General features: G+C 34.9%; 2 protein-coding genes and 1 pseudogene across 4 annotated transcripts; all 3 read left to right on the top strand.

Moving 5' to 3' along the window:
• Positions 1 to 4063: 4063 nt before the first annotated feature.
• Positions 4064 to 19284, top strand: LOC124838226 (uncharacterized). 3 transcript variants are annotated; one of them, XM_047313771.2, is made up of 9 exons: positions 4064 to 4181; positions 5227 to 5439; positions 10498 to 10579; positions 10755 to 10830; positions 11953 to 12033; positions 12640 to 12776; positions 14165 to 14417; positions 18093 to 18156; positions 18473 to 19284. In XM_047313771.2, the coding sequence occupies exons 1-9, from the start codon at positions 4064 to 4066 to the stop codon at positions 19090 to 19092; spliced, it is 1644 nt and encodes a 547-aa protein (XP_047169727.2). In that variant the 3' UTR covers positions 19093 to 19284. The 3 variants fall into 3 exon arrangements, with proteins under 3 accessions (XP_047169727.2, XP_047169731.2, XP_047169732.2); XM_047313775.2 differs by lacking the exon at positions 4064 to 4181 and adding an exon at positions 4214 to 4605 and having other exon boundaries at positions 5230 to 5439; XM_047313776.2 differs by lacking the exon at positions 4064 to 4181 and adding an exon at positions 4214 to 4605.
• LOC148195738 (uncharacterized) lies at positions 7291 to 10488 on the top strand (annotated as a pseudogene).
• A 2356-nt stretch (positions 19285 to 21640) lies between the features above and the next one.
• On the top strand, positions 21641 to 45037 carry LOC124838229 (RNA recognition motif (RRM)-containing protein). The gene is made up of 4 exons (XM_088094803.1): positions 21641 to 21897; positions 23439 to 23771; positions 41025 to 42211; positions 43613 to 45037. The coding sequence occupies exons 1-4, from the start codon at positions 21886 to 21888 to the stop codon at positions 44877 to 44879; spliced, it is 2799 nt and encodes a 932-aa protein (XP_087950929.1). The 5' UTR covers positions 21641 to 21885; the 3' UTR covers positions 44880 to 45037.
• The last annotated feature ends 15911 nt before the right edge of the window (positions 45038 to 60948 follow it).

The following is a 60948-nucleotide window of genomic DNA, read 5'->3' as shown; positions in this document are numbered from 1 at the left end:
AGTATACTCCCCACCCAGGGTGAGGATCTTGGAGGAAACGCTTAGTGCATACCTCCTTCCCCCGATCAAGAAAAAACTGACCGCAAGGAACACTGACGGAAATAAACATTATTGATACCATCGGAATCTTAGGCACACCACAAAAGTGTTTCGCCCTACGTGACAAGATCGAAGAGCTAATATGAGCATGACACCTACAAAAGTATGTGAAGGCGAAACGCGTAGAACGAAGCCCACCGTGAAAAAGAAGCCTTAAATGTTCTTCTCATAGGGACGACCGACGTTATAATAGTAGCCGCCGGAGTAGAATTTGTAGCCAAAGTCGTGTCCGACCGTTGCGTGGCCACATAAATACGATTTCGGGAGCTTTCGCGGGAACTCCTCCGCGCGCAAAAGGCATCTTAGGGGCTTGAAGACTTTCCATCTTATGGAAGAAAAACCAGGATTTATGTCACCCATCACTTTCTCGAACGAGGACTTCCATGCACTTGACCCTGATAAGGATGATCCTACGGTGATCACCGTTGAAATTACTCAGTTCAATGTCAGCAAAGTGTTCATTGACTAAGGAAGTTCCATGAACATCCTCCACTGAAAGACGTTACAGATAATGGACCTATCGGAGAACCTGATAGTTCCCTTTAGCGAGCAGATCGTAGGGTTTGCGGACGAGCGGGTGGACACGAGGGGTTACGTGGACTTGAGAACTTGCCTCGGGGCAGGTCGGGATGCTAAGGAGTTAAGGGTGAGATACCTATGGGTTGAGACCAACACTTCTTATAGTGTGTTGATCGAGTGATTATGCCTAAATGCATTTAGAGCAATAGTGTCCACACCGCATTTAGCAATGAAGTTCCCCTCTGATCGAATGACTATATATATCGTATGGACGGATCAGAAGATGGCCCGAGAATGTTACATGGAGGGTCTGAAGGTAAAACTATTTGTCCCCTCTTAAAGGATCAAGCATTCAGAAGTAGCTATGACTAACCTATACCTACGGACCAACACAAACGACCAGATGGAACCTTAGGGGGAGGGCTTGACAGAAGTGCTTAGAACCAACGTCGACTTATTTGCATAGACAACAAAAAACATGTTAGGCATCCACTTGAGCATGATGTCCCATAAGCTAGCCTCTTCAAAGAAACACGTCTAGTGGCACAAAAGAAGAGAAAAATAGGGGAAGAGAAGAGAAAAGCGGTGTATGCAGATGTGAAGAAGTTGTTGGAAGCCAGGTTCATTTTGGGAGGTAACCTACACCACATGGCTTGCCAACGTAGTTATGGTAAATCCATAAAGATGAAATCAACTCTACCTTGTGGTCCACCTTTGGAGTCATCATGGAGCTTGAATTGAAGAGTAGTGTAGGATATCTAAGCCATTGTGTTTTAGTTTTAAATATAAGAGCTTCTCATACTAAACGATTATTCATTAAAAAGGAAGTTCTTACAAACACTATAGTGAATATCCTATATAACACGTGGAAAAAATTCATTGTTTAAAATCATTTACAAGGTCGAGCGTTTAACAATTACTTGAAAAATCTTGTACTCGACAAAAGTGCTATAGAAGGAAGGTTGCGAAAAAGGTTTTTAATTATCATTATTCAAAACCCCCTTCTAGTGTTTTTCAGGTACTTTGATTAGATGATCTTGTCTTAACATTGTAGGATCACACTACTCACATTCATAGCATTTTTCATTGAATGTGCGAGCCTTTTTCTTGTTGTTTATCTTGTCTATCATGTCCAACCAATGTGTTGTTGATTATTTACTTTTTAAACATCTCAAACCCATTTTGTATATTATTGTTTGATGTTTTTCTACAACTTAATTTTGAGTGATCTCTAACTTTACATTCATTAAGAATTTCAAAGACTTTGGATAAAGCAACATATGAGACAACAAAGTGGTTATGAGTAGCAAAATGATTATTTGAAAGAGAAGATTTTATGCCCACATCCAACGAGTATAACACTTTTATTTCATCCCAACCCAACTGAATAATTGGTCATACTTGTACCCATGTCCACACCCATTTTCTTACCATTTTAATATCAATTAATTACTTTATATAAAAATAAAAAAAAAATCATGACAAAAAAAACATGATTTTATCAAATATTCAGTACAAAGTGATGTATTACTATTTTTTTAATATAAAATATTTAGAAAGAAATTATAATTATAACTGTATACATTTCAAATTAGATTACCAAATATAATTTAATGATAACCAAAATACTTAATAATTTTGCAAATGTTAATGAAATAAATTTGATAAAATTAAAAGTATTTTTAGAAACAAAATACAAGAACAAGTATCAAAGTTTAATTTTTTTTTTTGTCTATTTACTTCCTTTCTCTAAATTTTAATGAAATATTTTATATATATTAATAAAAAGTATAATACACTCTAATGAAATAAAAGAGTAAACTAATTATTGAAATTTAGCCTAAACCTAATTGAAATTTAGCCTAAACCTTTCATCTTTTGAACTTTATTCTACATGTGGTGGTGATAAACAAAATTCATGAGAATAACATTAAATTATTATATAATAATAAATAAAATTTATGATAATGAGTTAAAAAATAAAAATATAAAAGAATCATTAAAACAATATTCTACATAATAAAAATAAATAACAAATAAAAATATAAAAAATATCAAATATGTCTTACAAAAAAATTAATATACCATTCAACAAAAAGGAAAACAAATGTATAGTTAAAAATGTATAGTTAAAGATAGGGTTAAATATGTTTTTAGTCCCTAAACTATTGGTCGCTTCTGGTTTTCGTCCCTTTCAAAGAAGTAAGATACAATTTGGTCCTCATTCTTTTTGAAACGTTCGTTTTAGTCCTCATAATTTTGGTTTTAGTCCTAAATGAGGACCAAATTTTTAAACACTGTTTAATTTTCGAGGACTAAAACGAAGGTTTCGAAAAGAATGAGGACCAAACTGTACCTTACTTGAAAGAGGGACGAAAACCCGAAACGACCAATAGTTTAGGGACTAAAAACATATTTAACCCTTAAAGATATAATAAAATGATAAGTACCTTAAATATCTTTATACATCAAACTAGTCGATTCATAGAGAAAAATGATGAAAATTGTTTTAGCAAAATCAAAGTTCTTTTAAATGAAACAAAAAGTAAAATTCAAGATAATAAAAAAATAAATTTTTTATATTATCTACTAAACGAAGGGTTTGTGCTTTTAACTAGTTAAAATTGAAATTGAAATATGTTTTTTGTGAAAATAAACAAATACAAATATTAGAAAAAGTAAAATATTCAAATAAAAAATATCAAAACTATTTAATTCAATGTAATTGATAATATTCCATTTAAACCTAATTAACAAAGGTTATGATAAGAAGAAAAATAGAGAAGTGAATGGATTTTATCAATATAAAATAAGTTAAACAATTAAAAGAGATAGAAAATAAGTCTATAGCACACATAAAAGAAAGATTATAAAACTAAAAAATAATATATGGTTATCTAATAAACTGTGATGCTTCAATAATTTAAAAGGAACAATATAAATATTAGGATGAATGTGATATTAGAGATACGATAAATATATACATACTTATTCTCATTTTCATACTTAATTATAAAAATTAGATATTATCCATATTTATATATAAACCTAATTAATATAATTTTTTTTCATCGATGAATTCAAACAAATTTATTTATAGATTTTGTATTATATTAGTAAACAAATATATTCATTAGATTCTACTATTTAAAGACAATCAAGTAGTATATATTAAATATACTATATAATCATATATTATATTATAATATCTTGAATATATTTGATAATGAATGATTATATTATAATATTTAAAAATATAATAAAATGATATAATAAGTTATTATTCATAATATTATCTATAAGTATTTTAAATATATTTTATAATATATTGAAAATACGTACCTGTAATTGATAAAAAAGATTTTTTAAAAGAAATCTCCCATGTTAATTTTTATTTTTATTTACTTTAATTCCTCTATTTGCGAATGATATTTTTCTGTGACAAATGCGAAAATTACTAGGTGAAGTGTTTTGGATTCCACCCGCAAATTCGACTGTACTTCCAAGGATACCATTTCTGTCTTCTGCAATTAGGGCGTCGTGGTTCGCCCTAATCCCTCAGGGTACCTTATTTTTTCTTCTCTCCTAAATTCTCAATTTCCCTTTGCATTTTCTTCTACTCTTACTACTCAAAGCTAGCCACCAGTAGAAATTTGGCAATTAGTCGGATATTTTTCGTGACCTCTTCCCGCCGTGAATTCATTCTCACAAGTCCTAAACCCTCTCACTTTTTGCCCTAAACCCTTACCGCATCTTTCTCCAAACGGCGACGTCTTGCCTCAAACGCTCTCACTTTCATCCTCTCCAAACCGTGGTCGAACCATCTCCAAACTCCTTATCGATTGCCCTCGGCATCGTCCTCGCGGCCCTCCGCTGACAGCCTCTTTCCCCTCCCCCGACGGTCATATAATCTTGTACACCTCGTGGCCTTGTCATCCTCACTGTCGGTTCATCGCCGCCCTTGCCCGCCTCAAATCGACCTGTTTGGTATGTTAACATGCCTTTTCGTTTTCCTTGCTTTGTGTCCATGATTTCTCTTTTTCTGTTTTTCGAGTCCCTTTATAATTTGCGGTACTGTGTGTAAGATGTTTCCTTTGGGCTTGTATGAAGATTTTGATATTTGATTTTATGGAACGAGTAATGTCCATACGAAGTTTGTACACCACGAAAACCATAGTTCTGCAGTTTGTGTATATGCTTAAATTGGACATTCCCAATTCATGAGTGCAGTACCTGAGAATAATTTTCCATCAAGTTGTAATCTTGCATCAGTAATTTAGAAAAGAATATTAGGTCCTATGGGGATATGATTAATATGTAGTTTTTTTTGCAGATTTAAACTGATGTATGTTACGTAAATGTCTACAAAACTTGCAATCTCTATTATTTTTAATTGATGTACTATAGATAATTAAATTTGCAAACAGGTCCACTAGAGATTTTTATCATATTAATTGTTATGTTATATCTAATGAATTTTAATCTGAAAATTAGGTGGGTACATAAAGGAATCTTATACTTACAACTAGTATTTGCTATTTAGAGATTGATTGGTGGTTGATTATTTAGTGCAATGTTTGTATGAAGTTTTAATCTTTTTTGCCATAGCAGAGAAAAGGGTTTGTTTGGATATGGGTGGTGACGAGCACATGAACGAGGAGCTAGAGCTGAGGGATTCACTTGATAAGGAGAAGAAATTGGAAGATGGTTTGAAGTTGAATGTGGTCACTGAGGAAGTGAGGGGAGGAGTGCTTGCTGAAAATGGTTGTCTCTCTCTTGAAGATGGGAGTCCCAAGAGAAGCACTGAGATTGTTGGAACATGTATCCTTGTATTAAATTCTGTATTCAATGCTTGTTTCTAATTATTTTCCCCTTTTCAGGTTTTTCTGGTTTGCTGCTTGACTACTGTTACAAACCCAAAATTCAGTGAGAAATGAAAATATATCATGATAGAATGAAAGGAAAATATGAAATTGTTATTGGAAGATGCAGGAAAATATACTGCAAGTACACTATTGTCCCATAGCAAGACTCTTACAGAGAAGATACATTCTCTCTCCCGTAAAGAACTTGGTTCTCCTTATCCTCTACCCTTCTCTCCTATATTGGCCCCTTAGCACCAATTCTAACTAAACTTTATCCTTTTTTTTTCTGTGCCAGCTCAACATTCCCCCAGATTCCCTTCCTATTCTTTTTTCTCTGTACTTTCCAACCCCAAGGCCCATAGCAAGACTCTTACAGAGAAGATACATTCTCTCTCCCGTAAAGAACTTGGTTCTCCTTATCCTCTACCCTTTGGCCCCTTAGCACCAATTCTAACTAACTTTATCCTTTTTTTTTCTGTGCCAGCTCAACATTCCCCCAGATTCCCTTCCTATTCTTTTTTCTCTGTAATTTCCAACCCCAAGGCCCATAAGCTAATTGTTTGCCCAAATTTATTCCGTGTTTTCTCCAGCCTATCTGGGAGTGTAATGGAAATTGTTCAAAATCAGCCTTGTTCTCAGGCTAAATTTTGAAATTCCTAATGATAAATTCCTCCTCTGGAGTTGCTTCCTTTGCAAATTTTCCATCCATTGTATAAAAAACTGTTTATTAACTTCCCTGCCACTAATCAAATGTTGCGAACACCATAGAAGTTCCAAATCCTTTTGGTAGCTTAGATTCCTCATGACAATTAGCATTAGCTTTTTAAGGCAAAGAGACAAGAACTAGAGGGTGTATTTTATGTCTCAGGGTAGCTTTAAACAATAAGATATTTCACCCACACATTCTAACACTTGCAAGTGACCATAATACAGGAACACAAGCTTGACAATAACTTTTGAAACAACAAATTGTTGTTTGTGACTGATGATTGAGAAACAATCGCTATATCAAATTGTTGTTCCCTTCTATAGTTATTAGTTGGAACTCTCATTCTTGAGTATGCTACAAATGATATTTTAATTGTCTTAAATCTTCATGCTAGTCAATTAAGTCCTAATGTCCAACTTCTGTCTTTACTTCACATGGTATATGATACAGACCTTAACGTTATTGGGCTCAGTGAGCCCTTCATCCAAGAAGAGAAGGGTAAGACTAGGTGGGGCAGAGTATATGAGAGGAAAAGGACTAGGAATGGTGACGTGGCACACTAGGATGAAATAGGTTGGTTAGAAGAGAGAGAAAGGGGTATTGGTTGTTTAAAAGAATCAAGGAGGTAGGTCTTCGGGAGGTAGTTATTTGGGTGCTTAGGTGGAGAGGGAGCCATTTTCGATTTCTCTTAGGAGCTTTGCTATGTGTAGTGGGATAATTGTATCCTTATGATTTCTTGTTTAGCAATATTAAAAGAATCAAATATGTTCCATGCAAGTCTTCATTTACACTTTTATGCATTTTTAAATTGTATCATTTTGTCCGACCTGCCAGATACTTATCTAGCCGCAAACAATGCCATTGAAGAAGAACGATGCTCAAGGGGAACCAGTATGTTGGGTAAAATTGGCCCAAAACAGAATGGGGGCAGTTGGGGAGGAAATGGACCAAACCCAAGTGGAAAAAAAGATTGGGTGAGAAAAGTAAAACTGGACCTAAAGATAGAGGAGCCCATCATCCCTCCTATAAGGATCTCTTAGACAAAAAACAAAAGGGTCTATGTTATAAGTGTAGTGGGTTGTTTGGACCCCTCCATCAATGGTTAAGCAGCTTCGAGTCATCATGGTTGACGAGGAAATCCGAGTCGAATGTGACGAGGGAGATGAGGAAAACGACAACAGTGAAGAGGAATACGAGGTTCTAGCTCCATGCACGACGTTAAATCTCTGTACAATTGCGGGCGACAATGATGACCAACTAAGAACAATGAAGTTGGATGGAATGATTAGGGAGATTCCTATGCTGTTCTTGATAGATAGTGGGGTTACCCATCCGAGTCGAATGTGACGAGGGAGATGAGGAAAACGACAACAATGAAGTTGAATACGAGGTTGTAGCTCCATGCACGACGTTAACTGTACAATTGCGAGCGACAATGAGGATCAACCAAGAACAATGAAGTTGCGTGGAATGATTGGGGAGATTCCTATGCTGTCCTTGATATAGATAGTGGGGCTACCCATAACTTTATTTCTGGAAGACTTGTAGAAGCGTTGGGTTGAAAGTGGGACAGGACAAGACATGAGGATTTTAAAGGGAGATGGACACAAATTAGAAACTCAAGGTGTTTGTTGAGGCATTAAGGTGAGGTTTGATGACGGTGAATTTGAACAAAAAAGATGGCTTTGGTTGGAATGGGAAGACTCAAGAAGCCTTTGAAGAACTTAAATGAAGAATCACCATAGCACCGGTATTGCAACTCCTAAACTTTGATGAGGAGTTTTTCCTGGAGTGTCATGCATCGGGAACAAGGATTGGAGCTATCTTGATGCAAGGGAAAAGCCCAATAACGTATTATAGCAAGGCATTGAGCTCCTTTAATTTGACTAAATCAGCTTACGAGAGAGAATTGATGGCAGTGACATTAGCAATACAACACTGGCGACCTTATCTATTAGGTTGAAAATTTATTGTTTTCTCATATTGAAAGAGTCTGAAACAATTAATGCAGATAATTATTGGGGAGCAGCATAATTGATTGGCAAAGCTATTAGGATACAATTTTGAAATCGTTTACAAGCCTGGTTAGGAGAACTCAGGGGCAAATGCTTTGTCTCCACAAAGAAGAGATGGAAGTAAACAATATGGTGTATTTCTTAGTCTGGTTAGATTAGCAAGAACTCAATGCCGATGTGCAAGCTAACGATAAATTGAAGAAGATAATTGAAAAGGTGAAGGCTGGCTAGGATGGGCAGGCTCATGCTAGTTACGAAATAAAAATCGCCTTATTGTTATGGAAAAATCAGCTTGGATCCCTAAGTTCTTGGAAGAATTTCATGCTACTCCCCAAGGTGGTCATTCAGTCTTCTATTGGCGAGTGATAGGGATCCAATGTTCATGTGTTTATTTTGGAAAGAGTTCTGTAAGATGCAGGCTACCAAATTGCAAATGAGTACAACTTATCATCCGTAATCGGATGGACAAACTAAGGTAACAATAGGTGTTTGGAGACTTTTCTAAAGTGTTTTATCACTGACCTACCCAAGACATGGGTGATCTTGATGCCTTGGGAAGAGTTTTGGTTTAACACAACTTATCATGGATCTATGGGAATGACTCCTTTTGAAGATGTGTATGGGAGACCTCCCCCCAAGATTGTGCAAGTGGTACAAGGAGAAGTGAGAGTTGAAGTTGTCTAGAAGGATCTTTTGGAGAGGAATGAGGTGTTAAGACAACTAAAATCCCATTTGCTTCGTGCTTAGGACAGGATGAGGACTCAAGCCAATAAGCATAGAAGGGAAAGACTCTTTGTTGTGGGTGATCTTGTGTTATTAAAATTGAAATTGAATAGGAAGCAGTCTATCATGAATTGACCATGAATATGGTCAATTCGAAATTGAGTTATGGTCCTTTTATGATTGTGCAGAAAATTGGGAAAGTGGCATATCGGCTGAAATTTCCACCAAATTCATAGATTCATCCTGTTTTTCATGTGTCATTATTAAAGAGAGCCATGGGCAAATATAAGGTTAAGGATGATCTCCCTACTAGGATGGAGTATGATAGAGCGGAATTACTAGTTCCTGAGGGGATCTTGGCTTCTTGGAACAACACAAAGATGGGGGAAATTAAGAAACAAGTGCTGGTACATTGGAAGGGGCAAAATGTTGATGAAGCTACTTGGGAGGATGAAGTGATAATTCAAAGCTAGTTTCCAAAATTTAGCCTTGAGGACAAGGCTCTATTTCAAGAAGGGGGTATTGATACAAACCCAAACTCTACTGGGCTCAGTGAGCCCTTGATCCAAGAAGAGAAGGGTAAGAATAGGTGGGGCAGAGTATATGAGAGGCAAACGACTAGTGTTGTACAAATATTTTGCCCAATGTAGCCTTTGGGCCCAAGAATGTGGCTGGTCAACAATAAAACATCAAAGGAATATCCTGTGGCTTCCATTCTCAACCTTGGTTTGACCCTCAGACTTTGGGTGATAAGTGGAACTTATCTTCAATTCTGTGCTTGTAACCTATGAATCATGACCTCCTCTCTTCTCGATCTCTATGACTGCATCTCTTATTTGCAAGTTTCAATGCTGTTACTGGATATACCTTTTATCTTACCTCCCCTCCCCTGATCTCCTACTTTGCCACATGTGAAGCTGCCTATACATTTTCTAATAGGGTGTGCAGATAACTAGCTACTGAAATGGTTTTAGGGATTTATGGTTTCCGAGGAATTGAGCCATGCAACCCAAACATTTTCATATGCTTTTTTTTTGTTCTACATTTTGGTTTGTTGGGCCTCAATTTGAGTCCAGTTTATCTTATTTTTTATGTAAAGCATACTGTACAATAGATTAAGCCAACTAGAAAATTTCTAAGCAGTGGCCATAATGCTATACCACTACAGTGTTTTTGGGTATGGTTGCCCATGTGCTGTTATCTGGAATTAAAAGCATTGGTCTACAACCATGGCCTTTGTGAAATATCTTTGGCAATTGCTGTAATTCCCCTGATTGAAAAAAAATGGACTAAATTGTTTTAGTAAGCATAATAAAGCAGCCAGAAGGGAAAACCCTGGACTGTTTTACACTCCCTTAAGAAATTGCTTTTGAGCTAAGTGTCAAGATATGCTATACCCCTGTTATTTTGGACATTTCTTGTGTGCATAAGTTCTGGACAATATATTTTCTTTCTAGATATTGTACATGATATGTTTATATCTGACTGATAAATATTATAGATCAGTTTTACATCCAGTTGTAATGCAATACCTAATATAGTGTTTCCTTAATAAGATATGCTATAGCTGTATCAGGTGTTAAAAGGGCCCGGATTAATGTTGATGAACGTCAACCGTCAGTTCATTTTACGTATACTTCCCTAACAAGGTTTGTACAAGTTGGTCAGAAAAATCATGAACACCCGTTCTGGTACATTATTTGTGTGCCCAAAGTGAAAACTAGTTTTATTTGTTATTTTTTGCTATTAAAACTTAAAATGTCCCAATCATGCGGTTTGGTTTCATTGATTGAAGTTTTGACTGGTGTTTTAACAATGGTTCAGGGGTAGTAGACAGAAGCTTCAGGAACTTTTACGACAATGGTCAGAATGGCATGCCAAACATGCTATGTCATCCAATGTAAGCCCTATTATCTTCATTATTATTATTATTATTATTATTATTGTTGTTGTTGTTATTACTATTACTATTATTATCATTATTATTATTATTTTGATTATTCATAGTGAAATAAGATTTCCCTTAATGATAAATAAATGAGTAAATAGATGATAGAGGATAAAATATCATGAAAAGAAAAAATAAAAGATTAACAAAACTTTAAAGTTAAGGATGTGAAATGAAGTTGGAGTCTATCTGCCCAATTATCATTGTGTAGATGTAATCCAAATAATGACTGATGATTGTCTAAGATCTCCATACGCAAGTCCACTAATTTTTCACTTAAAAATGATGAAGTTGATTTAGATTCTGGTGTTTCTAATTTGAAACCAAGTCTTTGAAGTTTATTTGAGAATTAGACAATATTTTTGGTATTTTGAGGCGTTATGTGTGAAGTCTTTCGATATAAAAGCCCTTTTTTAAATTATTTTTGCCTAATAAATCTTTATCTTTTGATGATGGATTACAACATATGGGGTGGAACAATGTTTTAGACTCGTTAGAATACGCATTAAATATATTTAGGAAGTAGTTGTATTAAGAAAAGGCTATATGTTGTACCTATGAGCCGTACATAGGGCCCCTAAAATGTCATCCGTAATAAACATAGGGCCCCTAAAATGTTGTGGAGCACTAAGTGTTAAGAGATCTAGGCGCATGCCCTACAATGCTGTGTCATTGGTACGAGATGCACTCCAAACTAATGCACATGTCTGATGGGAACTAAAAATAGGTTTGAGTTAGGTGTAAATGGTGAATTTAATGACACTACAAAGTTGAGCATCAATCTTAAACTATAACCTGATTGCATAAGCTCAAGTGGGAATAGTTAGGCTCATTCATATATACTCTAAATTTATCTTATCTTTAATCTATGTGAGACTTCCAATAATATTGTATCAAATGCCGTATAGACACCATAGGTGATCTAATGACCACCTAACAGAAGGAATCTTACACATTTGGTCTATTACCAAGGAAACTGGTGGAATTGTGCTATTAACAAATGCAGTTTTTTTTTTTTTTTTTTTTTTATAGTTTTCTAAAGAATGATAAATCTGGCATTGTCTTTCTGTTCAGGATGAAAGCGAAGTATTGGAATCTGGTGAGGAGACATTTTTTCCTGCTCTCCATGTTGGGCTTGAAAAGACATCTGCGGTGGTGAGTTTCCATAGTCTATTACAGGTTTTAGTTTTGGTTCTCAAATGCAATCATGTGCAGTTGGTTGTAGTAATAGAGATAGGCTTACAACAGTTATTGCAGTATGAAGTCTGCATTGACTGGATTTTTTAATAATTGCCTTATCCTTTACATTTTTTCTTCAAGTGTTATATTTGCTTCATCCTTTTTATCTGTAATATTATGTCATTCATGTTGTTTTTCCCTATATGTGCCTTAGCTGCTGCATTGTTTACTAGACTAGGATGGTTATGGTTGCGGTTGTGATTGTGGAAACCTGTCTGAGTCATAGCTATTCCCTTTGTCATTATAATTATAGGAATAATGGGCATATGTTGTATTAGCTATTATGTACAAGAAAACTACTAGAAACACACTAACAATTTAGTTGAAATTTATTCGAATCAGTTTTTGTGGGTCCCTCTAATTTAATGATTCCCTATCCCACTCATGTTTTTGTAGTTTTCAATAATTTTACTCATAATAGTGTCGTATTAATACTTCTCTAGGCGTACTTTTTATCTTTCAACATGAAAAGGGAAATATTATTGCAATACAAGATATTATTCTTATCCATTTCTTTAACAGTCATTCTGGATGGAGAACCAAACAAGAAATGATAAAAATACGGATTTCATGCCTTTAGCTGACCATTCTGTGCCTCTATATGACCGGGGATATACTTTGGGATTGACTTCAACTGATGGTTCAAGTAATGTGGATGGGTATGTACTGTTGCTTTATATTATTTAAAGATGAATCTATTGGTCCACTTAGTTTAAAATTTGTAGATAGTTCATGTGATCATACAATGTTTGAAATATAGTATTGTTGAAATGTGATGTTTTATTTTCTTGTTTGTAAACCCAACTTAAGAGTTAGGGTTTTAAGCAAGTGCCTTGCCTCTTCTTTGTATCCTATAAATACATCGGTTAGATATATTATCTTTATCTTTTATCTTTATTAGTTAGTTTGTTATTATTTCTTATTTGTATTTTGGACTTAATCCATATTTGTTCTATTATAAATAAAGGACCCTATGTGTGTATTGAACACAAGGGAGTTTTCACTATATTCAACTACATCAATAAAAGGCTAAGAATGTAAGTTGAATACACTGTATTTTTCCCATCTCATTTATCTAAGTACTATTATGGGGATGTGATAGGTTGGGTCAGGACAGGTCTGGAATTGTGTATAAGAGGAGGGATAAGAAGAATAACTGATTATGACAGTTACAACCTTCTGTAGATATTTCTTTTCTTTCCATGTAAGTGATTGTTATAAATAGTCACGGGGTTGGGAGGAAAAAGGTCGTTGGGTGTATTCTAGGATGTGGATCTTACGTAATTCGGTCTGATGTGGGTCTTACCTAATTTGGCCTGATGTGGACCTACCTTGATTTGGCCTAACTTCTCTTGAATTTGGCTAGGGCCAACTCAATTCAAACTGGGCCCCAGTCAATTTATCCTGAAGTTGACTGGTGCTGATTTGGCTATAGGTGGACCCACAATGACTCAACCCAAACTAGGCCTGAGCTTACTCAACCCGATATGGACTCAAGCCAACTCAACTTGACTTTGACCTAGTTTAACTTGGCCTGACGGGGGTTTGACCTGATTGACTACTACTACTTGACTCCTAACATGGGTGTAGCTTGGTCAACATGACATGGTTCTGGCCTACTTTAACTTGACTTGGGCCGAGCCTGACCTGACCTGATCCTACCTTGGGTCTTGTTCTACCTAAGCTTTCATAACTTGAATTGATCTAGATCCACCTTGATTTTGGATTTACATAATTCCAAAAATTATCCAATTGAAATTCAATAAATGAATTGGATTTAAAATCTAAATACATGGATTTGGATTTGAGATAAATCCATTGAAATAGACTTGAAGGAATAGGGATTTGCCTACCTGCCATCTTGAGGTAACATTTGTTTTGTATGCATGTTGTGTTCTGGTGGTAGGTTATTAATTCAAGCTGAAATGTTCATTTGCTTATTTGAATGTGCTGTTCAATTGTGAATCTGCTATTTATATTTCAAAATTAAATGTACTACTAGTTTCTGTCATAGTGACGTAAGCTTTTACTTTTTTAAATGTTCTAGTGGTTTAGAGATTATTGATGATCCTGCTCGGTGTTTCAATTGTGGTTCTTATAACCACTCATTGAGAGAGTGTCAGAGGCCCCGAGACAACACTGCTGTTAATAATGCTCGCAAACAACACAAGTCCCGACGGAATCAGAATTCTTCCTCCCGGAATCCAACTCGTTATTATCAGAATTCTCCTGCTGGAAAGTATGATGGTTTGAGGCCAGGTGTTCTGGATGATGCAACACGTCAACTTTTGGGCTTGGGGGTAAGTTTTGAAAATGATTTTTTGATGTTTTTATTAATATACATTTCCAACGGTATGATGTTTTGATGTTATTATATGTCCTTATCCCTGAAATAAGTTTTATCGGAAATGTTGGGTAAAATTCAACTAATGAAGGATATTATAAGTAAAAAAAGGCAACAAGGCTGTCTAATCTTCAGCATATTAAACAGCGTATCCCTTTAACAGCAAATAAATTGTTGTCATGAACACAACCTGCCGATGTCATGGAAAGGTTTAGAAGCAAATGTGGATCCTTCAAGAAACAATTGTTATGCCCGAGCTAAATGCTGCAGAAGCTATATTTAAAAGCCACAAGACAAAAAAATTGGAAATAATATAAAGTAAAAGATAATAAAAAATTTTGTTGGTTCGAATGGGGTCAATCAATATTTGAAAATCAATCCAATTTAGTCCGAAAGAACTGTGTGTGATTTTATTTATGAAATTACCGTACAGCTAAGATATTTATGAAATTACTTTGCCAATTTATTTTTCTCTATAATATTAACTAAAAGATGTCGTATTTTTTAATGTTTTTATAAATTTATTATTTTGGATTTAGTGTTTCTGTGCTTTCTATAATACTTTTTTGCTTCTAAAGCATGTTGTAATTTGCTTATGAGATGTGATATTTGATACTTTGAATATATATTGATTATCGTTATTTTTTGCTTCATTGTTTAATATATGGCTCCTTAAAACTATTATAATAATGAAAACACTGATCAAATCTACATTAGATTGGGTTGCAACTTATTTGATTATGTTTTTCAAGATTGGACGGGATTTTGAATTTTGAACCAATCAAATGCTGCAAAACCAGAATTGAAAAGCGAAAATCAAATTGAAAATAATATGAAAGAAAAGGATAATTAATTTTCTTATGTTGAAACTGAAATAATTCTTGAAGGCTTGAAAGATCCCTCTCACTCTTATTCTATTTATAAGAAAGTTCTGATACAAAAGTACGATAAATAGGGTAACCCTAACTATATATATACTAGATATAATATAATGATGATAAATAGGGTAAATATTCTAACACTTCTCCACAAACTAATCAAACAAATTATATGTACCAAAGGTTGGAACAAATAAACTCAATTCAAGGACCCCTGAATGACTTGGTCAACACATCTGCGAGTTGATCGTTTGATCCAACAAACTTAGTACATATTTATTTAGTCAACAATTTTTCACGAACAAAATGATAATCAATTTCTATATGTTTAGTTCTCTCGTGAAACATTGGATTTGATGCAATGTGAAGAGTAGCTTGATTATCGCAATACATCTTCATAGTATGGATGTCACAGAAGTTAAGCTCTTGAAGAATTGTTTCACCCATATAAGTTCACATGTTCGTGACGTCATTGCCCTATACTCAACTTTAGTGATTGATCGAGTTACTACATTTAGTTTCTTACTTTTCCATGAAATAATGTTTCCTCCCAAAAAAACACAATATCTTGTAGTAGACCGTCTCCAAGGAGCCTGCATGAACTGACTAATCACTCCAACTACAAATGATAGATCTGACCTTGTAATAGTGAAATAAATCAGTTTTCCAACCAACCTCCTATACCTCTTTGGATCGGAGAATAATTCACCTTCTTCTGTCCTTAATCTCTAGTTTGGGTCCATGGGCTGTCTATCGGTCTACAATCAATCATGTCTGTTTTTTGTAATATATGAAGACCATACTTTCTTTGGGAGATTACAACTTTATCTTTTGATTGTGCTATTTCAATGCCTGCTATTTCAATGCCTAAGAAGTATTTGAGACTTCCAAGATCCTTGGTTTGAAAATGTTTACACAAGTACTCTTCAGTTGAGATATTCCAACAACATCATTTCTTGTAATGACAATATCATCAACATATATTATTAAGTAAATACATTTCCCAAGAGAAGAATGACAGTAAAAGACCAAATGGTCTGCTTCATTGCGTTTTAGCCCAACTTTTTAAACAATGGAGCTAAACTTTCCAAACCAAGCACGTGGTGATTGCTTGAGGCCATATAGAGATCAATGCAATTTGCATACCATATCAGACTCCCTCTGAGAAACAAACCCATCTTACCATGGAGGGACGAACTCGTCTGAGTCGGTCACCAAGACTAACTATCAGCTCTAATACCAATTGTTAGGGAGGTTCAACATACACATAGATCTTCACACTGGTAAGATATTGTCCACTCTAGGTCAAGCCTTCACAGATTTGTTTTTGGTACCACTCTAGAAGGCTTATTACCAATGGAGGTATTTTATATGTATATAAACCCATGTCCATCTTTTGTTTGATCTGATGTGGGACTTTGTTTCTATCCTAACAAGACTCCTCTATATGATTCTGTTTTGAAAATTGCCCTCGATCCTCCTAGATACCTCCTAATAGATTTGTTGTTTCTCGACATTCCTCGTTCCCATCCTGATTCTTGTGTCACTTCACTTCCCTGGCTACGTCCATAGCCCTTAACAGTTCCTTGGGATTATGGGGCCTGATTTGGCTCCTAATGTCATTCTACAGTCGCGCAAAGAAATATCTAAGTATTTGTTCTTCGGTCAACTCCATAGCTTGAGATACTAACATTTTGAATTCCTGGATGTATTCTTTCACTGCCCCTTTTCTTTAATAGCAGCTAATTTCTCAAACACCAAACACCTGACCAAAGCTTCTGTTAAATCCTCCCAAGAAGGGTTCTTGGTTTTCTTTTTCCAGAAACGAAACCAGTACTCTGTTTCTAACCTCTTGTACCTCAAAAAAATTTCTCAGCCCTAGCTATCCATCCCTCTGGGTCCACTCCTTCAAAAGTAGGTAAATCCACGCTTTTCATCCAGCCCCTCTGTATCTCTCCCTTTTGCTCTTCACTGTCCTCCGCAAACTAGCGTCTTTTTCCCATTCTTCCACCATTAACCGAACCTTGACTGTCCTCTGTACTTCTATCCTGGTTTCCTGATTTCCAACAATAGCCCTGCCACCATTTCTTTGAGTTCTTGAAGGGTTTCCCTGGTGTCCTCTCTAAAACCTCCAGATCATTCAATCTGCCTTCCGTGACTCTTCCTTTTCTTGATTTGGCAGGTCAGACCAATTTGTTAGGTTTTTTAGTGATAAGAAACCCAACAAAACACACTGGTAAGCACCCCTGACTTGCCCCCTACTCTCTAACGTAGCACAAGAGAAGAAAACCGAACTGTTTTATTAAAATGGCAAAAGATGTTCCAACACTTCCCAGGGACAGACCTCCCTTCACAGGATGTAAGGCTCCTGTCTTACAAAGATTACAACCAAAAAACTCCCCTCTCTAAGACCCTTCTCCTCTCTTATATACACAACTTCTATCCCAACCACCCACTGTCTAACAACAAACAACTGACAGCTATTGTTCTGTTTTTCTGTTTCTCCTAATATATACTCTTAGGGTCCTATCACAATCTGCATGTTCAACCGGTTTATAACACAAATTCTTATAACCTAAGAAGTAGCACGATGACATAAGTGGGCTGTATAGTGGTAGGTAGTTTGAAGATTGCAAGCCTTTGACACTAACGCTGGAGTATAAGAAAGCCATACATTATAGGGATTTTTTAATGTGTCAGAATTGTCAGTCTGCCTTTATGAAATGTATTAATACTAAGATTGTCTTATGCAGGAGCTTGATCCACCTCCATGGCTTAACAGAATGCGAGAAATAGGATACCCACCTGGATATCTTGGTAAAAAGCATTTTTCTTTTTCATCTCAATTTCTTGTTTTCTTCCTCATACTCTGCCTCTGATCCACCCAAATTATCATTGTGTGTTCTAATGGTGTATATGCGTCGAATTTAAGTTTAAATTTAATGCTACAAGCATAAGTTACTTGACAGGTTTGAGAAATTTGCTGAGGTTGTTCACCAGCCTAATGAATTAGTTCTGTTATTTTCAATAGTTTATTTTAATCACTTTCTGTTGCTATTTACTGTACTGAATCCTTATCATCTTGCCTGAGTTGATGTATTAAATTAACTTTATAACCTTTATTTTAATTTAGATGTGGACAAAGAGGATCAGCCTTCAGGCATTATGATATACACCGACAGGGAGATTGCGGATCAGGAGGATGGGGAAATTATGGAAGTTGAATCTGATTCTTCAAAACCAAAGCGGAGAATGACTGTCAAATTTCCAGGAATAAATGCTCCCATTCCAGATAATGCTGATTTGAGATTATGGGGCTCTGGGAATGAACCCTCAAGTTCAGATATTTCAAGAAACCTGTTGGCACCACACAGATCGAATTATAGTTCTGATTATGGTAGCCGAGGACATCATCGGGAGAATAGATTGGGTGGGGATCTTACTGATGATGGTCCACCAGGGGACCCAGGTCATAGTTCATCCAAGTTTAGTTTTCATCCTAGGTTTAGTGGCCATGAGGGTACAAGAAGTCCTTCATCGTCAAGATCCCAATCTGACTGGAATAGAAGTCCTTTACATGATGAAGAACCCCCAAGGCCTTTTTCTTTCCATTCTCTTCATTATTCTCCTTCAGAAAGAGATTTTGGTAGACCATGGAACTCGACCTATGAAAGCATATATGACAGGGACCGTGATCTTTCTTCTCGATTTAAGGACAGGCCAGACGAACGCTACCATCGCAGTTGGTGGTGAGGATGACATTAATAGGATCTCACCACATTTCTGTTATTCAGACGCTTACATTATCTTTACCTCACCCCATTAGGAACTGCTGTTATGGAAAGTTGGCAGAGTTAACCATTTTTCTGCTATAGCTGTATTTGTACTCTCCTGTGTTATTTAGTAAATGTATACTTTTTTATTTAATATATTATGTTCTATGTATTTATATTTCTAATTATAGTTATAATAACAAGTCAAATTATATTATCTATTAGAGTGTGGAAATTAATACTTATATAATATATAAAAAAGTATTTATATAGGTGAATTAGTCTGTGTAATTTTAATAAAATTATATTTTTTTAACTGTCATAATTTGTATAAAGCATAAATTAAAATTCAATTTTAAAACTTGAGGTTCTGGGTTTTATTTGAATTGTAATTGAAATGTTTATGTATTACAATCTATAATATGTTTATTCAAATGCGTAGTTTTTAAGTGATCCAATTTTAGTAGATTATATCGTTGTTCAATAAAAGAAAAGTAAGTTGTATTTTATTATTATCCAACAAAACAAATTTTGGATGTTCATGCTTTTATATCCTTCTTACTATCATTTTTATTTCTGTATCCAAATTTATTATATTGTCAACTAAATAAAATAAAATAAAATAATATCAACAAACTCATCTTTCATATACATATGTTAAATTTTATAATTGAAAAGCACTGAATCGAGGTAATCAATTATAGTATGTTTTCGTGAATACATGTTCTAATGCTACTAGAAACATTATCTCTGTCTTAATCTTTGTTTTAATACACAAATCTTGTATGATTCCATATGCTAATATTTTTCTATACATCCAACTTCATGTTTAAAATTTTTGTATGAAGTTATATTTCATAACATATCTGCACTTTATTTATTTATATTTTCTATTAATAGATTTATGCGTTGTGATCAGAAATGAATTCACGTGTTTACTTTTGAAATAAGAATTTGATTCAAAATTTCCACCATAGGATGTTTTACTGAACTCCTATCAGGCAATGCATTTGTTATTTTGTGCAGAAGTTACATGGTTTATAGTTTACTCATGTTGCTCTAATATTGTATAGGGTTACGATTTATAATGTATTTGCATATTATTTTGAGTTCCTTATTTGTTTGTGTATATGTTTAATATATTTCATGAATGAAGAATATCTTTTAAACAATTAATAACATCAATTTTACTCAAAAATATTCTTACTAATTATTACATTATATTCATATTTATACTAATGTATATATAAACTTACAAGCGTTAAATATGTTTTTGGTCCTTTAACTTTCAGCAAAAATTGGAATTAGTCCCTCTTCAAAACTTTGGCTTAATTTAGTCCCTAAACTTTCGAAATGTGTGAATTTAGTTCTTTAAACTAAATTTTGTTAAGTTTATTTGATGTTTCAAGTGCGTTTCATTATAGCATTTGAGTTGTTTACACCGTTTGACACATTTTTGCTTCAATGTTCACTAAGAGATGCGTTTGAAACATCAAATAAAGTTAACAAAATTTGGTTAAAAGAACTAAATTCACACATTTCTAAAGTTTGGGGACTAAATTAGTCCAAAGTTTTGAAGAGAGACTAATTCCAATTTTCGCTGAAAGTTAAGGGACCAAAAACATATTTAATCCAATTTTCAAATTAGTTTTTTACCTAGATATAGTACAACTTTATCATTATTTTATTTTTGAAACAATTTATATATATATATATATATATATATATATATATATTTAAAAATGTTTACTTATAATCAACATAAGATAAAAACATGACTTTGTTAAAAAAAAAATATAACAAAACCAAATAATTAATTGTAGATAAAATTCTTATTAAAGGTAATATAAGATACTTCATATAACTTTCTTTTAACACTAACATTAATCTTTCATAATAAATATTACCATTATTATTAAATCAACATATAACCATAACTTATTTAACATTCATTTTTTGTTACTTAGGCATATTAGTAATACTTAATTTCATAAAATATCAATTAAATTATTATATATATATATATATTATAAATATAAAATAAACAAAATTACCCATGCAAAGGCCCGGATGTCGTGCTAGTGGTAAATAAAACATGGTTCTCCATTGTGTAAATATTTTCTGAAAGCAAAAAACTAGCATAATTATTTAGTGAATCTTCGTATTTATATATAGAAAATACAAAATATATTCTCAAATAATATGATGTTATTTATAATAGTAGATAAAAAAGAAGGAGAAAACTGAGGATATTACCGGAAGTAAATGTGTGGTTCTAATTTTTTTCTGGGACGCTGATTCCACATGAACCTTATAACCGTGTTTATAAAAAAGGACTAATTTTGTTCTGTAATGTTCTGTATAGATTTGTTTCAGGGACACAGTGACATTTAAAAATACTTGAGACAATTTAGTCATTTCACATTTGGGGGTGCAGATGAGAATAGTACGGTGCAGAAAGAATAAATCCCAATTTTTGGTGTGAAAATAAGAGTGGCGTATTTTAAAGGCCCATCGGCTTATCGATTTCTGATTCAGCCAGAAATTCCTGCAGCAGTTTGTTTCCTGTGAAGATCGGCATCTAGGGTTCGAGAACCCTGTACCCTGGGAGCTTCACGATCAACTTCTGTTAATCTGACTCCAAAGGTTATACTCTGTCGATCTTGATATGTGTTGTTGGCTATTCTCACTCATTCCAATTATGGAATGTGATCTATGATCATTTCAACACTCACAAAGGCAAGGGCTTGTATACTCAGAACCGAACTGCACAATGTCAAAAAAGGTACCAGAAAGTCTCACTTTCTTCTTCGAATCAAACTCATTTCTACTTGCTTGAAGTCCATTGGTGATTCTGTTATGAAGCTTGAAATTAAAAAAAAAATAGTACACGGCGTAGGAAGTAGTCTAAGTCAACAAATGGCCTTTGGAGAGAATACTGAATTGGGTTTGTAAATCAATTGCTGAAGAAGAGAAGAAGCGATGAAATGAGTTTGTACTACTTCAGTGTTCTCTATTCAGAGTTCTCTCTAAGGAGTTGGGGGAAACCTGTTGGACTATTTCCTTGGAGTTGGAGTTGAGCCTCAACCTGATGGTTTACCCTATTTCTTAGAGAGTAAGTGCATCAGCATATTAGCCAAAACCAATATGACTTAGGCTAAGCCCATCTCGTCATCTATACTGGGAACTGACTAAAGTAGGTTCTGAGTTACTTGTCAGATGCAGCCTTTTACAGATTGGTGGCTGGGTACTTCGATATGCCACTATCACCACTGGAAAACTATATGACTAGTTTGAATTTTGAATGGATAATAATGAAAACGAAGTAGAACTTTGAATATTAGAGAGCTTGGCTGCTGAGTAGTATCGGGATAGGTAACTGAGGATTATGCCCTTTATACCATGTTGAGAGGGCGAAATAATCTGAGAGTTATACGATGAAACCTTAATAAATAATCTAAGATGCGATGAAGAAAATATTGAATGTTTACATACATTTTAACTGGAGTGAAATGACAAAAGGCACCATTTTTTTATTTACTTGGAAATCGAATTTGAAAACAAAGCACTTTCCCTGTCCCTTGGAAATCGAATTTGAAAACGAAGCACTTATCTGTGTTTCTCTATTCATTATGTCCCTATTAAGACAAAATGAAAACAAAGCACTTTCCCTGTCCCTTGGTGAATTCTCATGCTAAGAAATATATTAAGAATTAATATTGGCTGAATCTTACATGCTCCTGATCCTGATTTTATGAATGTTTTTCGTTTTTCAGTGAATAATTAAAAGAAAGCATTCTGATGCAGCATAGGATAAGAAAACATGTTGTATTTTTATCCTTCCCTCCTAATGAATAAAATATTTAGTATGCTAATACTTTTGGTGCTATGAAGTGATTGATGGACACAAACATATAGGTTGGTTTTATTCTTGATACCATGTGTACTCAACACATATATCATTATAAACTTAAAATAATAAACACATATAGTAGTTCAATGTTGAAACTTTTAAGTGCAAAGTATCAAGACAGGGTTGTATTCCGTCATTCCTTTAATTTTCTTATTGCACGGCGTAACCGTGCGAAGACATTTTGTTGATTTGTACGTAAGAGGGTATTGGAGGTTGGTGTTGGCAGTTAGACTTCGAGGCTAAATAAAGTGTTGTGCTTAATTAAGTGGCAAGATTAATTAAGTGGGTTTTTGATTTCTTGATTCTTTGTGTGCATGTAGATTCGTGTTTTTGGTTAAGCTGTGTTAGTTTTGTGAGAGATAAGGAATGGTGGAATTTACTGTATCTATCATTTGTATTGTGTTTGGCAATAGTTGGATCGTGGAGGAGGAAGGGACCGGTTTAGGAGGGATCACCCTTCAAGGTATGAAGATAGCAAGGGGAATGGGGTCAGTGGACGTGATAACCGCAGCAACAACCCTCCTTCCAGGCATCTCTGGGTTGGGAATCTATCCCACAGTATTGTAGAAGAAGAACTTGCTCACCCTTTCTTGCGATTTGGACCACTGGAGAATGTTGCATTCCAGTCTGGCCGCAGCTATGCTTTTGTTAATTTTAGAAGGGATGAAGATGCTATTGATGCCATGAGGGCACTGCAAGGTTTTACTCTTGCTGGCAATCCACTTAGAATCGAGTTTGCAAAGGCGGTCAGTGTTGCCCACCTTTTACTGCTTGTTACTTTTCCAGTTCATTATATGAATCTATCACTGAAGTTCAATTCATTTAATCACAAGACCATAATATTGGCTTAGAAATAAATCAACAAAATTTGCACAAAAAATAAAATAAAATTACGGAATACAACACATCAGTTATCGCTTCCTTTGTATTATAATTCATATGGTTCAATCCAACAAATTAAGGTGTTCCAGAATATTCACCTCACTGTTAAGATGAGTATGGTCGTAAGTTACTGCTTTTAATTTCAGTTAATAATTCAGTCAGAACTGGCTAGAAAATGATAACCCTACTCAACCAACTACTTCCTAATGGATCCATGCATCACTAACTCAACTGCTTGATACTTCTTCATAAGCCCCTGCATTGGTTTTCCATATTTCCCAATTGGCAAGAAATGTTTCATGTTTGCCACTGGTATTGTTCAAATTTGATGAGATTTTGCACGCCCAATGATTTCACATCAAAAGTATACAAAACTCATGAAACGATGGGTAGAACATACTTCTCCATTTAACTGAGGTCATATTAAAAACTACTATCAGCATCTTCAAGTATGAGCCCCATTTATTTTCACTATACTTTAAGATATTACCGGAAAAATATTAAAAACAGAATATTTTTTTTGAGCAAGAACTCAATGCCTCTGTATAGTGGTAAGTAATATTTGACTAAGAACTAGTAATGTGACCATAAATTGTTACTCATTTCAATAGCCACCCGTGCTGTAATATAATTTATGACACTTCAATACCTCGTTTGGGTTGGTTATTTGTGTATTATTTGTTAACAGCTTAAATCCTATGCTTATCATGTCATTCTTTTCCACTGGTGGGTTGGAATTTGGAATGACGTATCTGTTGGGGTCTAGTGATATTGAGGACACTGAAGTGGCATTGTTGATTCACGGTTTCATTTAGTTTAATTATGAAGACAAACAGAAGGTAGTTAATTGCTGAGATATGGAGAATAATGGGTCATTGTTAATGCAAAAGCAAAATACAAGCAATTAAGAAAAATACAAAAAGAAAAAGGAGAACTTAAACAGAACAAATCTACTCAACCCCTTGCATAAATGTTAGAGAAATTCCCTTAAAGAGACGTATGCTTTAAACAACATTGAAACCAAACGCCAAATCTTAGCCTCTATGGGCTTAACCATATATAGCATAGATTGAACTTTGCTGAAAGGGTATAGCCTAATTAATAAATACTTACAGATGTTTATAAACATTCTTTGCTTGTTATGCATTCGATGATGCTACAGTTTAAATTGTTTGACATTTACATTAAATGTTATTTATAGTATGTGATTATATGTGAGTTTCATCTTTTGTATTTCGTTAATCTCACTTTGAAAATCTGCAGCAAGAGGTGGTACTATCTGTTCATTGTTTATGTATTTGAATCATAGCTCATTATCCAACATAAAATATGTAGTTGTCTGGGTAAAATTAGATTTGCATTGTGTACTTTTTATGATGATCTCTGCCAATTAAAACCTGGAAAAATATTGGCCAAATTTTATATTAAAGGGAATGGAAACAAAAAATCCTAAGAAGTGTTATATCTTGATTAATTTAGTTGGCAAACTGATTAGCATGTCTCATAAAGTAGGAAAATGGTAAGATACGCAGTGGGCTCCATCATATTGGTTGAGTTTGGTCAGTGTTTTTGCTTCTTTGTATGTATATATAAGTTGCTACATAATGTAAACCCTTCATTTTTGAATAGTTCTGGCTTTTCTGCCATGCATAGGCTACTTGATGCTTTTATTGTTCAGTAAATTTTAGTTCTTGTTACTGTTGTGTTTTATTTATCATAGGGTGGAGCCTTGGGAGATATTTTTAACCAAATCTATGATTATTTTGAACTTTCTGTTACAACTTCACTTACCAAGTATTCACTGTTTTTATGGTGTATTTTTTTTTTTATGATTTTATGTTCATATGGATTACAGTAGTGATAACATAAACAAGTACCATACTCTTTCTCACTTCTGTTCATAGAGCTGAACTGCAATTTATTGCTTTTTTGTAATAATGAAGGTTCAGATTTGTATGTACTTGCATTTGTTTGGGATATACCTGTAAAATATCCTTTATCATACTTTTTTTTTATTGATTGATTAATATATAGGAAGATTCAGAGGAGGAGAAACTATATTTTATTGTTGACACTAGCACATGGAAAATAAAACAAAACTACACTGAAGAAACCTCAGAAGATATCCAAAAAAACCGGAGATAAACAAAAGAAAATGCCATACAAATTTCCTATTGTAGATCGTAGGTTAAACTTCAGCTTGAAAATCAGGTTTAACGTCAATCAAATACAAGAATAAGTGCATACCTAATGCATTTCCATGAGGCTTTGTTCTTTCCCACAAAAATTATAAAAAACGCAATGAGAAATCTGCTCTTAAAGGGAAAATGTGATATTCACCAAATAGCACAGCTTAATGCATACACATGTTGTCAATGGTGAGTGTAAATGTACTATTAAATAGTTTTGGAGCCAGAATAATACATGGTACATATACACTGCCGCAAGAAAGGCTCCGTGAAGCCATTGAACATGGAACAGGTCATTCAATATATATGCTTGCATCATTGTTAAGGTTTATAGTTAAAGACAAAAATCTCAAGAACGTCTGCTCGAAGTTCTTTTGGAAGAATCATTATAAAGAAAACATTGTAGTTAGCTTTTGCTTCTATTTCTGCTTCCTGCAAAAGCTCCAATTTTTTGCTTTTAACTGCAGGAGAATAGGGCTTTTGGTTGTGATTATGGATGTTTATTCTCCTTAAGCCATTAGAATATGAAAATTCACTATTTCTTTTGTATATTTTATGTAGTGTTTGTCAGTTTTCTGACAGTATAGCAAAACAGGCTTCATTTGAGTGAACTGTGTATTGCTGTCCAAATTAAAATCCGAACTTTGGGTACAACCGGAACTTGTGCATGAATCATACATCTCTAACAATATATTATCAAGAAGGAAAATATTCCTGCATTGTGAATGAGTAAGAAACTAGAAGGACTGGCTGGAATGCACTATGGAAAACGACAAGTTCCTCCCAAGTCCCATCCATTAGCCGGAAAGGCCAGAATGCTAACAAACTTCTATATCGTTTTTTTTTCTTTTAGAAAACTATACCTGTAAATTTATCTATATTTTCAAATTAAGTATTATGGTCGTGCAGTTTATTATCAAGAGACCTTAAGGATATGCATTCTTTAAAGAATTGGTTCAGAACCAAAGATCTAACTTGAACTGAGATGTATAATTCATCTTGTACATTACCAAAGGCAATTCAAATCACAATTTTAGAAATGGAAACATTGGACATGAATGGGTAGAGCAAAGACGAGAAACTTCAAGCGTAATTTTTATGTTCCAATGATTGAATACACGCAAGCATTTACAATATTGAGCTGTTTGTATTTGTTGAAGCTCAAAGTTTGGAATTTCACTTGGTTTCATTATTTCAATTCTTATAATCTCGGAAAGGTTGCATATACCAACCAATCCGAAACAACTATTTACTTCTGGTAAAGTATTGATGACCCTTCACTTAATTGCTTAGGCTTTTATTAGATTTTTTCTTTGACATGATATTAGAGCTTCATTGGTCTAGTAGTCATGGGTTTGCTTATTAAATTTTTAAAAAAAGGTATGATAGATTGTGCATTGTCCACATCTAAAGTCCAATGGGTTCTTATGAGAAGGGATATGGTAGATTTAGAACCAAGGATAGGGCATTCACGAAGTGCTTGTTTAATGGTTGGATGAAAAGGATAGAATGAGATAAATGATCATATCTTCAATTTGTTTGGTGCGTCAATATGGTAAGCTGATCTTTGTTGCGGATTCTATGAAGTTCATTAGTTCAAAAGTTAACCTAACGGGAAGTTTGGTTGAGAACATGTAGGATTTAATAAAGTTTTCTTCCTTTCATACCTCATAGTTGCTCAGGTTCTTTATTCCACAATCACTACCACAATCGTCGCCACAGCTTCTATCAACACTGCTATAATCACCATTGCGATGAATGATACTGCCAATGCAATTACCATCCATGCCCGTCATTGTTTGCAAATAAAGTGATCACTACCATCAATTTCAACACCATTTCAACAACCACCATCGTTATCACAATAAGTTGCATTACAAACACTTCTATCACTACTAACATCATCATAGTATTGCCACCATAATTGTACATCATCATAGTATTGCCACCATAATTGTCACTACAATAAGTGTTGTCATTGGTGCAACTATTATCATCACCGTTATCACTGTTTTCATTGTCAATGGCACCACTGTTATCAACATCGTTATTGCTGCTGTACCTTCAGTATTGTCACAATAATCTTTATATCACTGTCACCACCATTATTGTAAATGCATCATTATCAGTACAACCATTGCTGCAATTGTTGTCTCAGAAAACATTTATATAATTGCAACCAATATCTTATCACCACTACCCTTTTTCGTTAGAGTAACTTTGTCTATTTACATATATTTTATATTATCTGGTAGCTTATCTTGTGTGCACCAAACACAACAAACACAAGACAAAATAAGAGCTAATACTCATCATTTCTTACTCTTGCTTTCCTCTTATCCTGTCTATCATCACAATCAATTTTTTTAGTAGGTTAAGCTTTTAGGAGGTTCAAATATGTAGGTCTAAACTTGTGAAACATGCTACGGAGAAAGCTAATCTCTTGGAATGTCTGAAAAAGATGCCCCTTGAGAAAAAATATTTGCAGAGCATTTAAGAAAAAACAATTGAACTGCTTGATTCCAAATGAATCAAGATGTAACGGAGGACCAATAATAAAGATTCTATCATGTTTCTAATCATTCATACACCAAATAACTTCAAATTGAACGTTGTGCCAAAATATTTTCACCTTGGAATTGTTGGATGTTCTTGGGCAAATTTGATCTTTACCAAGAACACCAAAGATTTCCAAAGATGCGAAATTGTTGGGCAATGAACGAGAACTAGTTTAAGAAGTCAATATGTACATCATTTGGTAATCAAGAGACTAGGCAATTAGTGGTCTTCAGATTTGAAGTAAATCATGGATGTTATTATGACCATAATCCATTCACTTGATTCCAAATGGAGCGCAAAAGGAAAGAATCATTATTGACTGCTGAAGTTAGAAATTAAACTTGCAATTACAAAATGGTAAGCTTGGGCTGTCAAGGGACCATTACCCTTTGTTTGAGTCTGAATATAGTAACACGTAAGAGAATGTGATTTAGAAATACTTTTTTCCAACACACCCTCTATAATTGGTTAATATTTATTGAAAACTATAAAACTATTAGTTAAACCCATTAAATAAGGATTAGATTCATATTATTTTGCAAATCTCAATCAATTTTAGTCAGCAATAGTGAAGTATAGGATGCAAGGTAACTACATATCTTAAGTTAACATAACTTTGATTAGCATGCATGAGTTCACCACTGATTTGGCAAGCCACACTCATAACTTTAGAATTTTACAATGTAGTTAGAGATGTAATTGAAATCCATTAAGCAGTCTTCACTCAGTAGCTTAAGCTTTTGAGAGGGTTGGTTCAATATGGTGTCAAAGTTCTTAAGTGTTCAACCCTATTTTTCTTATAAGTTACATTTCAGTAAAAGGTAGGTGCATTATCTGTGGTTTAAAGCTCAACAGGCTCTTGCAAGAGCGCTTGTGTTAGAGATCTAATATAAAAGCATTCATGTGTCTTTAAAGGTCTAATGTAAAGTCATTCATGTATCTTTACCTTTTAGCTTTTGCTTATGGGAATAGTTGGTTTATGATGTTATAAGTAGTCTTTGGAGGAAAAAACGCAAAGCAATCTTGCTGTCAAAGGAAACGTAGAAACCAATTTCCTATATGCAATCTTTTCTTTTTCTGTATATTGAAATAGAGATTTTTTTTTTCTTTTTTATAAACCTCTAGGGATTTTATTGGATGGAATATATGGAAAAAGGAAACAATAAAGGCAAACACTAAAGTGAAATACAAGGGATCAATGTCATGGTTGTCTCTATTTAAAATTATGTGCCAAGGCATGGAAAGTTAGCAAATTAAGTTTCGCTGACTAGAGGGCATGGAAGAGAACAACAGCATTAACAAATAATAGTGGTAAAACAAATCAATTACTAGGAATTGTTGTATAAGTATTGTTATTTGTACATCAAACAATTAATTACCACTGAAATAAAATTAAATCGACCCTGCAAATAAAAATGAAAACCTGGAAACATACCCAGATTATGAACTTCTGAATCTTAACATTGCGAGGAAAAGTTATGATATGAATACCAATTATTCCCAAAACATAAGAAAAGTTTGAATCATTCCATCTGGGCTAAGTAATATTCCTGTCTCCTTTCCTTATATTGAATGACTAGATATTATGTGTATGGTCCTGTATTCTGGATATTTTGCATAGATGTTTGATTATGCATATAAACTGTCTGTCCAACTCAAATTGTAGAGCGAGATACAAAATTACATGGTCAGACTTTTGAAGGTTATAGGGTTTCATATTATGTTTTAAACCGCAGCTTTAGACAAGTCGTTAAACCTGTCTGAGCAAAAACGGACATAACTTCAGGGTGAGTTTATTGTTGGATTATATATGCCTTTGACTCGGATTTTATGTCATTAAACTGGCTTCGAACTGGATTAAATTGTATAACTCTGGTCCTGAGCAAACTGGTTAAAATGTTGAAATATTGCATGGAAAGGACTATCCTGAGTCGAAGGTGCTAACTATGCTGCAAAAACTATATTTGACTAGATGAGCGCATGGCTCCAGATTATTTATGGTTTTAAGGAAATTTTAGAAAACTTTTAAAAAGTAAGTAGATCGAGAATCAAACACTTTGCACTGGAACTTTATCCTTGCATTTCACCAGGAAACCACAGTATTAATATCTTATATGAAGAAATGTTAATATATACATAATCTTAATTATTATTTTAATCTCCCCCATTTTATGTGGTTCTACTGCTGACCTATTAGTTCAACCTTTAACTGATTAATCCAGTATCTAAACCAAGTTAATGACTATTATTATTTTTAAAACACTGGTTTCATGAATTTATGTGTGGTCTAGTATAATAGGATAGCACTCTAGAATCCTTGTAGTTGATCCTGTTTGGTGAGCATAAGTATTGATGTTAAAAGACAATTTCGCAATCAGATATTAAATTTTACAAGAAGTAAGTTTACTTTTTACTCGTCAAGTATCCAATGGATTGACAATTTGTTCCATTTGCTATGTTATTTGGCAATTCGGACTAGGAATGAAGTCATATATCATTATTGTTATAAATGTGAAGAGTTTTTAAATTAAAATGTTAAACTTTTAAGAGATTTTTTCTGAGACACGGTTTCAATGTCCAAGTGTTTAGCAGTTCAATCTTTGTTGCCCTTGTACTTTATAGTTAAATTAATTTAGGTCTGTTAGTGTATAGCCTTATAGTAGGCTTTAAGTAGGGAACCTGTCCCTGTAAGACAGTTGCACCTATCACTGTCAAATAGTTACTTTCAGCAGTTAGAATTTACCTCTTGTATCTTGCTCTCTATATATAGAGCCTGTTAGGGAGTTAATTGTATATAGGAGAAGAGGTAAAGGCAATGAGCCTAACTGCCAAGGCAGTTAGGAAATGGGGAAATGGGTTTCTGTTAATTCTGTTAGTAGTTGGTATAAAAGGGGGGAAACGAGTGTATGTCAGGAGTTTTGGAGTCTTATTGATTGTGCAAGAACTCTTGTAGTTCTTTGGGGAGAGGTTAAGCTCTCTGAGTATCTTGTATTCACCATTCTTCTTGATTCTTTGGCAATAAAAGGAGGCTGTATAATTCAGAGAACTTGTCCTGTGTGGTGTTTCTAGCGTTATTCTTAGGTTCTTGATTAAAAGAACCTATCATTTGGTCCGACCTGCCGGATCCGATAGGAGGAGAACCAGTGATGGGTAGCGAGACGGAGGGAAGACTGGATAACTTGGAGATCACAGTGGAGGGAATTAAAGAGGAGACCGCGGCAATCAGACGCGATTTGCAACAAATGATGAGATTGATGAGTGGGGGTGCAAACCTTCAAGGGGGTGGTTCTGAGGGAAGCAGCAGTTCAGTGAATGATAATCAGGGGAGAGGTGATACTGGGGGAATATCGCACAACTGGAGGAAGAAAGTGGAATTGCCATCCTTTGAAGGCGGAGACCCATACATCTGGATTAATCGAGCCGAAAGATTTTTCGAAATCCAGAAAGTGGCTGAGGAGGACAAAGTGGAACTCGCTTACATTAGCATGGAGGGGAGCGCGAGTTATTGGTTCAAGTATTGGCGGGAGAAAACCAAGAACCGGACATGGATGGGTTTGAAGATGGGGTTGATTAATCGCTTCGGTGGTGGGTCCAGGGGGACGGTCTACGAACAAATGGCCACTATGAGACAGGAGGGAACGCTTGAAGAGTTTGTAAGGAGTTTCGAGATGTTACTGGGTCAGACCCAGGGCCTGTCGGAGGAGTTGATTCTGGGTTTCTTCTTGGCGGGGTTGCGGGAAGACATTAAGGGCCAAGTCAGAATCCAGGGTCCCCCAGACTTGATGGTTGCGATTAGGGTGGCGAGAGACGTGGAGGACGCCATAAACCGTGGAGGCGGAGGAGCGTGGAATGGGATCAAGGCGACTCACGTGGGTACGCGAACCTCGGCGTCGATCGTAAGGGCTGAGGGAGATCGCAGTTTCGCGACAAGGATCGGCGGGACAGACGGAGTGGGCCCGGCTAGAAGAGACGGTTCGGCAGTGGCGAATAGCACCAATGCGAAGGGTAATAACACGATCGGAGGAGAAAACAAGAATCGGATGGTTAGAAACTTGCCCTACCCAGAGTTTCTAAAGAGGCGGGAAGAAGGGAGATGTTTCCGATGCGGAGGTCCGTTTGCACCGGGTCACCGATGTGCGGAAAGGGGATTACGAGTACTGTTACTCGCGGAAGATGAGGAAGGGGAGTTGGAGGAAAGCGCTAACCTGGAGGTGAAACCCATGGAGCTCTCAGCATGTTCGGCGGAGGGTCTGACACCTCCCAAGACCATGAAGTTGACCGGGCTGATAGGAGGAAGACGCGTGGTAGTCTTGATTGACAGCGGAGCCAGCCATAACTTCATTAGCATAAAACTGGTAGAGGAACTGGGACTTCCGATGGTAGAAACACCCTCCTACGCCGTGAGTCTGGGTGACGGGTGTAAGAGATGGACGAGCGGAAGGTGTGAGAAGGTGGAATTGAAGCTGGGAAAGGTGACGGTGGAGGAAGCCATGCATGTGTTTGAACTAGGAGGAGTCGATTTGATATTGGGTATTGCGTGGTTGGCAAAATTGGGGGAAGTGGTTGTTAATTGGAGGGAGATGTCCATGCAATATGTAGTGGATGGCGAGAAGATGAAGATTATCGGCGATCCAGCCCTGGCTCGACAGCTGGTAGAGCCAGGCGCACTAGCAAAGATCACGGATGCTGAGTCATGGTTCTTGGTTTGGGAAATGTGCATAGTGGAACCCAAGGTAGACGGTGACGGGATGGATGATTTGACGGAGCAGCAGCAGGCAGAAATCAGAGCAGTTCTGCATGCCCATTACAAGGTGTTTCAGGAGGGAGGTGGATTACCACCTTCACGTGATGCGCAGCACCGAATAGTGCTTAAGGAGGGCACAAACCCTATAAACGTAAGACCTTATAGGTATCCTTTTTTCATGAAAGAAGAGCTGGAGAAACAGGTAGCGGATATGCTGCGAGCGGGCATCATTCGGCCGAGTCAGAGTCCGTTTTCCAGCCCGGTAATTTTGGTGAAAAAAAAAGATGGAAGTTGGAGGTTCTGTGTAGACTACCGGGCATTGAACAAAGCCACTGTACCGGATAAGTTCCCTATTCCGGTGATTGAAGAACTATTGGATGAGCTTAAGGGTGCCAGGTTCTTCTCTAAGTTGGACCTAAAGGCGGGGTATCATCAGATACGGATGGGGGAAGAGGATATCCACAAGACGGCTTTCAGAACTCACCAGGGCTTGTTTGAATTTTTGGTGATGCCTTTCGGGTTAATGAATGCGCCAGCGACATTCCAAAGTGCCATGAACAGATTAATGGCGCCCTACTTGAGGAAATGGGTGCTCGTTTTTTTTGATGACATCTTGGTATACAGCTCCTCGTGGGAAGAACATCTCCACCATTTAAATTTGGTGCTGCAGCTACTGGAACAGCATGTTTGGGTGGCCAATCCAAAAAAATGTGAGTTTGGGAAACGGAGAATTCAATACTTGGGACATCAGATCTCGGAGCAAGGAGTAGAGATGGACCGAGATAAGGTGAAGGCAGTGCTGAAATGGGAAGAGCCCCGGAATCTGAAAGCATTGAGGGGATTTCTGGGCTTAACGGGGTATTATAGGAGGTTTGTGCAAGGATATGGGGAGTTAGCGAGACCCCTCACGGAATTGTTGAAAAAGGGGAAGTTTGAGTGGTCGGAGAGAGCCAGGACAGCCATGGAAACTCTGAAAGCTGCGATGACGTCTGCACCGGTACTGACGTTGCCCGATTTTACACAAGACTTTCACGTGGAGTGTGATGCTTCTGGGAGTGGTGTGGGAGCTGTGTTGATGCAAAATAAGAAGCCCATTGCTTTCTTTAGCAGGGCGCTGTCTGAGGGGTCGCGTACTAAATCCATATACGAGAAGGAGCTGATGGCGTTGGTCATGGCCATCCAACATTGGAGGCCCTATCTTCTGGGGAGGAGGTTTGTGGTTTTTACTGATCAGCGCAACCTCAAATATTTGCTGGAACAGAGAATAACAACACACAGTCAACAAAATTGGATAGCCAAGTTGATGGGGTATGATTTTGAGATAGTTTATAAGTTGGGAAGCTCGAACAAGGTAGCAGATGCTTTATCCCGGAGAGAAGAAGGTGGTATGGAGGAAGGAGAACTACGAGCCATCTCCAGGCCTTATTGGCATGATTTCCAAGAGGTTTTGAAAGAAGTGGAAGAAGATGTTGCGCTTCGGAAGATAATGGAGGACCTTAAGGGGGATCCAACTAGCCACGACGCATATACGTTGGAGAATGACCGCCTTCACTATAAAGGAAGGTTGGTTTTGTCCGCTAAATCAAATTGGATTCCAAAGCTTCTAGGAGAGTTTCATGTGACGAGTACAGGGGGCCATTCTGGAGTGTTTCGCACCTACCGAAAAATTGCACAATCATTATATTGGCCAGGGATGAAGAAAACAGTGACAGAGTTCGTCGCGGGTTGTGTGATTTGTCAGCAGCATAAGTACTTAGCTGCCTCCCCTCAGGGTCTGTTGCAACCACTACCGATTCCACAAGCCATTTGGGAAGAGATAAGTCTAGATTTCATTGTAAAGCTACCCAAATCACACGGGTTTGATGCAATCTTGGTAGTAGTTGACAGGATGAGTAAGTACAGTCACTTTATAGCGTTGAAACACCCGTATTCAGCCCGCACGGTTGCAGAAAGGTTTGTCCAAGAAATAGTTAGATTACACGGAATTCCTATGTCAGTAGTCAGCGATAGAGACCCCTTGTTTTTGAGCGTGTTCTGGAAAGAACTCTTCCAGATGCAGGGTACCCAACTTAGTATGAGCACGGCATACCATCCTGAGACGGATGGCCAAACGGAAGTTGTGAATAGAATTTTGGAAGGGTATTTGAGGTGTTTTTGCTCAGAACAGTCGAAGAGTTGGAAGTTAATGCTCCCTTGGGCTGAATACTGGTATAATACCAGTTACCAAAGTGCCGCAAGATGCTCCCCTTTTGAAATCGTTTATGGAAGAGCTCCACCAGCTTTGAGCCGTTTTATCCCAGGTGAGACAGCGGTGGAGTCGGTGGTTCAGGATTTGATGACAAGGGATGAGGCTTTGAAACAGCTCAAGGTGCATTTAAGGCAAGCGCAGGAAGCGATGATTAATCAGGCGAATAAGAAAAGGAAAGAAGCAGACATTCAGATAGGAGATTGGGTCTACTTGAAGATTAGACCCCATAGACAGTCTTCCATGCCAACTCGGTTGCATCCGAAGCTATCGGCACGGTATTATGGTCCTTTTGAGGTGTTACAGCAAGTGGGGAAGGTAGCTTTTCGTTTGCAATTACCAGAGGCAGCCAGAATACACTCCGTATTCCACGTTTCCCAACTGAAGAAAGCGGTGGGGGAGAAGCGAGTTGAAAAGGAACTTCCAGCGGAGCTACAAGCAGATGGGCCCATGTTTTGGCCAGCGAAGGTATTGGACAAAAGGATTCGACGGCTGGGGACAGAGGAAATACTTGAGGTATTGATAGAATGGCAAGAAGGGGGACAAGAGAGTGCAACATGGGAAGATCAGGCGACTATACAAGAGCAATATCCAGAGTTCAATCTTGGGGACAAGGTTGTTGGAGGAGAGGGGAGTAATGTTAGGGAGTTAATTGTATATAGGAGAAGAGGTAAAGGCAATGAGCCTAACTGCCAAGGCAGTTAGGAAATGGGGAAATGGGTTTCTGTTAATTCTGTTAGTAGTTGGTATAAAAGGGGGGAAACGAGTGTATGTCAGGAGTTTTGGAGTCTTATTGATTGTGCAAGAACTCTTTTAGTTCTTTGGGGAGAGGTTAAGCTCTCTGAGTATCTTGTATTCACCATTCTTCTTGATTCTTTGGCAATAAAAGGAGGCTGTATAATTCAGAGAACTTGTCCTGTGTGGTGTTTCTAGCGTTATTCTTAGGTTCTTGATTAAAAGAACCTATCAGAGCCTCTGAGGTACACTACTCTCACAGTCAATAGTACAACTTTACAGTTCTGCATTCTCATAATTATAACTATTGATTTCTGATTTCTTATGATGATCACGATCTAGGGTCAGAGAGCCCTGCAGCCTGGGAGCTTCAAGGTCAACTTTTGCTCACTTGACTTCAACCCTCTCACTGTGTGTATCTTGACATCTGTTGACTATTCTAATTCATTCCAATTATGCAAGGGCTGGTTAACTCAGAAGTGAACCTCTCAATGTCAAGAAAGGATATCAAACAGTCTCACTTCTTTTCAAATCAAGCCATTTCTGCTTGCTTGAAATCCATTGGTGGTCTGTTCCACAGCTGAAATTAAAAAGTATATCTAGGCCTAGGAAGTAGTCCAAGTCACCAAAAGCTCTTTGGAGAGACATGAATTGAGTTTGGAAATCAATTGCTGAAGAAGAGCAGATAAGATGAGCTTAGCCTCAGCCATGTTGGCTTTGGCTTAGATCACTAATGTATTTAGCTGAACTGGACTACTTCAGTGTTCTCAATTCAGAATTCTCTCCAAAGGAGTTGAGTTCGGGTGACCCTTATGGGACTGCTTCCTAGGCATTGAGGTTTAGCCTCAACCTGATTGACCACTCTATGTTTTACAAAGTAAATGCATCATTTTGTTATCCAAAACCACTGTGGCTGAGGCTAAACCTATCTCATCTACTATGGTGGGAGGCTATAAACTAACTAAACAAGGTTGACTTTTATCTGATACATCCTTTCCTAGATTATTCATGGGGCACTTTGATAGGCCCTTAAAAGGAGAGTGGAAAAGTAGGAAAGGGAAGGGGGGAGGAGACTCAACTAATACTCCAACTTTTGGAGTTAGGCACCTGTTTGTTTAGTTTTGTCAGCTAATCTCTATGTTAGAACATTTCTGTGAATGCTATCATGACCTATGTAGTTCTATTCAGTGTGTTGTGCTTGGAAGCATTATTCCTCTTCGTTCCAAACTCAAGCGTAAGCTAATATGATTGATTGGTCTGTGTGCCTCTCTTATTACTTTTTTGTATTCCCCTGTTCCTCGGATACAATTCGATCCTTCTACGGCCAAATCTCAATTTGTGGAAAGCCTTCGATGGCTTCCTTATGAAAACATCAATTTGAATTTGGGTATAGACGGTCTCTCTTTTTTCTTCGTGATATTGACCACATTTCTGATCCCTATTTGTATTTTAGTGGGTTGGTCTGGTATGAGAAGTTATGGGAAAGAGTTACAACATCTATAATGATTGTCATGTTCCCTATGCTAGATCCTCTATTATTCTATGTTCTCCCTGAAAGCATGTTAATCCATATGTCATGTGGTGCTGATAATCTTCTATTTGCTAGAAAAAAGCTTTTCCATTGTTGGAGCTCCTACTGTTCCTGCTCTAGCTTCCATTCCAGCTCCCTTCGCCTTGAAGATCATCAAATTCCATCCAACTCACTCTGTAGTTTCTATGTTACTTGCTTTTTGTACTTCTGCATGTTGGGAATCTAATAGAACGAGATTTTCTATTTGGATTTGTTGGAAATCCCTTATCAACTAGAGATAAGATCAATTTATAGTATATAAGTGGGTGCAGACCTCACCTTACAAGTTGGTTTTGTGGAGTTGAGTTAAGCTTAAAGTTCACTTTTTAACATGGTATCAGAGCTATGTTAGGGCCTATCTTAGCGATATTTTTTGTTTGTTGGACATGTTCTTCCACCCGCTATCGGACTACCCATTAATGTCTAGTGTCACGCTCAAGATGTATATATCTCAGTGTGAGGAGTGTGTTGGAAGTCACACATCGACTAGAAATAAGGTCAATTTATAGTAAATAAGTAGGTGCAAACCACACCTTACAAGCTGATTTTGTAGGGTTGAGTTAGGCTTAAAGTCCACTTCTTAATAGACATTACAAGTGATCAACTATATTTTTAACCCTAGCTTATACATTTTTAGGTTAGGTTATGTGAGGTGTATTTTCACGAAATTGTGGGACAGACACATCGCAAAATCCATTCTCGCCTCTTCCTATTATAATAGACCGAGAACCCTTGCTTACCTCCTCTACCATACAACAGTTTTTTGTAGATTCAGGTTAAGACTTTGTTTACTTTATTAGTAATGAAGCGGACATTAAGACGTTCGCGGAGTCTGCCTTCCATACCATACTTGGGTAGGTCTCGCTCCTAAACACAATGAAAGGGGGAAGGTGGCCTCGCCGATCTTATTAAAAGAAAAGATTCCATTTTACCATGTTGAGAGTGAGAAATAAACTGAGAGATATGATAGAACCTTAATTGATAATCTAAGATACGATTAAGATAATATTAAATATGTTCATTTATTTTAACTGAAGTCAAATCAAATACAATAACTTTTTTTTTTATTTACTTGGAAATCGAGTTGAGCTTCTGCTATTACTTATTTGTGTTTCTCTATTTATTATGTTCCTATCAAAGCTCGTCTAGTAACTATGGGATATACTCAAGTTTATGGCCTTGACTATTTTGATACTTTTTCTCCTGTGGCTAAAACTAGTACGGTTTGTATTTTGCTTGCTATGGTTGCCATTCGTCAGTGGCCACTTTACCTTTTGGAAATTAAAAATGTCTTTCTTCATGATGAGCTAGAAGAGGAGATATACATGGAGCAACCTCTTGGGTTTGTTGCTTAGGGGGAGTCTGGGTTAGTTTGTAAATTATGTCGTTCCCTCTATAGCTTGAAGCAATCACCTCAAGCTTGGTTTGGTAAATTTAGTCGAGTTGTGCAAAATTTTGGACTGAAACAATGTGAGGCGGATCATTCAGTGTTTTATGGTCATTCTTCTCTGGACAAATGTGTTTATCTCATGGTGTATGTTGATGATATTGTTATTACAGAGAATGACGCCACTTGAATTACTTAATTAAAGAATCATTTGTTCAACCACTTTCAGACTAAAGATCAGGGTCGTCTAAAATATTTTCTTGGTATTGAAGTGACACAGTCAAAAGGTGTCATCATTTCACAAAGGAAATATGCTCTTGATATTTTAGAGGAAACAAGCCTGACAAATTGCAAGCCCATTGATATTCTTATGAATTCAAATCAAAAGTTAATGAGATATCAAGGTGAATCTTTCTGAGACCCAGAGAGATATAGAAGTTTGGTTGGAAAACTCATTTATCTTACATAACATGACCTGATCTTTCTTATCTGGTGGGAGTTGAGTATATTTATGCAAAACTCACATGTTGACCATTGCAATGTAGTGATTCTCATTCTCAGATATGTAAAAGGAAACCTAGGACAGGGATTGTTGTATGAGAACAAGGGAAGCATTCAGATCGAAGGATATTGTGGTGCAAATTGGGTTGGATGTCCAATTGATCAAAGATCTACTACAAGATATTATGTTTTACTTGGAGGGAAACTTGTATCTTGGAAAAGTAAGAAACGAAGTGTTGTTGCTCGATCTAGTGCTGAAGCTAAAGCTGTACTGTGACAACCAAGCAACCCTTCACATTGCCTCAAATCCGGAGTTTCATGAGAGAACAAAACACAGAAATTGACTGTCATTTTATTAGAGAGAAGTTGTCCAAGGAACTTGTTACAGAGTTTGTCAACTCTAATGAACAACTCGGAGACATTCTACCAAATCTAAGGGGCCTAGAATTCAATTTATATGTTCCAAGCTTGGTGCATATGATCTATATGTTCCAGTTTGAGGGGGAGTGTTGAAATGTAATATGTTTTCTAGTAGGCTTTTTAGGAGCCTTCTTTTTTTAATTTGTATGTTGAACTACTATCCCTTATAAATAGGGTAGTATGATGTATTAAGGTTGAGAGAACCGTAGTAATAAAATTTTAGTTTCTCTCCCAACTCTTTAAGTTGTTCAAAGAAGGGGGAGATAGTTGTCTTCGGACATTGCTATCATTTTCATCTTGCAAGGTGTAACCTTCGTTTATGTTTACTCGAGAGGATATTAGAGGTTGGTATTAGGTAGTTAGACTTCAAGGCTAATGTAAAGCTTTGTTGAATCTTCATGACCAGGGTCAACGATGCATTGGTCTTTCATATAGACTAGTGGTATTGAATGATCTATAACCGATTCTACCATGTAGGATAAAATTAAGTTGTACTTGTTGTATTGAAGAGCTTGGAGTGATTGATGATTGCCTTGATGTATTATGTTCATCCATTATTTTTGTATTTTCCCATGAAGTCTTCATAGTTCATATTAGTAAATTTCTTTTAGTTTAATGTCTTTCTGTTGGATTTTTAGATGATGATAACCACTTAGTCTTCAAAATTGGCATCTGGTTATGGAATAAATATTTTCGTTTCAGAATGTTAAAAATAGATAAATGAAATGTATGATAATTTCACCAATAAGTTTTGTTCTTAATCACAGGATAAGTCATCGGCAGTACCACGCGATGAAGATTACTCTTGGGATGAACGGAACTCAACATTAAGGGGTTCTCCTTTGTCACAAAGAGAGTTTAGGGGACACCATGGTAGTCCTGGGCTGCAGTATTCTGACAAATCTAAGCTGAGTGACAAAAATCCAGAACCCAGTGAGGTCCTGTGGATTGGGTTCCCGGCTCAGTTGAAGGTGGACGAATCAATTTTAAGAAAAGCTTTTTCCCCATTTGGTGAAATAATGAAGATTACAACATTTCCAGGTCGTAGTTATGCCTTTGTTCGCTTTAGGAGCCTTACATCTGCATGCAGAGCAAAAGACAATCTGAAGGGGAAGTTATTCGGAAATCCCCGTGTTCATATTTGTTTTGCCAAAAGTGAAACAGGTTCATCAAACAGTGAGAGGAGATCACTTAATGGCCCTCGCTCTCCAATTTACAAGTCAAGTGGTCGTGATGGATCTTCCGATAACCTCAGACAGGATCGGAGCTTCAATGGTGATCGCAGCATTGGTTCCCCAAATCAGTTCCGGAATTGGGATTCTGATCCTTATGATCACAAAAGGGGTTCTTCATGGATGGGTGGAACTAACACATATGAACAAAGGAAAGTTGGAGAGAAGGGGAGAACACAAGGAGTATCACAAGAAATCTATGAACTTATGAATAGTCCATCAAGAGAAAGAGATGATCGATTTCCTCAAAAAGGTGCATTCTACGAAGATTTGCGAGCCTTTACAGATGTTCATTATCTACGTGAGGCTAAAAGGCCGAAGACTGGTTCTCCTCCTCTTGAAAGAGAGCTTCCAGAGTATCCCTTCTCTGAATTAGAAAAACAGAAACAAGTTCTCCCAAGACTTTTATCTGAGTTACCCGCACGTGAGCCTTTTGATAAAGGCTTTGATACTGGAAATTTTACTTACGGCCAGACTCTTGAACGCCCCCCAAATTCACCTCTGCCTCGTTTAGATAGACAAGAAAGCTGGAAATCTTATGATAATTTCCAAATGGGTTCCGGTGCTCAGCAGTTAACTTATGTTGAAAAGAAAAGATTCTCGCCTGAACCCGATACTTCATCTTTAACGGAGTGGAAATGGGAAGGAACTATTGCTAAAGGTGGAACCCCTGTCTGTCGAGCACGCTGCTTTCCTGTGGGGAAAGTCCTAGATATCATGCTGTAAGTATAAACTCTTTTCAAAAGATGTATTTGGTTTTTAGATTCAGGTAGTTTTAGCTTTGAAATGTCTATATCTATATCTATACATATATACATATACATATTTTTTTTTTTTCTGTTTCTTAAGTAGTCAAGTTCTACTGAGACCCATTAAATAGAACTGCTTTCGAAAGGGTTAAAATAACATTGAGATGTGTGAGGGTAAAAAAGGAAAAAATGGCCACTATTATACGAAATATTCTTGCTGTCTATTGGCCCTCGCTGACCTTGGAATTGGGTCAGTCTCCCGTCTTAAAAATTTTGATTACAAGAAAAAAGAGGATACAGTGATATAACTAAATTTTGTAGACATTTTTATTGTCTAAAGCTTATATTTTGCTGAAAACATAGCCTCATTGGTTTTTACTTGTCGGAAAACTTACTCGATACCAATTGGCATTTAGATAGAATTTTGCAATATCCATATAAGGATTTCAGATAAATGCTCGTGTTATTCTTATGTAGAATTAGTTGGGGGTTGGTTTGTTCAGAACTTCAAAAAGAAGTCATCGCTGGAGCTTTTACTGATTAATTTAAAGTAATTGAGAGGAAATTAAGAATTTAGAAAATGTGCATTTAGAGGTAGAACTTAATCTAGTCATCTAAGTATATAATAGATAGCTGAGATGGTTTGTTTAATAAACAAGATAATTTACTTAACATTTACTGTGGTTGAGGTAGCTCATTGTGGCTTTTGAACTTGTTTATTAATTATGAATTTATGCAGCAAGGTTATCAAATTAAACATACATCTTTATTTATAATGCATACATGTGTATGGCATCTTATTAATGTTCGAGTTAAAACACTTTTCTTCAATAGAAGTCCTAAACGGACAATAATACAGGAAACATAAGTGAATCCAAGTGTCAATGTGCACAATGGAGAGTGTAATTATGAAATATAGGTAATAAAGGAGAGATTAATTATAAATATCTTAATTACCACAGTTATATGGATCCTAAAATAGGCCCATTGCAATTCCCAAGATACAATATCCAAATATCTAACAAGATGCATAAAAAAGAATTCATTAGCAGATAATGAAGAACAGAATAGGAGGATAATGAATCCCCCTAAAGCAACCAGAGAAGACATAATGGAACATTAATAAGCTTAAAAGCAGCTCTAACATCTTTGTATGTAAACAATAGAATTCTCCTCTCAATAAATTCGTGACAGCCACATAAAGACCAAAAGATCAAAACCCTGCTTTGAAATGGTGGTGAGGGAAAATTCTGATTAATAACTCTTGCTTAACCATACTCATCAATATTACAACCACGTTAACCATGTTTACTATCATCAGTGTTCTCTTTCACATGTTTATGTTGGGTATTAATGTCAATACATTGATTTCAGACCCGAATTCTTGGATTGCACAGCAAGAACTGGTCTAGATATGCTTTCAAAGCATTACTACCAAGCAGTTGGTGTTTGGGTTGTTTTCTTTGTGCCTGGAAGTGATGCTGACATGGAATTCTACAATGAATTTATGCATTATCTGGAGGAAAAGCAGCGCGCTGCTGTTGCCAAGCTGGATGACAAGACCACCTTATTTCTTGTTCCTCCATCCGAATTTTCAGAGAAAGTACTGAAGGTACCTGGTAAGTTGAGCATATCTGGTGTTATTCTGAGGTTGGAGAATCCTGTTTTAAATCATGGTCCAGGACACATGCAACGTGAAATGACAAACGAAAACCTGTTGTCCTATAACGAGAATATACTGCATCTGAAGTCATCATTTCCTTTGGAACGTGTACCTACATCACCATCTATTTCAGAATTGGGTAATTCTGGAATCAGCAATCTTTCATTTCTTGGAAATAAATTTGCAGCAGCTCCATCAGTTTCTGATTCAGTTCATGCCATGGCTACCATGTCCGAGTCTCATGACGAAAGAAATCGCAACTATCCTGTCCAGCAGCGAAATTCTGGACCAAACTGGTCTTCTCAAAATCTGCAGAACTTCTCAAGTAGAACTCAAGCATCAGGTGGTACTGTAGAACATGTTGCCGATGAACGCCAACTCACCATTCCAAGAGCAGTGACAGATGTAAACTCAATTCAACATTCCAGTGGAACTTGTGTTATTCCATTTTATGGTGATAACAAGTTGTCTTACCCAGATATAAGACATTTAGATCCTTTATCAGTGCCTGTGGGAGCCCTTCCACCAGAACAGCTTGCACAACTAGCTGCATCTCTTCTTGAGCAGCAAAGGCAATCGGGAAGCTCTTCGAGTACATCTGCATTGGCCGATCGTGATCCGCGCCAGATTAACAGATTTAACACGTCTGACATCTCATCCAGATTTAGCACGTCCGACACCTCATCCCGACCATCCCAAAAGTATGCTACAGAAAACAATCTCGTGAGTTCTGATCAGTCAACATCTCAGCTGGGTCAAATGCTACAGATGCAAAAACAGCAACAGATTTCAAATGCGCCCCAGATGTCACAGATGGTTCAAAGGGAACCACAGAGAGAGAGTACTGGAAATCAGCTGGTGGTGACTGATAGCAGCTTGCAGGAAGATTCTGATTCAGATCCACAGAAACGTCTGCAAGCAACACTTCAGCTCGCTGCTGTTCTTCTACAACAAATCCAGCAAGGAAAAGGAAGTTGAACGGTCCCATGATTTCTGTTGCTTTCTTGGTTTAACGTCTTAGAATGACTTCAAAAATTAGAAAAGGTGTTCATGGCTGTAAGTAGGATGATCACATTTTCAATTTTATGGATCGCAGTGGATTGGTAATGGAAATACTGCATATTTAGTTTTTTAAACCAACCTTTAGAACTTTCCATAAAGTTATTATTATATTATTTCTTAAAACAACTTTTCACTAAGAAATAATGTTTTTGAACCGAGATCACTCGTTTAATCCGGCAACACATTGTTTGAGGTTAAATGGTCAAACCGAGATCAAACTGGTATCAATAAATTATTTTAATGACTAAAAATACAGAACAACTTTTAAAGTGTATAATCATTTTTTGAAACTGAGTTAAAATAAAACATCAATTTATGTCTTTAACTGAAATGTGTATTGTATTTAGATTGAAATTTTGATAGTACATGTTAATAACAAATTTATTTGTAGAAAAAAATGACAAACATTTTAGGTTGAATTGTACTTTTTAATAAGATTTAAAATTTTAATTTATTGCTTTTTTTAATTAAAATCGTTTTTTACCATTTTAACTGGTTTTTGAACAGCTTTTGATCTATTGCACTTGTCTGGTCATCTTCGTATATTATTGGTTATTGAAATGTTGTATTGTTCATTCGGCTTCACTTCTAATAACTTTGCCCAATAAACATGTCATACTTGTGTTTGTTTTTTTCTTTCCCAGCACACTTTCCCATGTTTGTATGCTTATTTTCTCTCGCCCTTGCACAATTTAATTACACAATAACAATTAAGATCAATATTAATGATAAAAATTTCAATATTGTGATTTAGGATCGAAATTTATTTATAACTCATTATGTTTTTTTAGAATAAATTTTCAAACCGTACAAACAAAATAAAAGATATTTATATGATTTTAATCATTAGTAGAATTTCTTAAAGAGTATGAACAAGAAAAAAAATAACAAATCAAATCAAGGAGATAAATCAAATTCATAGAATTATCTTTATTATGTCTCCATAATAGAAGAATGGGACTAAGTCTCTGTATCTCAGAAGGATGCACAACTTCCCCTCCACTATACATATACCATATAATATATCCAAAAGTCTTAATTCTTTTATGTCTAGTAAACTTGAGTATGCAGTATAGTTGAAAAATATAAGATGTCATAATTTTCATCCCGTAACCTACATGGTGGAACAAAAACTTTTGTTAAATATATTTTAGATTGGAACACCATAAATATGAAAATAGAAAACATGAGTGTACTAATATAAATGTATCTAAGTGGTTAAATGTTATAAGAACTTGAAAGTATAAAGAGTTTGAAAGGGAGTATAAAGAGTTTGAAGTATAAGAACATAAGAACTAAGAAAGCATAGAGTTTGAGAGAATTGTAATCCTTGAGTTGTTGAACCATAATTGAAGTCGAAAGAAAGAAAAGAAAATCAAAGAGTAAGAAAACAATTGAAATTTTTTTTTGACTTTTTATACAAGTTAGTGCTAGAACTAATAGGTTAACACTCCAATTTGTATAAAAAATGACATTTTTTTATATCGATTGGAACTTTAACCGGTATAAAATGTCATACTTTTTATACTATTTGGTTAGTTAACCAATATAAAAAATCTAGATCATATAAAAATTTATTCTTTTTTCTAGCAAATTTCCTATATCAGTTTCAAAACATGTATAAAAAGAGAATTTTTTATACTAGATATAGCGAGTATAAAAAGTTGAATATTTTATATACTTCATGATAAAAGATGTGCATTCAGACAAAAATCTTGAATAGGTCATTAATGTGTTATTTATTGGTTTCGTGAAATATAATGTTCAATTGTTGTTTGTTTAAAATATATTTTTCAGATAAATATATGTTTTTATATGTTTATATTCTTTTAATGCATTTATTATCTTGTGTAATGTGACGTTCAATCGAGTGCATTCATTTCGAAATATTCAATGTTGATCATAAGTTAAAAATCTATATAGTCTAATACATTCAAAGAGGTTTAACGAGTCATAGACAGACGTCAATTCACGTGTAGTGTGACGTTCAATTGTGTGCATTCACTTTATAGGATTCAATCTCCACCATTAGTTTAAAGATGGTGCTATTAGTGCTAAAACCACATTTTATAACGACTATTTATATCCATTATAATCTATCATGTATAAAAAGTAGCACGATGGTATAATCGTAAATATGATAACACTTTTTATATTGGCTGTAGTTATAACATGTATAGAAAATGGACGCAGTGAATCATAAAGAAATTTATTCCTCTTCCTAGCAAACTTTTTAAATTCGATTTTAATATCGATAAGAAAAACATAGAACTTTTTATACCAGTTTTATAACTAGTATAAAAAATCAAATACTTTCTATACTCCAAATTTCTATACTAAATCGGTATAAAAAACCTTTTTCAACTAGTATATAAAAACTTTTCTACAGTAGTACAAGGTTTAATTATGTGCATTCATTTCCATAAATTGAATCTATACAATGCGTTCGAAAGTGGTGCATTTAGGCAAAAGATTGAATGGGTGCAATATCATGTTCAATTGTAGTTTCTTTAAATATATGTTCAAGACAAATATGTGTTTTATATGTTTATATTTTCTTAATGCATTTATTTTCTTGTGTTGTATGACATTCAATCAGGTGCATTCATTTCGAAATATTTAATCTTGACAATCAAGAAAAGGTGGTGCATAAATCTATGCAATCTAACACATTCAATAAGGTTGAATGGGTCCTAGATGCATGTCAGATATCGTGTAGTGTATGTTCAATTATGTGCGTTCACTTTATAAGATTTAATCTCCAATACACAAAAATGAATAAAAAAATTATTTATATCAATTCTATTTATAATTGGGATAAAAAATAGACGCGGTGATATTTTTATAATAAATAAAAAAACCTTTTGTACCGATTCTAATCATAATCGATATAAAAAATAATCGATATAAAAAGTGAATATAATAACAATTTTGTAACAAATACTTTTTTTTCTATTTATAATTAATATAAAATATAATTTTTATTTTCTTTTATTTCCAAAAACGAAAAATATCCACTCTCTATTTTCGTCACGAAACCTAACAACTTCTTGCATGAATAATTTGATATATAATACTTAGTATATATTATTAAATTTTTTCTTTACATAGTATTATGATGTATTTATAGCCTCAATTCACCGAAGTTGAGGAATGTATACAGTAGAAATAGAACTCCATCAACAATTAACCAGGTAAAATGGGTCTGTAAGCTATTCGATCGTAATTGGGTCAGTACAGATACTATTGTTATTGGACCAACGTCAACCATAATCTTATTGGACCATTGGGCTGGAAGAGTAAGCAACTAACGATTCCATAACAATAACAGACTGGTTAAAGGAGACTGCGGAAAGCTATCAACCACTAGGCTTGAGAGCGAAGAGCCTAGGGTAGGAGGTTTAGAGGTCAGAGATCAAGGGAGGTGATAACAAAAAAGTTAGTCTCTCGGTCCTACTCAATTATATACAGAAACATTTTGGCGTCTTCAAACTCGTGAGTGACACCAATTCTAAAATTTTGGATTACAATTTCACCATCTCGGTTCTTTTTTCTTCCTTGAGCGGTTATAATGTTTTGTTGTCCTGTGAGAGGAATTCTCACTTGGATATCATAGTCTTGTAATACCACTTGTGCTGTTTCACCAAAAATAAAATATACTATGCCTTCAATAAGACACTTCACAAAAAAAATGTTTACCCTGCATAACATATAAAGTGTCTTCATATCCCAACACCTCAAAGTTGTAAAATGCAGAGAAATCCTCTATTAGCGCTAGGTCAACGACTTGTTCGTTTAAAGGTCCTGTTGTAGCGTTACATTCAATTATGTACATTCATGAATTCAATAAGTGTTAGCTCCCGTGCAATACCACGTTCAATTACGTACGATCATTTGTAAAAATTTAATCTCCATCTTATAGTAAAAGATTGTGCACAATCCAATGCACTACGTGACTCATAGTTCATAGACACCGACACACATTATTATTGTTGGATTTCGCACTACACATGCAGTAATAAATATTACTATTTTAAATGTATTATGAACAATTCAGTGGACATAATGATCAAAATAACATCTAAATAATCTCACTTACAATTATGAATTCAAACAACTCAATCACTCGTTACTAAAATACAAATGACTTATAGAACTTTTATTGTATTCATGTATTACAATAGAAACATCTTAAGAAAATATTACTACTTTGATTGTATGCCAAAACATTTTTTTCATCTACTTCACAAAAAAAAATGTTTACCTTGCATAACATATACAGTGTCTTGATATCCCAACACCTCATAGTTGTAAAATGCACAGAAATCCTATGTTAGCGCTAGGGAAACGACTTGTTGGTTTAAAGCTCCTGCTCTATTCTTGAAAGTAATGTTACTCGCCAGAAAATGTGTAGTTTTAACAACTACAGTTGCAGTGTCCAAGGTATTGATATCATCACGCACGTTTTTAGTTCTCGTAATGATAGTGATGCCTCTTTCATCCCCAACCAAAAAGATATTAGTCTTGTTAGAAGGAAATATCAAATTCTCTTGGTATATGCCCCCTTTTATTTTTATAATAATTCTCCTGGAACTCAACACATGAGGAACTTCTATGGCTTTAGAAATGGTAGTGAAATTACCACTACCGTCTAAAGCTACGACCACATGATACCTTAAGACCTCCAAGTCTTTTTCATCCTTCAACAGCCCCCGACCCCATTTTGGGGGAATACCATAATTGACAATGACCAATAAGGTGACCAAGACTAAGAATGAGTTCTTCATGACTAGGTTTAATCGAGGTTACTCCTAAGAATGTAGTACGTGAATAAGTTTAGTTGAAAACAAACATAAGCATACATATTTTTTCTGTTATTGTTATGGAATCGTTAGTTGCTTACTTGTCGAGCCCAATGCCCCAATAAGATTACGACTAACATTGGCCCAATAACAATAGTATCTGTACTGACCCAATTACAGTCCAATTGCTCAGAGACCCAGTTTACTTGGTTAACTGTTGACATAGAGAATAGACTGAACGGTCATGATTTCTAACCGTTCGGTCAAGAATGTAATTCTTCTGACGGTTCGGACCAGATCTTATATACCGTACAAAATATTTATTTTTTCGAAATAATTAAATTTTTGTAATATTTAATGACTTAATGCTATAAATTGATAAATAATTTATTTCATTTTTATCATTTGATATTAATCTTATAAATCATAAAAACAAAACTTCAAACATTAACACATAAAACACATTTCAAACTACAGTCTTCCAATTTTTTCTTTCTTCTGTGACTTTTTATTATAAATTATTATTTTTCTGAAACAATATTTGTGATGTAATATTAACATTATAAACTATTATAACAAAAAAGCTGAAAAACATTAACACATAATATCAAATTCATTTCCTTGTGAATATATCTCTACATTGTACATAATTGTTATATTTTTACACTTATATATAAATATAACAATTATATTTCTCTATCTCTTGAAGATGCACAACTTCATCTCCATGATACATATATTATATTATAGACACAAACAAACACATAATAAAGACTATTAAACCCAAAAGTCTTAATTTTTTTATGTTGAAGTCTATAGTAGTTGGGTAATATAAGGGTGTCAAGTTTTTCCTCCCGTAACCTACATGGTGTAAGGAAAATTTTTGTTAAATATATTTTAGACCGGAACACCATCATGAAAATTTAAATGAAAGATAATAATATGAATGTATCTAAGTGGTTCACTGTTATAAGAACTTAAAAATATAAAGAGTTTCAAAGTATAAGAATTGAGGGAGTATAAAGAGTTTGAAGTATAAGAATCGAGAAAGTATAAAGAATGTATAGAGAATTTGAGAGTATTGTTACCCTTGAGTTGTTGAGCCATAGTTGAAGTTGAAAGGAAGAAAAGAAAATCAAAGAGTAAGAAAACAATTGAAAAAAGAAATGACTTTTATATTGGTTAATGCCAAAACTGGTATAAAAAAAGGCATTTTATACGAGTTAACACTGCAATTTGTATAGAAAGTGAATTGTTTTTATACCAGCTAAAGCTTTAACTTGTATAATAGCATTATTTTCCATACCGACTGGAGCGGAAACCAGTATAGAATGTCATACTTTTTATGCCAATTGGTTAACGAATCGGTATATGATAAGTCTATGTAAAGATTGATGCATATGTGTTTTATTGATTTGGAAAGAATAACTAGCATACAATATATAGACTATACAAATATCTAGATCCTACAATTAAGGAGAGAATATATCAATTATTCAAGACATAATCAATTATGCAGAAGCTAAATAAGATAAATTACAATCAAATATATTATTTCCTATCAGTCTAGATCATATACAAATTTATCCCTCTCCCTAGCGAATTTTCTATACCGGTTTCAAAACATGTATAAAAAGAGGACTTTTATACCAAATCTATAACCAATATAAAAAGTTGATTACTTTCTATACTTTGTGCTTCTACCATTATAGAAAGTCTTTCTACGATAGTGCAATGTTCAATTTTGTGCATTCATTTTCAGAAATTGAATCTACAACATGTGTTCGGAAGAGGTGCATTCATGCAAAAGCTTGAATGGGTTATTAATCTATTATAGGTCTTGTGCAATATGATGTTCAACTTATGTTTCTTTAAATATATTTTATAGATATATAATGTGTTATAGGTCTTGTGTAATATAATGTTCCATGTGTTATATGTTTTATATGTTTATATTCTTGTAACGTATTTATCATCTTGTGCAGTGATGTTCAGTTGAGTCTGTTCATTTTGAAATAGTCAATCTTGACCATCAATTAAAAGGTAGTGCACAAATATGTGCAATCTATCACTTTCAAAAAGGCTTAACTTGTCATAGATGTATGTCAAATTCGTGTAGTGTTACATTCAATTATGTATATTCATGAATTCAATAAGTGTTAGGTCCCATGCAACGCCAAGTTTAATGTCGTACAATCATTTGTACAAATTTAATCTCCATCTTATAGTAAAAGATTGTTCACAATCCAATGCATTACGCGACTCTATGTTCGTAGACACCGACACACATTATTATTGGATTTTACACTACACATGCAATAATAAATATTACTATTTTAAATGCATTATGAACAATTAAGTGAACATAATGATCAAAATAACATCTAAATAATCTCACTTACAATATGAATTCAAACAACTCAATCACTCCTTACTAAAATACAAATGACTTATAGAACTTTTATTGTATTCATGTCGTACGATCATTGGTACAAATTTAATCTCCATCTTATACTAAAAGATTGTTCACAATCCAATGAACTACACAACTCTGTGTTCGTAGACACCGACACACATTATTATTGGATTTTGCACTAGACATGCAATAATAAATATTACTATTTTAAATGTATTATGAACAATTCAGTGGACATAATGATCAAAATAACATCTAAATAATCTCACTTACAATTATGAATTCAAACAACTCAATCACTCGTTACTAAAATACAAATGACTTATAGAACTTTTATTGTATTCATGTATTACAATAGAAACATCTTAAGAAAATATTAGTACTTTGATTGTATGCCAAAACATTTTTTTCATCTACTTCACAAAAAAAAAATGTTTACCTTGCATAACATATACAGTGTCTTGATATCCCAACACCTCATAGTTGTAAAATGCAGAGAAATCCCCTGTTAGTGCTAGGGAAACGACTTGTTGGTTTAAAGCTCTTGCTCTATTCTTGAAAATAATGTTACTTGCCAGAAAATGTGTAGTTTTAACAACTACAGTTGTAGTGTCCAAGGTATTGAGACCATCACACCCGTTTTTAGTTCTCGTAATGATAATGATGCCTCTTTCATCCCCAACCAAAAAGATATTAGTCTTGTTAGAAGGAAATATCAAATTCTCTTGGTATATGCCCCCTTTTATTTTTATAATAATTCTCCTGGAACTCAACACATGAGGAACTTCTATGGCTTTAGAAATGGTAGTGAAATTATCACTACCGTCTAAAGCTACGACAACATGATACCTTAAGACCTCCAAGTCTTTTTCATCCTTCAACAGCCCCCGACCCCATTTTGGGGGAATACCATAATTGACAATGACCAATAGGGTGACCAAGACTAAGAATGAGTTCTTCATGGCTAGGTTTAATAGAGGTTACTCCTAAGAATGTAGTACGTGAATAAGTTTAGTTGAAAACAAACATATGCATACATATTTTTTCTGTTATTGTTATGGAATCGTTAATTGCTTACTTGGCCAGCCCAATGGCCCAATAAGGTACATTTTGATGATTCTCCTTAAGGAAACCATGATATTTCGTCCTCCAAAACAACGGTGTTAAAAAGAAGCTGAGCTGGTTAACGATGGAGTGCCACGTCAATTTTGTTTTCTATCACTCCTACCATGTCAACATCTCCTTCAACCCTTCTCCACAGAACCCTAATTTCCCTTAGAAACCCTAGTCGCCGTAATGCTGCAAGTCGTTGTCAATGATGCACTGCCAACACAATGTCACGCTGGCCAGCCACCATGCCGCCGTGAAGCCGCTGCCGCAGAGACCTTAGCCTTCGCCATCCTTAAATTCAAGATGGTACAGTATTGCGATGAATTAGAAGTGGGAGAATAAAACTGAGAAGATATCATTACTCAAAACAACCGTGAGTCTAGAGGGACTACATACAGAGGAGCGCTTCGGTGGCATCAGAGAACATGTGGACGAATCCCGTGGCCAGAATCACCCTAGCGACAAAGGCCTTGGCATCCACGAGGGCTGTTGTCAGGAAGGAGAAACGCGATGGAATTTCTTCCCTGTAGTATCACGTTGGAGGTTTTGATTTAGTGTCTGCTTGCAAGTTTGCGGGCGTCGCGGATGGAGGTGGTGAGGCGCTGTGGGGGTTGCGCGAGCTCAAGGCATGCGTTAGGGTTTCTGTTCTGGGTTTGATTTTGGGGTTTTTTAGGCTGCTGCGTTTTCTGGGTTTTGTCTTGCAGGTCAGGAGGAGAAAGTCGCGAGGAGCTTCGCCGTTTGCATGTTCGATGGTGTTGCTTGCGGCGTAGAGAAAAGTCTCACAATGCAGGTTTCCTAGAGGATTGAGGGTTTTGCGATTCTGATGGTTATGACTGTGGAGGCTCGCGACAACGATGAATTATTACTCATGGTGGTGGTCCGATGCGAGCTTGGAGGATGACGAGGTTTTGATGACGGCCTCACGATGATGAAGTGAGAGTGATGGCGGAGAGATTGAACTCCTAATGTTACTGCGCGCGTTGGGTGGTGGCACGATGAGGTTGCTCGCATCTGGATGTTGATGGTGGAGGTGCGTGATGGAGGATGGCGGCAGCTAGGGTTTCTACGGCGGCGGCTTCATGGCGACATGGTGGCTAGCCGACGCACATTGTGTTGGCAGTGTGACATTGACAGCGGCTTGCGGCATTACGGCGACTAGGGTTTTTGAGGGAAATTAGGGTTCTGTGGAGAAGGGTTGAAGGAGATGTTGACATGGTAGGAGTGTCAGAAAAAAAAAATTGACGTGACACTCCACCGTTATCCAGCTCAGCTTCTGTTTAACGACGTTGATTTTGGAGGACGAAAAATTATGGTTTCCTTAAGGAGAAGGATCAAAATGTACCTTACTTTGAAAGAAGGACTAAAAACAAATTCGCTTGATAGTTTAAGGACTAAAAACATATTTAACCCTAAATTTAATAAAATCAAATGAAACAAAAAAAAAAACAATTTACTTTCTTAAGTTTGCACTAAAAATTTCACTCAATTAAGTTATAAGAAGTAAGTTTTGTAAGGTAGGTAATGAAGAATAAGATTAGTAAGAATCATGGATATTTATGAGAAATTTTTTTAAATTATTAAAGCAAGGTTTTAATAGATTAAACTTTCCTATTCAAAAGATTTTAGGCTACTCTACTTTAATATGTTACTCAATTTCACAACTGATTTTTGAACACATTTTTACTTTTAACAGAAAGTTAATTATGTAAGTGATTTGAAGAGCATTCCCTTGTGTTAGTGAGAAATATTGTTTCTCCTATATTTTTTGTTTTGCTACTTAACTTGTGTTTAAGATAAATTTGTTTCATTGTGTTTTCTAGTTTTTTTGTGTTGTGTTGCTTGTAATAGAGTTCTACAAGTGGTGATAGAAGATGCTGTAGGATGCAAGATCATGTGTATCTTGTTTTTCTTGTTTTTTTAGGTGTTATTGTAAAATTTGAAAAATATAATCCATTGGTGTAACCAAGATATTTTGTCAACTACGATTTAATTCTCTGTTGTGAAAATGGTTGTCAACAAGTTTCCTTTAGTTGAAGGTATATTAATATACCACATGTTTGAAGATGTTAACTATCAATTTTAGACAGTTATAATGAAAATATTCATTTAATCAATTAATCAGAGGATCTAAGATGCTGTTTTGAAGGGAACATTATTCATTTTTAAAAATATCGTTTGTTAAAAATCAACAAGTCATAACATTTATGCTATGTTCACTTTCAAGTATTGTATTGTTAACATGACTTTGCGAGGACAGATTTTAAACAGATTTCATGTTCATTTGAAATGATTAGCGAGCAATTGAAAACGAAGAAAAACTACATAAGTGAATTTTTCAATATTTGATGATGTGCATGAATTTGAAATGATTCATGATCAAATGTCCATGTTACCCCATATTACTTCTGCTTTCATGGATTCAGTTGGCACTCACCCAATGATAGCTTATAAATGCCTCTAGCGAGAGCATCCTAGGAAACATGTGATATAAAAGTAACCACATCTATCAAATTAATTTTTTTTATATAAACGTAAAATCTTTATAAAAACAAACTTTTTTTTAATTAAGTCATACTTTATAAATTAGGGTATTTTTCAGCACTGCTTAAATACCATTCATCCATATATGGGATAAGGTCAGAGTCACTTTCTATTTTTTTTTTCATTTTATTTCATAGTAACTTAATCATATGCTTGTAGAAAATTAAAATAATAATAATAATAATAATAATAATAATAATAATAATAATAATAATAATAATAATAATGATGATGATGATGATGATGATGATGATGATAATGATAATAATAAAATAATAATAATAAGTTTTACAATTATTTAACAATTACAATTTTATATTACTTTTACTATTAAGGGTATTTTGGTAATTTTTAATTTCTACTAATTAAATAATTTTTTTATCTGTCACATTGGTCAAATACTATACTAATTTTCATAAATTTTACTCTCAAATCCAATCTCACTCACCTTCAAATTTATTCAAACAAACAACAATCAACTCATCCTTAAATCCCCTCAAATTCATTTACTTACTCTCTCCCAAATAATTTTATAAAGTGAACACAACCTTAATATTATTAGTAGGATAATAAAATTTAAAATAAAAATGTTAATAAGAAATTGAAGAAAAATCAATCATTATAAGTTTGTCTTTATCAAATTATTATAATTAATACTTTTTTTATAATATATTTTACTTCATGTAAACATATTGGTTATTAATTATGTTTTGGCTGCGTCACTTTTTCTGGGTAAGTGAACATGAGAAAATGATGATTTTACGATGCATTCGTACAACCTTGATGAGTGAGAGAAACATACCATCTCATTGTAATACGGATCTATGTTTTCATCCATAGGAGTTTTAGCTCTCAGATTCTCCAACTTCTGGAACCGAATTGTCAAATGCATGTTATTTTCATATTTATGATGTTATGGACTAAAATATATTTAAGAAGACTTTTTTGCTCTCCTTGCATGTTATAGGATGACGAATATTACACTCAAATGACTTTAACATACCCAACATTGAAAAAAAAGGAATTATGGTTTGAGAATTTTCGCCATATATTTAATATGTGTCTTTAAATAATGGTGTTGGAATCATGGCCCCGTGAATCTACCAAGAGACATACAGATGATATAACGTATAGAAACAACTATGATATATAAATATGGAGATATGGTTGTTATGATATAATGTTGAGATATGACTATTATGATATATATAATGTGGAAATATCGCTGCTATGGATATTTTATTACTTTAATAAAATTCTTCTAATTTAGTGTAATTTTTTTAACTACTATTTTTTAGTACATATTTTTTGGGTTAAGCAAATAAAGAACTTTAAATAAAAAAAATGTGGACATAAAAACTCATACAAGGAATTTTCTTCTTAAAAGTTAAAAACGATTTGTTTTTCATATTATAATCATAATTTTAAGAATTTTCAAACCTAACAATTACAATTAAGTGTAGAAATCATAATTCAAACTAGACAAATAATTGACACAGTCTAAATCAGAACATATCATATCGACCTATGTTTGAATGGTTTAGAGCTGATTTAGCTTGATGAAAACTTGGGTTGACTTAGTTTGACATAAGCTCAACTCATTGACATAAGAGAGAAGTGAGATAAGATTTAAAGAGTTAGGAAATTACTGGATTTTTTTTTCCTGATATAGCATATATTGTATTTAAAATTACGAGGATAACATATTATGCTTTATATTTACATAAGTAGTACACTTTTTTTTCTTAGGTTAGAATTTGGTTGTTGGAAAATGGAATGCCCCCTTATATTTTAATTTCTTTATAATCTTAGATTAGAATTTCATATTTTAATATTTTTATAAAGACTTTTACCTTTTAAGTATTTATAGGAAGAGTATATTGGAATTAGGTTTCCAACAAACTGAATTTTGACTTATATTTTGAACTCTTTACCAAGTCTTCAAAAAAGAGAACAACGGTAATGCACATCAAATTAATTGGAGGAAACCGCCTTATAAATGGACATTTTTTAAAAAAAATCAATGGTCTAACCTTATCATTGGTGCAAGGAACACACCCAATAGCATTAAGCTGACTCACTCATATCAAAAAATGGAATTTCTTTTTACAAAAACAAAGCAAAAACCATCTTGGGGAGTGCCATTGTTCCAGTTAGGGAGTATAGTTGAAGTTTCTGTACAAATTATCCTTTTTCCTCTAGTAATCGATTATAAGACCCCTATAATGGATTAGCAGGGCAGAAAATGCTTATGGAGCTAATCTAACTTACATGAAAGTACCTAAATGACCATTTTACTCAATAATTCAATGACCTAATGTGTTCATTGGTGCACTAAACACCACCCATGACCATTAAACTCACTCACCCATCTAAAATAAGAAACATGAAACAATAACTTGAAAGTAAACTCATTTAGGAAGCTTAGAAAAACATTGTTTTTGGGAAATTAGCTGCATCTCGTACAATGGTCTAAAATTTATGAGTTAGTAGTCATTTGAAAGCTCTTTGAGTCTAGATTCCAACAAAACAAGAATCAAATCATTTGGAGTTCGGTGGAAAAATTTAAAAGCAAAACAACTAGCAAAGGTTAGAAAAACAAAATTAGAGTGTTGTTCATCCACTTGGGGAGTATAGTTGAAGTTTCTGTACAAACTACCCTTTTTTCTCTGGTAATCGATTACAAGACCCCTATAATTGATTACCAGGGCAAAAAATGACCAGCAATGCTTATAGAGCTCATCTAACTTACATGAAAGCACCTAAATGAATTTTTTACTCAACAATTCAATGACCTAATGTGTTCATTGGTGCACTAAACACCACTCATGACCATTAAACTCACTCACCCATCTAAAATAAGAAACATGAAACAATAACTTGAAAGTAAACTTGTTTAGGAAGGTTAGAAAAACCATTGGTTTTTCACCCATGACCGTTAAACTGACTCACTCATCTAAAATAAGAAACATGAAACAATAATTTGAAAGTAAACTCATTTAGAAAGCTTAGAAAAATATTAATTTTGGGAAATTAGCTACATCTTGTATAATGGTATAAATTTTTTGAGTTAGAAGTCATTTGAAAAATCTTTGAGTCTAGATTCCAAAAAAAGAAGAATCAACTCATTTGGAGTTCAGTGGGGAAAGTTTAGAGGAAAATAACGAGCAAAAGTCAAAGCTGAAGAATTAATTGCAAAAATTTAAGTATTGAGCTTTTATAAAGGTTTAGAGAAATAAATCCAATAAGGTTAGATATTCCTCCTATATAGATTATGTTAAAATATAATCCCTAACTGTCAAGAAAAAGAGACAGAAAACCTTATAGTAGTCGGGAGAGAGGTTGGAGAGGAGAACATTATTTTCTTCCAATGGAGAAGTCTAGGAACTAAGCTGTTATGAAGGCTTAGAAGATCTAGAACTCTTTGCTGAAGTAGAGGTAAGAGGAGCTAACCTTTATTTTGCGGAGTGTGTGATGTTACATGCATAAATTGGTGGCATGATTATGTGAGGTTCTTGGCATTTATGAACTACATGGTTTGATTGTAGGCAAATTACCTGATTTAATGTTAGTTGGTGCATTTATTGTGGCCGACGTGATAAAGTGATTTGTATCCTTTTTGGTTTATGAATGTTAAATTATATGTAGCACAATGTGGTATGTTGTGGAGTGTGGTGTTGTGTTTTATGTATGTTGAGTTGTTTTCCAAGCCTATGGTACGTGTTACATGTGTTTTATTGGGATGGATGAATCCATGAATTTAGATTGTGTATTAATAAGTTGTATGTGGAATTAAGGTTTTGGCATGAGGTATGCCATATATATATATATATATATATATATATATATATATATATATATATATATATTGTGATCTGTATGGAGCATGGGTTTTATTTTCTTCCTATTGTATGTTTATCATGTTTCCTTGATATTCCATTTTTTATGGGGTAATGGTGGCATTGTGTTTTAAAGTTTATCATGGGTAAACATTGTCATTGGTGTTGTACAAGGGAGTGAGTTTTGAACATTAGAATTTGCACATGTGTTGTGTGTATTGAATGCACTTTAGAGTTTGGTCATATTTCTTTTATATGAATTATGATGTTTTATGCCATGCAACTTTTGAGTAGGACAAAGAGGTCACTTCGAATAAGTGTGTATGTTAAGCTATTTGTTGTGTTTTTCCATTGTGTGGTGTGGTGGTTCCCAAACTTGTTGTTTGATGTATAAGGTGATGCAATTAAATTTTGTTGATGATTATGTGGTAAACCATGTTGTTGAGATGACTAGCTTGTAAGTGTGGATACTATGTCTTCTTGTGTATTTATTCGTGGATGGTTCGAACAAGTCCTATTTTGGTATATAGGTCTTGCTTTAGTAGCAGAAAAGTCCTACTTTGGTGTGTAAGTCCTGTTTTGGTAAACAGGAAAGTCGTGTTTTAGTAAGTAGGCTCTGCGTTGATGAGCAAGAAAGTCCTACTTTCATGAGTAGGCCTTGTTTTTATAAATAGAAAAAGTATATTTTGGTAAATAGGCCCTACTTTGGTGAGCATACCATGTTTTGGTAAGCAAGTTGAGTGTGCTAAAGTACGGAAGATGATATAGGTTTATAATGATTAATGGTGTTGACATGTTGAGTTGAATTGTGGTTTAGATTGAGATGTTCTTTTTAATTGTGTTTGAATTGTTTTTGCAATAAGAATGTAATATTAATTTGATGATTGAATTATTATGATATATTGTTTCTTTGGTGTTTTTTTTTTAGTTCAAATTTTCTTATTTGTGTTTGTACAATGATTGTATAACTTGTATTGTTATACCAAAGCAGTTGATTCTACAAATGTTTCAGTTGATGAGTAAAGGAGTGAGGACTAATAAGGGTTGAGGAAACTTTTGAGTTTAATGAATAATTTTGTTTATTTAATAATGTAATGAATTTTATCATTTTATATGAAAAGTTTATATTTTGACTATGGTTTAATTTAATTCAGATTAAATGAATAAGATTTTCTTTTTTCTTCAATTTAAAAACGACTTAAATTTTTAATTACGTAAGTTAAAAGATTTTATGACTTATTTGTGACATATTACACATTATGTTAGAAAGTTTTATT

The sequence above is a fragment of the Vigna umbellata genome, chromosome 7 (assembly GCF_029865625.1).
Source record: "Vigna umbellata cultivar VRB3 chromosome 7, Vumbellata_1.0, whole genome shotgun sequence".
Lineage (NCBI taxonomy): Eukaryota > Viridiplantae > Streptophyta > Magnoliopsida > Fabales > Fabaceae > Vigna > Vigna umbellata.
This window is presented reverse-complemented; position numbering and strand designations above follow the sequence as displayed.

Bases quoted from the DNA above. Each gene is read 5' to 3' on its own strand.
- LOC124838226 (XM_047313771.2), top strand. From the start codon at position 4,064: ATGCGAAAATTACTAGGTGAAGTGTTTTGGATTCCACCCGCAAATTCG. The intron at 5,440-10,497 runs GTATCCTTGTAT...GATATGCTATAG, and splicing joins CACTGAGATTGTTGGAACAT to CTGTATCAGGTGTTAAAAGG. The intron at 14,418-18,092 runs GTAAGTTTTGAA...TGTCTTATGCAG, and splicing joins GTCAACTTTTGGGCTTGGGG to GAGCTTGATCCACCTCCATG.
- LOC124838229 (XM_088094803.1), top strand. The intron at 23,772-41,024 runs GTCAGTGTTGCC...TCTTAATCACAG, and splicing joins GAATCGAGTTTGCAAAGGCG to GATAAGTCATCGGCAGTACC. The intron at 42,212-43,612 runs GTAAGTATAAAC...CATTGATTTCAG, and splicing joins AAAGTCCTAGATATCATGCT to ACCCGAATTCTTGGATTGCA.